Consider the following 72,089-nt stretch of genomic DNA (forward strand, 5'->3'; position numbering starts at 1 on the left):
AAAGGAACATTATTTATTTAATGGAGATCAAATCAAATTTCTGCTGATTAAATGAAACATATCAGAACATTTCGAATGGAATTGGACTCACTGCTTAGAGAATCATTCATTCTCAATTTCCTCCATTAAAAAAGACTTTTTTAGAGAGATTCCCATTGTATCATATTTGTTGTTTGTTTTATTCTGCTCACTGATCACAAAACACAAATGTGATGAACATCAAATATGAAAATTTGTCTGCCCCTTTAATATTTGTCTACCCTTTTAGTTATCCATTAAAATATCTAAAATATATATTCATTATCTAGTTCTGATCGATCATTTTTTTCTACATTTCTTGGGCCTTTTAACATCGCCAACATCAACCCGACAAACAAAGCCGAGCTGTTGTGGAAACATTGAAATGATACACTCGTGTAATTTATTCCCTGAACATCCACAGATAATCCACGATCATTTATTAAGCATGAACCAAAGCGCAGAGCCGTTGCACATTACACAAAGCACACACACATTATCAGAGACGTTCCGAGTTTCACATCAAACTTCATTCCTTTACTCACCAAGTTCCGACTCCAGAGGTGGAAATCCACGTGTGTGTGTGTGTGTGTGTGTGTGTGTGTGTGTGTTTGTGTGTGTGTGTGTGAAATATCTTCTTTTCTATTCTCACAGGATCTGTCTCATTTCCAGCCGATGTTTTAACTCCTGTGACCTTTATTGTGGCTCTTTCTTTTCTTCTGTCATCTCTCTCTCGCTCACCCAGTGATTATCACCATAATTATCAAATCATAACTTCCTAAATATGTTGATGTAATTCCAAAAAACACCCCAACATGGGCTGTAGGAGACTGCCGTCACGCTGGATAACAATACATGTGTATCTTAGAACTGAGCGTGGCACCACCTCCCGCCCTTTCCACGCCAGCAATCATTTCCATAACTGCTGTAATAAATACTCCAGCTCTGGAATTTAGAACCCATTATTTCTATATTTTCATAGGCCATGTTAAAAGCGTTTCTAGTGAATGCGACGGAACTGTGAAATCAGAAAGTGATTTTGAGGATTTGAGGATTAAATAAGGTAAGGCAAAATAACCGAAATATAAGGCTAATGATAGGGAAAGTGGCATATTTCATATCCTATGCACTTTGCTCAACAAGAAAAACGTATAAGTGTAATTTGACTGTATTTACATGTATGTGTTTATCTCTTATGTAAAGATCACCCAGCTGGGTTTATTCATTCTGTGTGATGCCGTGTTTTTTTGGTGAGGGTGTCTGCCGTACCCCCGCATTGTCAAAACTCCACAGTCAAATGCCTTAAATACAACAACGTAGCTTTGTTTCTCACTGAGGAACGTGAAAACATATTCTCCCTCTCTCACACACACTCTCACATCACAGATATTCGGTATACAACAGTGACATCTTCAGTCGGAGCGATGGAAGGCCGCAGAGCAGAGGGAACAATAGAAAAGAAGCCGAACGGGGGAAGAGGTCGTGTTGACTTGTTTCAGTTCACACACTGTAGATCAGTCGATCAGGTGATGGACTCGATGCAGTTACAGTCCAGGAGCACATCCCTACATCCACCAGGGGATTCTGTGCTGTGGTGGAGAACAGAGCTGCGTATTTATTCAATGTTTCAAAAAGAAATTCGGGAATGACTGAAATGTGTCCACAGCGTCCGTTTACAAGAAACTGCATTTATTAGTTTTCTCTGATCAAATATTTACCAGACTTTTGCCAATTTCAGAGTGTAATTTATTTGGGGTATTTTCTTTTTTGAATTCATTTTGCAATCATTTCTTTATTCCTTTTTTTCTGCAATAATATATTCACTTGAATCTACTGTGGAAAAAAAAAGTCATTCAAATCATTTTTCAACCCCCTTCCCCAAAGCATTCCTCTGATTTAGGACGGGATGAGAGAGAAACGATGTCACTCTGGTGACAAGGAGAGGGAGAATATTACAGCAACAACTCAGGTGTGTTTGGATCTGCTCATATCTGAATTATGTCTTTTATTTGCTTGCATACTGCAGGTCTTTCTACATGCAAATCTAAATAGATCCAGTGCATGCATGCTCAAGAAGCAAAGACTTGGCCATAAATGAACAGTGTTTGTGGGTATTTAACAAGTGACCTTTGTGTGAACACACATATATATTATATATTATATAAAACACTCAGACAGTATCTACCTTCTCATAACTTATTTTCTAAGTTATATTAGAATGTTAGTTTGGCTTCTTTTGTACCATGAAAAATAAATATGTTTCTCAACAAAAGGAATCAAAACCTTCTGGCTTCCACCAAAAGGTCAAAGGTCAGGGTCTTCAGTCTCCTTCAGGGAAACAGCAGCAAAGTATTTGCTCGTCATGAATCCGATAAGTTGTCGATGTAGAACATTATGTAGCTCAGCTGCCCCGTCACGGATTTGAACCCTTACTGGTTTCATTTAATCCAACCATCCATATTTAACATTTATTAATAATAATATAATAAACGATTACTTGTCTCAAAATTATAACAACTAATTCAGCTGACTGGAGCAGAAATGAAATACAAAACTTTAAACTAATCATATGATTATTGTGTCACAAAAAAAACAGAAAAACTTTTGCTTTGATTTTTTGTTTTTTTTGTTCCTAAATTCAGATTTTAGTTAGTTGACAAAAGTCAAAATCAGGGATCACAAAGACTAACGACGATGAAATCCACGACGGAACATACCTCCAGATTTAAAGCACTTGTGTTGTCGATCGGCCTCAACAATACGACTAAAAAAAGACACAATACACCACTCGCGTGATACTTGAAACTGGCATCTGAGATGTCATTTACATATATTAGCATATAAAGTAATTGGCACAGATGCCAAGGAAGCAGCCGCAAACAGATTAATTGTCATCGAGCAGTCGTGGTGACATAGTTAAAAATGAGCTCCTTTTAAGGCTCCAATTATCAGAGAATTTCCAAAGTAACCTTTTTTTTTCATCATTGATTCCTTTCCCCACTGTTGTCATCCCCCTCTCACACACACAAGCGCGCAGTAGAAGACGGACAAGTGTGCATAGTATCAGCATCCTAAATGTATAAATATTGTAAATAGCTGCCTGTCGTCTTTCAAGTTGTGCCTTTGAAATCAGGCCGCTCTGCATCTCGCTCTGAAAACGAGCACATGTGCCTTTGTTTCGCCCGAGATGAGAACAAACTGAGAATTCTCGCACACACTCATTGTGAGAATCCGTAATGAATTTTTTCACAGATAGATATAAGAACGCTGCTCTGCCGGGGCTCCCATATGCTGCTTCCTCCTTCTCTCTCTCTTTTTATGAACACATTTTAATGCTTCCTGAGCCCCGGCTTAGACACAGTGTGTGTGTGTGTGTGTGTGTGTGTGTGTGCGTGTGTGCGTGTGTGTGTGTGCCTCTGAACCTGTTTATATTGATAAAACACACATTATTCCTTCTTGCTATCATTTTATCTTTTACCATGTTGAAATACATAAATGGATCATATTCATCTCATTGACCATCTTAAGTCTGACCCCGTTGACCTTCATGGGTCTACGACCTCCCCAGAACACACTGTGAGTAGAATCTCCCCGTCACCACATCTTTCCACTCGTTTAGTAATTTTCGAGTGAGATCTTGCTGAAAAACAAGCTGCACAAACATTCTTTAATGTAGCAAATGATTTTTCACACACAAGGTTTAAGAGCGCGACCTTCAGTTCTAACGTGATTATGTGAGTTCAGACTTGTCATATAGACTCTTGTGAATATGATCGTTGTTTTTAATCAGCTAGGCGGGGTGTCATTAGGCTTTTTATTAGGGGGGGGGGGAGTCCCTACATGGCTGAAGCACACTTGGAAAAAAAATGTGCAAACTTAAAAGGCAGTTAGCTTACAATTGAACGGATTCTTTTTTTAGGTAACATATTAAAATGTGTTTTTCGGTGGTCTCCTCTGAAACAGTGGGACTCTGACTTTCACTACTTCCACTTCTCCTCCAAACTCCTTAAAATGACTTGACTGAAATCACTGATCACCTTCTCCATATGCATTGGATTTTTTTATTTTCAAACTGATAAACACCAAGATGAATGTCCTGTAACTTTAAAGGCTTCGTCTGTGACTGATACTTCTCTGTCACAGCTTCTGTCTCCACGGTTGCACACGAACTATTAAAGAGTCATGAGTGAGCTTCACTGTTGCACTGGATGACGTCTTCCTTCGTCACCATGAACACACACTGGATCACTCAGTCCACACGCAGTATCCTGCCGGCCCTCACTTTAATGGAGTGACGTCTGGTCAAAAGTAATATGAACTGCTGAGAATTAGAAATAATAGAGAGAAAGAGTTTTTACCCCTCAACACAAGGCAAGAGTGAATCTTTGTCAAAAGCAGCGTGTCTATAGTTTGTGGATCATTTGGATTCAGTTTTCATTTATTTATCGTCTCATACCAATTTGTCGGCTCCCAGCCACTCCTCTAAAAGTGATTGTATTCATCAGTAATGCAGTTAGTATTGAGTATTGCAGTTCTGAACATGTATTCAGTCACATAATAGACCTCAAAGTTATAGTCAGAAAAAATGGATTTACTGGTAGTTTTTCTCTTTATTGAATTTCCTCTTGATTTAACCCACGTGTGATCACTCTGATACCCAGACCGCATGTTTCACCCTTTCAGTAAAAGCCTTCAAAGATATATGATGATTGGTTGGGATATAATACAGAAAACACAGACACGCGCACACACACACACACACACACACACACACACGCAAACACATAGCAAGCAGTCAAATGGAGGCCATGACTCACATATTAGAACTTGGACGTGGGGGCACTGTGTGCACATGTGTATGCGCGTGTGTGTGTGTGTGTGTGTGTGTGCGTGTGTGTGTGTGTGTACGCGTGTGTGTTTGTGCGTGTGTTTGTGTGCGTTTGTGTGCATCTGTGTGCGTGTGTGTGTGTGTGTGTGTGCGGGCGCGAGCTTCCATGTGTGTTTATATTTCTTAATGACTTTCTAATTCATGGCCAGCAGGAACCTGCCTTTATCTCTATTAGTTTAGTAGCCTGGCAAACAAAGAGAGTGTGTGTCCGTGGCACTGAGCCAGAGGAAGACTCAGCCGTAAAAGCACTTGTCCATCTGCGTCCCCTCCTCCGCCTCCTCCCCCACTCCCATTCCTCCTCTCGGGGTGTGAAACGCTCTCCTCCTCTCTGTTTGTAAAAGAAAAAAATATAAGTCTTGATTCCGGGCTCAGGAGTCCGCTTACTCAATCTAGAGGTATTGATTGTTCCGCTCGCTGATCAAGTGCAAAAAATAATATGTAGTGCGGATTGGGGAAAGGAGTGTGTGTTTGTGAAATCGGTAAATTAGTTTTGCTTTGCTGACAGTCTGGCGCCTCTATTCCATGTTCTATAAAAAGATATTAAGGCACAACGTTCCCATGAGATGTGGGTTGATTTTACACATCAAATTGTACAAGAAGGAACCAAAGACCGAAATACAAAAATTAGTGTAAAGTAGGAGGAGGTGGAGTCTCCTTCATTAAAGACACATACACAACATTGGTTTGTACAAAAGTGTCAAATACCTTTAGCTCCGACGATCAGCACCGAGACTCATCACATCCCTCACGTCATCTGGTTGGTCAGTCTGTGAATCTGTCCTCTCAGTTTGCAAATCATAGTTTGCGATGTCGTGCTCCGATTTAAAAAGCACGTGCACAACTTTACAATCTTTTGTCTTATGTCAGGTTATGGAGGAAGCTGTGGGACGTAGTGTTACATCGATAGGTAACGTGGAGTGGGGCGGACGAGGGGTTCGTTGAACGCTTCACTCCTAGTTCCCTAACAAGTCGGTTGCTCAGTTTACATCACCATGGACACGGGATGTAAACCAGGCAGAGGCAACCTCACAACCTCACCGCGTGCTTTGAGCTCTCGTAAGTCTCCTCAGCTTCACTCCGTCGCTGCTCACGTCTACTCACAGAGTGATACGGGCCTGTGCAAACTGATTCGACGTCAGAGCCGTTGTATACGCTCATTATACCACGGCTATGAACCAATCAGATTGCTTGATCTGAGCCACCCGTCTTATAATTGTTATAGTTACGCTTCATGTTTGTATCCATCCATCTGTATATCTACTGTCTGTGGTTATGGATACAGGTCAGCACATCCTGCAGACTCATTGGGACTTTGTGAGTCCTCACTTCCTGTCAAGAGCTCTGACCTCTGACCTCTGACCTCCTACATGTTCACAATGAAACAATAGTGACCTGAGGCCTGAAGCGCAACAGGAAGCGACAAAGATCCACACTGCTGACGAACAACTCAATGTGGGGTTGTGACTACGGACATTCATCACGTCACACATTTCAACTTTACAAATAGATTTATCTCTCTCTCTTTTTCTCTCTGTCTCTCTTTCTCTTTCTGTGTGTGTGTGTGTGTGTGTGTGTGTGTCTCTCTCTCTGGTAAAAAAAAGTCTTATTTGTTGAAATTAAAGATGTTTTTAAAAAATCTAAATCTCTCTCTCGCTCTCTCTCTCCAACACAGACACACAGAAGGTTGCTTTGCTGTTCTCCACATGCTCGTGTCTCACCCATATCCTCCTCCTCCACCACCTCACCTACCCCCGGTGTTGGCAAAGGCATTCGTGTGTGTGTGTGTGTGTGTGTGTCAGGCTGGCTGCTGCGTGGTGAGCATGCCCTCTGTCATTCATGCAGAGCAGCCCTGTCCAACTGTCACTTCCTGACAGGCCGATAATCAATCTCTTTATTAACTGCTCTGCTGCAGACCACCACCACTGAGGGGAGAAGGGGGAGGGAGGGGGGGGGGGGGGGTGAAGGGAAAGGAGGATGGAAGGGGAAAAGAGAAGAGCAGAACTCGTGCTGCAGCTTGGAAGTTGTTTTTTGTTTAGGAAATTGATTCAATGTTGTGCTTTTAAGACTCAGTATTTTGAAAAGCTTTTATTTTGAAAGGTCAAAGAAGGGTGAGACAAATTATGTTGATAATTGATGATGGTCACACTCACTGTCCGTCATCTCTGCTTCCAGTCTCCAGAGTCAAACGTCTGACTTCTCCCTCTTCCTGCTCACGTGATGAAAGGCAACCTGATGGAATTGTCATGTTGTGTCTCTTCAGTCATTATCTCTGCCAAGGAGGTTATGTTTGTTAGTTGGTTTGTTTGATCGTCAGCAGGATTATGCAAAAGAAAACAACTGCTGAATGGATTTCTACAAAACCTATTGGGAGGATGGGACATGGGCCAAGAAAGAGGCCATGCAATGTTGGTGTGGATCCAGACGAAGGGGCGGATACAGGAATGCTTTATTGCTTTCTTCAACATTGCAAGACTTTTTCTCAGGGTATAATTCATAGATCGAGACAAAAAAAAACAGGTATACTCAGGAGACAGAAATCCACGAGTGTGCGCAATTTGGTACAGATTGAATTTAAGGGCAGTTGGGCTTTGATGGACATATGTGCTCTACTGAGTGAAATTCTAGTCCAGTCTGATATTGTGGGCATGTTAGATTATTTCTACTGGGTAGAAAGCGAGCAGTGGTTCCACTAAGAAAATGTTCAGCCACGGTAGCCGCTGCTGGAAGCAAATAACATTTGCGACAAAAAATCTGTGAAATGCGACAAAAAAATGTTCCTTGGTCGCACTGGTGGGCCTAACACGAGGGATGGGAACAGAAACCCGGTATAAAAGAAAGACCATAGTATTGATAAGTTCCGATGTTATCAGTGCTGCTTACGGTATTCTAGAACTTAATGCATTCATCTATGATCAATCTCTGCTATTCCCAAGTCTGAGGAGGATCTGTGCCAACTCTCACTGCCCATCACACACGCTGACCTGATCCGAATGGCGCTGGAGCAGAGAGTGAACCGGTCCAAAGTCTAGTTGTACTTCACCCAAATCAATGGAGACAACTCTCGTTGCCACAAGTGTAACCGACGTTTTGCAAGTGAAGGCGGTAACACGAGCGATCTGTGAAATATTTAGTGAAAGTGAAAGTGAACTCTACTTCTGCTGGTCCCATTCAGAGACAACAGCTGCAGTGGGAGGAGACTGAGGAGAGGGTGAATGAGTGACACCTGACTGTGACCAGGTTAAAAGTTAAAGACCAACAACCCTGTACAACAGTAGAGTCCAACAGTCTGTACATATTGAGTTGTGGTACTTTTTTCCTCTGACCGGCTTCATGTCCCATCACTGAACACACATCATCATGTAAAAATAATGCTGTTCAGTGTTCAACTGTACGAGAAACAAAACATTTGTCCATTCTTTTATATTCTAATTTTGTAAATTTTCCGTTAAAGTACCCAATCGCCTTGTCCAATTTCCGTGGTATCAGAAATAATAATACAATTTTGCAGGACTTATAATAAAGCCAAATAAAGCTACCATTTACAAAATTTAGGTCCCTTCATCATCCTTAATGAAAAAGCACCTTTATTCCTGTTTACAGTCATTTACATAAAGTGTGAAAAAATTACCAATGTATATGGGAACTGTCAAGAAAAGGTATAATAGGTGTATTATTGAAGTGACAAAAGCCACAGTGAGACAAAAAGTTAGTCTGGAGTCCTGCGTCCTTCAGAAAAATATAACAATTGAAGGGGTTGGATTTCTGAATTCATCCAAACTGTCCTCTACCCTGTGCTACAGGAAATGAAGATCCCCATATTTTGGCTGGTTTCTTCTAGGTAGCCAGGGATTAGTGGTTGAGATGTTTGGAACTGGACTCCAGTTTGAGCTGTGGTAGTTTGACTGACCATGGGAACGGCAGTTGATCAGGCTCCTCCCCCTCTAAGGCGACACAATGATCTTATCTGAAGTGCTGCTCTCAGCGTCATGATCAATTCCCATGTTTGAAAGGACAAAGCTGCAGGTGATGACAGAGGAATCGGAGAGGAGATCTCAAGCTGCTGTCCTGACCTGCTGCTGCTTTTTGGGATGCTGTCCTATGCTGACAGCATCTCACCGCATCACTGCGATAATTTATGAGGCGGCAAAGTACATCAGGGATTGTGGTGGCCAGCAGCCAGGGAGAAGAAGAGCACGGCGCCTGGCCACTGCTCTGTCCTCCTCTTCCCCGGCCTCTGATTTCTTTTTTCATCTGAGTCACTCCACCTTATTTTTTCTTTTCCTCTAGTGCCAAATAATATATATATATATATATATATATATATATATGTATATTAATGATCAGAATAATGAAGAAATGTGATCAACAAGCACTTTAACACTTTACTTTAATGCTCTCTGTGTCTCTGCTTAAAAATAAATGTTGTTCTGCCAGGAACCATTGAATTAATTCATTCTCAGAAGAAATACAAGTTTGATCAGTTATGGATGGGGCAACTTTTACAGTATTGGCCTATTCAGGAAATGGACCTGCCCAGAGCAGACAGAGTCTGGTGCTGACTGTGATGCACTCTTTAGTCATGGTATGTTGACATAGTAGGAAAGACGGACCTTCTTCACCAGAACAAAGGGGATCTTGTTAAATCCTTGTTTTGAACTGTGTCAGACAGATAACGGCTCCTTCTGAAGCACCGTGTTGATCCTGTGGGAGACTTTAATGGTTGTGTTCTCGTGTGCCATCGACAGGACCAGTTTCTGATGGAGACTCAGACCAGACTTCGGTCAGAGATCCGCCAGAGTTGCCTCGCCAACGCCAGGCGCCTCAGCCGCCTCCCCACGGACCCCTCGGAGGCCGACGGGGCCCGATGACAGCACCACAGCAGCCTGAGATCACACACACACACAAACACACACTGGAGGGAAAATGGCAAACGCTTGCACAGATCACCTCAGACACCGCTCATGTCCCAGTGTCCCCAACCCAAACAGCTGACTAGCAGATATATGCGAATAATGATTCTATCTCAAATAATGATAATCATAAAACTCCAAATCTGGGTAATAAAGGCGGAGTAGAGCTCCCTAATGAAACGCGCGCCTCCCCGCTGCTTCCCAGCTAATGTTCCCGCCGAGCCGCTCGCCACTTTCCATAAAGCAATTTTGCAAGCCCTCCTCAAACATGAATCACCCAGAAATGAAGAGACCCCCCCACCAGTCCCCCCCCACCATCCAAATCCAGGCCACCAACTCCCTCCCCTTCGTACACACACACACACACACACACACACACACACACTTGCACTAGAGGTCTGTGTGTGTGTGTGTGTGTGTGTGTGTGTGTTCCATCTGTAGTAATCAGCAAAGTAAATGTTCATGAGCAACACAAATCGAAACAACTGAGCTTCAGTGAACAGAGGTGTGGAGGTGTGTCTGCAGCTGTGCATGAACTAAAGCCTACACGCACACACACACACACACACACACACACACACACTTTGTTTTCAGTTATTTATAGTGATTTTTAGTGAATAACATTCTCTGTCGAGTAAAAACAGTGAAAATAGTATCTGTCATCCACCCTCAGCAGAAACAGTTGTTTCTATGGGGACGTTGGCGTATCCATAAGCGTACTGCTAAAAAGTTGTATCGATGAAAATAATATAATGAATAATATATTTTAATGCTGAAAAACAGGGTCTGTTTGGGGGAGGGGGGCAGAGTAGGACGTCCACACAGTGGACAACATACTACATCAGTCATATTTCACTGGTTGCTCTGAGGAGCTACGACCAGTGTGCTAACGTGTTTCACCAGCTCACGCATTCCCAAAAGTGTTCCTGTGATATTAAATGATAAATGGACTATATTTACGTATATAGCAGCTTTTTTAGTTATATGGACCACTCCTGAGCCACAGATGTTATCTGTTGTGTTTCTTCTCTTTGTTTAACCAGATCAAAATTAGGGTCAGTCGGATTTTGAGATGATAAAGTGATGTTCACGGAGTTTGTAGTAAATCAACCTGTAAAACAAATCTGCTATTGACTGTAAAATATTTTCTGTTGGACTTCATGACTGTTGCAGCCGTTACAGTTCACACACGTCTGTCCGTGTTGATGTGAACTGACTGGAATTAAAGGTAGACTCCGTCATGTGATTTCACACTGAGGGTGTCGAGGCTCAGATGAGTAAAAATGTGGAACTGTCCAAATACTTTTGGCCGCGACTGTACCAGTCATGATTGAAGGACTCAGTTATTCCTCAATATATGAATACAAAATCTGCACTAATGGGCCCAATAAGCAGAGAGTCTGATGAGTGAACTGCTCTGGTCTAAAAGTCTAGGTGAACATCACCTGTGTTCATTTTCTCATTATATCATGACCATATCCTGACAATAATAAAATAGAATAAATAACCTTTTTGGTGTTAAAGGTGCAACTTCATATGTCATCATAACTTTGTCCTTGAAACTTCTCTGTCATGATTTTGTGACTTGGTCATCTTTATTATATTTCATTCATATTTGTTTCGCCCTCCACCAACACACCGGTGCTGACAGATGCAGAGGTTGACAGATTCGATCAGACGAGGGGAGATCTCTGCTTCCCTCTGTGTGTGGAAGCAGACTGAGAGCGGCATGTGGCGGCCAACTTGACTCAACCTCCGCTCCCCCAACCCAACCTGATGTTTCAGACTCCTTGTCTGGATCATCCTCCTCAGCCTCCTTCATCATTACCCATGTGGGCATGGCTGCCTCCCAATCTCCCTCTCCTGCAGCCAACATGGCCCCAGGACCGGTTCCAAGCCCAAACTCCAGTCCAATCATCGGAGCGAGCCTCCCTCCCTGAAGCCTGGGTGATCTGAACCCAGTCCAGTCCTGATGGCAGAGGCAGAGCAGGCAGATGCCTGGGCAGTGGGAGTAGGGCAGCGTCCATGGCAGGACCGGGGCTACTTCATCATACTTAGGAAGGAGTGAGGGCAAGGCATGAACATCAGCGTGAGCACACACACACACACACACACTCACGCACACTCACACAGAACGCAGAACGCAGAACTGAAACACTGTGATCACTCATTGCTCACTTGTCTTTAGCTCTTTACCATTTTCAATATGTTGACCCATGGCGATGACACAACCAGCGGGACGTCCTGGTGTGAGGACCAGGTAAGTGAGAGCTCAAATCACAGGACACGGGAAAGTAAAGTAACTGTGTAAACTTGATGGACTTTTTATGAAGTATAAGTTTATTGCATGTCCCAGCTGAGATGTGGGGGTATACAGATCAAATTATTCACAGTTGCTTGTGGGATTTATGAAAATAAATCCTACGATGTGTATGGGAATCAGAATTTATGTACAGTCCACTGAGAGAATAGATCTCACTAAATATCAGAAGTCAACGTGGTAACATTTACCCTGCTCCAGGGATCAGACAAGAGAGCAGGTCAGTGGGGCAGATGGACGGATCCGTCTGGACGTGGCAGGTGGAGAAAGAGGAACCTGGGGCACCAGGACGAGAGCAGCAGTAGACTTACTTCCACTGAAGGGTCTGGGGGAGTCTGGTGGGATGTTCAGCAGCAGACAAAGAGTGACCGACTGACTGACAGGACTCTCTGACATGACTACAAGAAAGGATGGGTAAGAAAAGGCCACAACAACATATTTGCAGATAAATATTTCATGAAAGCACTTTTATGCATGAAATGATGTGCATATTAAATGTAGCTATAGACATATTCACTGTCAGACTAGCACAGTGCATGTGGTGAGGGAGTGTGTGGACAGTGACCTAAGAGCCTGGTCCTCAGTCCACACTGTCTACCTCTCACCATGTCCAGCTCCGTCCTGCTCAGCTGCTGGACCCTGAATCAGTTGGAGTCCCGCCCTCGATTGGACCACAACCTCGTGGAACCAAATTTCACATTGCTTTGTTACAGTAAAACCTTTTAAACCTTCATCTAGGTTCAACCAAAATCTATAAACAGAAAGTCCTTAAACATGTACCTGCAAAAATACCTAATGATTTGAAACAAAAATTCAAATCATTAGACATAACACGGATGGATTTGGAATCAGACTCACAAGTTGACGAAAGGACCAAAATGTATCAAATTAAAGATTAGACATCGAAGGCTGCTAAAGAAGGCCCAGTGTGAAGTTCCTCCTCGCTCTGAGGTACAGAACAGGTCAGCGCTGGAGGTGATCACTCATCACAGTCTGAGCAATTAGGCAGGACAGTTGTGTACTGTACTAATGAACAATGGTTGAACGAAGCCTCCCCCAGTGCTCCCATCCATCACTCACTAACATCCCCAACTTTTCCAAGCTCTCTCTCACACACTCACACAAACACACACACACACACACACACACACACACACACACACACACACACACACACACACACACACACACACACACACACACACACTCACACACACACACACACACCAACACACTCACACACACACACACACACCAACACACTCACACACACACACACACACACACACACACACACACACACACACACACACACACACACACACACTCACACACACACTCACACACACACACACACACACACACACACACACTCACACACACACACACACACACACACACACACACACACACACACTCACACACACTCACAAACACACACACCTCTGGCTCCTTAAAACATGAGCATCCACCTCACACACACACACACACCGACAGGCGTGTCCTGCTGTTGCTGGGCTGCTGGAGGTGTTTCCACTGGTTTGATGAGTTTCTGGCCGCCGCTCGCAGCCTCCCTGCCGCTCGCAGCCTCCCTTCACCTCCTCCTCTTCTTCCCCTCTTGTCAACACAATCCCTCCATCCATCCGTCCTGAGGCCCGGGCCCGGCGGGAGCTGGTCCGCTCCTCGCGGCGTCCTCTGGGTGCTCTCTGCGCCTCCTCCGGTCCCCCTGCCACTGCACACAGTGTGTCTTTGGGCACCTGTGAGGACCTTTGATTTATTACATTAGTCCTCTGAACTCTTGCTTCTCACAAACTTTCTACTAAAAATGTCATTTAGTCCTTTTCCTAACCCCAAACCTTGTTTTTTGTCAAGGTGATAACAATCCTGGTCCAAGTCAGTCATGTGACACAGTCATGCTCAGCTAATGTCACAAACAGAAAAGAAATGAGCTCTAGTTCCAAGCTATTACCGAGGTTGACCGGCTGAGAGTAAATGCTGGTATCCTCGCCGCTACAAGCCCCACCCCAAAGATTCCTGTACTTTTAAACAGAGCAACCAACGTTATAATGCATCTGCAGGTGGATTTGAACTTCTCTCTTCTTCTCTACATGAAACATGTTCACCATCACCTCTTGTCATTTCCGTCTGTGAGGAATGGGCGATGACTCTAAATACTAGGACACAAATTTAGAACCCACGTGATCCAACTTTGTACAGACGATTCTACCAGGAGATCCACGTCCATCCCCACTCGTCATCTCTGACAACTCATCCAAGTGAACAGCTCTGGTAGACACTGGCATTAACACTTCACTCTGACTACTACTACTTGTTTACCATGTCCACCGTTTGAGTCCAGCATGTTCATATTCCAACATTTGGACCAAAGAAAGGGGATGAGTTTGCTGGTTATTTGTACTGGATATCTCATGTAACCTGATGACGGTTTCTGGATGTATCATATCAATATGTATATGTTTATATGCAACAACAGGAATTTCTAACTTGTGTACTGCACATCAGACGAGTATGGCCAAAGATGACTGACAGATCACTGCAGACGTTCTCGTTTGATAAGAGCCAAGAAGCTCCTGGTACTCATTAGTGGAGAAGAGGAAGCAGACTGCTCCTCTTCCTCTCTCAGCTTCTTGCGATGACACATGCTCATTTATTACGGGGGAAGTAGGAAGTGAAAGAAGGAGGGCTTCTTCTGCAGGGCTCTTGTGGCTGTGCCAGCTTTTGGGAAAACAGACGACAGGTGAGTTAAGGCTCCATGTATATACTGAACTCCCGATGAAATCGACATTTGGCTCACTCACAGAGGCGACGGAGGTCCTGACAGGAAGTGATGGAGGGGAGGAAGTGACTGAACTGAGCAATAGCAATGTGAAGATATTTTTTGTTTGAGGTATTTCAGGACATACTGCTGAATGTGTGCTCTGCTCCCCTGCTCTGTTCAAACACTGGTCACAGCGATGGTTCCGTTCTGCCCGGACATTAGCACGTGGAAAGGCGTTACCTGCAGGAGGGAGCACCTGCCTCGGTGTTTCTGGAGCCGGGAGCGGGAGGTGAGGACGAGATAACTGTAGTGAGGGATCAGTCGGTCAGAGGAACCCAGCGGTCCAGAGTCGTAACTCAGATCTGAACACACACACACATTAAACACACCCTTTGTGACATTGTAGCAGCATGTCCATTCAAAACAGTGATACATTCATACTGAATGCCCCTGCTGCTGCCTCGACACCTGCCTCGGCCCTGTGCATCCATTTTGATACATTTACGTTCGAAGAGGTGAGGTGTCTGCCGCCGTCGTCTGCCTTTAATCAATGGAAACGTTTTTGCGGGCCCTCCGGAGAGCAAGCGGAGCCCAAGATAAATATTGTCAGAAAGGAAAAATGTGTCGTCCGCCGCAAAAGAGGGGGGGACATAATCATATTCAGAAGGAGACCCCCTGCCGAGACGCCAGGCAAACTGTTCCTTAGCAACAAAACACATTTTCCCTCTCAGAACGAGGCTGGTGGCAGGGTGTGTGTGTGTGGGGGGGGGGCTCAACACTTAAACCAGGAGTTTGATGCGTGCCAATCTGTCTTGTCTATGTTGGTTTGACATTGTACATTTCATTTGTGTGTTTGTGTGTGTGTCAATCAGGCAATGTTGTCGCGTGTTTGTCATATGTGTGTGTGTGTGTGTGTGTGTGTGTGTGTGTGTGTGTGTGTGTGTGTGTGTGTGTGTGTGTGTGTGTGCGCGCGCGTGTGTGTGGATGTGGATGAAGGGGTTTCAGGGATCAGCCACCACAGTGAAACTACGACATAGTTGAACAGATCAGTGGTGTGTAGTGACGTCACGTGTAGTGACCACGTGACCCTGAGGGGGGAGACTCCGCCCCGTGATGAACTGTCGTACAGGGACACGAACCAACTGATGTGACGGTGCTGGAGTCAGCTCATGAAAGCTTTGACACTTTTTGTTCTCAGTCCTCGGATCCACAGCAGGTTCCCCACTTCATGTTTCTATGGAACAGTGGACGGTACATGCAGAAGGACTGTGAGGTCATCGAGCGCTCGGGGAGCCTTCGTGACTGAATCTTCAGAAACTCACAAGCCATGTTTCATTTTGTCTTTTGTTCATGGTACATGTTTTAAATCCAAAATTGTCCGTTCATTCAGACCAATGCAAACAGAGCAGAGACATTTCCCTCCAGCATCACCTCGTCAGTGAGGAGGACGCAGTCCTGACGCTGAAAGACGATCCAAGACTGACACCTAGTGGTACAACACTGGTATGACTCACAGGACACGGGTCAGAGCAGACGTGTCCAAACACGCAGCCTGAAGGTCAGAGGTCACTCCTGAATGTGCCCACATGTGTACACATTTGAGCTGCATTATTTTGTTTTGCTTTACTTATTCACTTACAGTAAAATTCTAAAATGACACACTTCAAATGATTTAGTCATGAGACTATATTTTCTGCCTGGTGCTGCAAATCTAAAGTACTGTTTTCATGACACGTGCCCCCGTTCACGGAGTCAAACAGAGTGACATTTATTCCTAGAACAGGATTCAGGATCCTGGAAAAGGCCACAGGACACATTTGGGATGATTATGAGGTGTTCACTTTTTGGAATTTTTCTCTCTTTGTAAAATACTGGTTGATTTGATTTTATATCAGGGACAGTTACTACATGGTCTCATTTAAATAACACCATGTGGAAATGTCTCTGATGGAACTGATGACAATAGACATCTGAAGTGTAACCAGGGCAACCAGGGTTTGTATTGTATCTTACAATATGTTTTTTTTATGTAAAACATGTCAATATATGTAAATACAGTGGGGTGAAAAGTGCCATATTTACCATTGAAATGTTATTCAGTAGAAATAATTGTAAAATAGAAATATTGTAAGTTTAGTCCCACTACAAATGAAAGGGGTAGTAAGGCTTCCTCCTGCTGGACAAACTGAGCAACATCACCAGCCACACTACAGACACACTGGTGGTTCGTTTGGTTCACGACAGAAATTCTTCAGTTGGTCACATGCACTGAGGGACCGCGGGACCTCAGTCAACACCACGGCTACACTATCGTATTTATTAATATGCCAACTCCCATGTTAATCTATGAAAGGCCACAGAGAAGACACAACACGTCTTCTCCACCAGTTACATGACGGCTGCACCTCAATAAAACACGTACTAGATCTTGCCACGTCCTGCCTGTGTGAACTACAGCCGACCCATTTGTCGCAGCCTAGATTCATTCTTTGGTCTAAACTACAGCCACGACCACCCAACAGTGATGCGCTCCATTACTGCAGTCTGAGGGGAAACAGAGCGACCGCAGGAGTTTGTGAATGACAATACGTGATTTCAGCAAGACTCCAAGGCTAAACTGCGATGCCAGTATGTGTTTCTTCTGTCAGCAGAGGTATGGGGTCTTCTCCCTGTTCCATCAGTTCACTTTCACAGATCATCACCTCTCATTGTGGATTCATTGTCAAGAATCAACACTATGAGCCTGTCAGACACTCGACAGGGATTAATGATCTCTTTATGACCCTTTTTTAATACCAGACAAGATAAAGAGCAGAACATGAGTGATAAAAAATCTTTAGAAAAGTCAACTGTAGTGTACATGAGTGTAATATATACTTCGGTCAACGATGTTCAGATTGTTCACTCAGACACAGTCGACAATAAGAAGAGGTGATGAGCGCACGAGGACACAGTGTCATCCTGTTTACCTGGGACTCTCCCGGGCTGCAGTCACATTACAGCGTCACAATGTTTCCCAAACAAACTCGACTAATTTCCCCGCCTGGTGATTAAGTATGTACAATGAAATTATTTGCTGTTCTGTCGCAAACCAATTATGTGCACTTTGGAGTCGAGAGTGGCAACGTGAGTGAGACGCAAACGAGCTGCCGTTCGTAACGTTCATCCTTCCTGGGTATCAGAAGCCAAATCAGAGCAATTATGACCCGATCGTGTCTACTTTGGTTCATTACGCACATTAACTTCATGATTAGCTCTCGGTTTCATGCGCGCGATGATTGTCTCTTTTCAGGTGCTTTTAAAGAATGACCGGTGAGCTAATACAAACAGACCTAATCAAAGTCCCAGCGTCAACTGAGGGACACAGTCACAAAGACTCCAGGGGGGTTTCCTCCTCCAGTCTTTAATATCCTACAGAACTCAGCAACATTAGGAGGAAAACAAAAAGGCTTTTATTGCTGTAGTTTGTTCTGCATCTGCGACATGTGTGGGTGAAGTGACCTCCGCCCTCAGTAGTCAAACGGATTGTTTTTGAACAGGAACTCCGCCTGGAATGAGACAGACCAGATCACAGCATCAGAACAAAGTCCAATTACGTTCAACTGTTACATGTAAGTGTCAGCTGGTGGAGAGCGTGGTACCAGGAAGTCCACGGGGTCGGCGGGTCGTGCTCTGCAGCACTCGATCAGACCCTGGGTCAGCGTTGGCATGACGTGCTCCGTCAGGTAGCTCCTCATGGGGACGGACTTGGCCTCCAGCAGCTGCTCCTCCTGCTGCCTCACCGCCTCCTGACGCTTAGTCTGACACAGACAGCACACACACACATTAATACTCAATAAAAAGAAATACATACAAAGGGCAATATCCTCATAGTTTTGTCCATCATTTCTCTCACGTCTGGCAACAAACCCAGATCTGAAATGTTGGTCATACTTTCTCTTTTTTCACATAATCCAGCAGGGCAACTGTATTTGTACAGCACTTTTCATACACAAGGTATTTCACAGGAAAATAAAAACAATCAAAAATACCGTAAATATATAAGGAATACAGACGAGAGGTTCACAAGATTAAAATAGAGGAAATAATATATGAATGTTCAATATATATATATAAATAAAATAAAAGGTCAGTGCAAGGGAATGAGAACAGTAAAAATACATAAATAATGTAAATAAAATAAGAACATCAGATTTCATTAAAAAAATGAAAATAAATGTTTTGAGACCAGATTTAAAAGAGTGTATGTTTGGTGGCGAACCTCAGATTTTCCGTGATTTTGTTCCAGACATAAGGAGCATGAAAAAACAAAGCAGCATCTCCGTGCTTTGTTCTGACCCTGGGACCGTCTGAAGATCTGACAGGTCAATAACCCTGGAGGAGATCCGAACCCATTAAGTGCTTTATAGAAAAGCAGAAGAATTTTAAAGTCAATTCTCTGGGACACAGGAAGCCAAGGCAGTGTTTTCAGGACCGGTGTGATGTGGTGAATTATTCTTGTTCTGGTCAGAAACCTGGCAACAGCATTCTGGATTAATTGCAATTGTCTTGTGGCTTTCTTGGGGAGACCTGTACAGACGCCGTTGCAGTAATCGTTTCTGGAGGTCGTGCTGAGGTGTTGATAGTCAGTCTGTGTAACTGTGTTGATGTGTGAGCTGAGGTCAAGGTCAGGGTCAGAATCCAGCAGCAGCAGCACCTACCCACTCCTCCCAGTGAGCCGCCGTGTGTCTGGCCTCCTCCGCCTGCCTCTGCTCCTCCTCCGCCCTCTCCTGGGACTCCCTGCTCATCTTCTCCTCAGCCTTCCTCCTCTCCTCCTCCTTCACCTCCGGGATGCTCTGGCCGTAGTTCCTGGGCTTGCCCAGGGTGTCGCAGATCCTCTGGATCAGCAGCCGGCCGTCAGCCTCACCACTGCTGTTGACCTCTGGAAGGGACGACAGTCAGTAAGGGTTGACTCCATGGCAGAAAACACAGTTACAGAGTGCTTAAACACTAAATTATTAGATTACAGTAGGATTAGAACTTTTTTGTAAGCACAACACATAATATAACACACAAGGGGTGTCGGTGTGCTGCATACAAACCTGCTGAACTGGAAAAAAAGTTAAAGTTGGGGTGACACAAGAAATTCTGGGAGAATATGAATGTTCTCACTCAAGTTCAATCTTTCTGCAAAATTCACATTCTGACCTGCGGGTGGTGCTGGACCAGAACTCGTTAAAGTTTGTGTTATGTTTTCTCTAACACGTCCTGTAGAAACTCCTAATGCAGTATCGCTCATAAACCCCAGAAATATTAATGTCTCAAAGATGGTTTCTGTAAAAGGTAACAGGACTGTATATAGCACTCTCCTCGTCTATTTAGAAGTCGACTACGACACAGAGAAAGACTAAAGTCTCAAGTGGGATTCATTATTAGGTCATTCACAGCTGTTGAATACCGAGGCACAGAGAGTTGATGTCCAGCTCGTCGAAGAAGTTGAGCACAGTCTCGTCCTCCGTGCTGTCCTCTCTGTAGGTGGCCAGGCGTCGCAGGAAGAGCTCTGGATCGTAGCTGAGCTCCTGCACCAGCGCCTCGGGCAGGTTCATCACTCGGTCATTCAGGAAGGTGTCTGACGCCTCCAGGCGCAACACTAACTCTGAGACACACAGGGAAACACAACACATATTTCAACCTGCTCTTTGTTGCTTGGTCATTATCACCCTGTAGATCCGAGTGCCGGTCACAAGGTTCAACAGTGTCAATGACAGAGACCTGGCATGATCCTCTTGCTGTATGAAGAACCCTGGGACGTTCCATCCTCTGACTCGTGTTCTTCAGCTGAAGAAGAATTGAAAGATGCGTCAGATTCATGTGACTGTGACACTCATACAGTAGAAGCTCGAAGTTGGCGCCTCACCACTGAACAGCTGTTTAGCTTGTTCATATGTGCTGGGAAGGTCGTCCAGAACAAAACCCTGATTTCTACACGGGTTGGACGTCAGCTTGTCCTTCACCATCTTCACCAACAGCTGGTCGTCCAGAACACCTGAGGGCCGCACATATCAAAATGATCTTAGTAAAGTCCTCGCTATCCCGACCTTTATTCTACAGAAACAATGGATGCTACATGTACAATGTCTCAGACATAGTCGACCAGTCTTTATGACTCCATAACCCCGTTTGAAACATGGCCTTTGTTTTAATTTTAACACCAAGGTAAAAAATAGAAGACTATTGGAATGTGCCTTATCGGCTGAAGTCCACTGAGTAGCTACTTGTCTGAGCTTTCAGCTCATGGTTCTCATCACATACTGAAGAAAATACAAAGACAAAGGTTGCACACCATCCATATGTAACCACCACATCCCTTCACTGACAAACACTTTGAGATGTGATGAAGAAATCTCAAAATCAGTAATTTACAGACAGAAGACAATTCGTTCAAAATCATATCACTTAATGATTGATATTATATCAGCAGGCCACTATCCCTCAACTTTTATATGTACGGCTGACCAATCACACGAGGAGCAGCAAGAAGCAGGGAGCTGCTGCTCGAGGGCATGTACAGTAGGCCCATGTGGTAGTTCTGAGAGTGAAAGGATTTTGAACATTCTCTCAGCGGTCCACACCTCCACCCGGCTCCATGCTCTCCTTCAGGCTGTCCAGCAGCTCTTGGGCCTCGGCAACCGAATCCTCGTTCTCCCCATCTACATCAGAATTCATCACAGCATCCTCCTGGACGTGGGATTAGACACCGCTGGACGTTTAGTCACAACATTTACAAGCAGATTTACAATGATCTACAGCCAGTTATCAATACTGTGACATGTGAGGATGGGTCACACAAGTCTGTGTCACGAGGGGGCTCACTAGCTGTGCGATGGTTTCAGAGAGGGTCTCCTTCAGGGTGATGTGGTGGAGCTTGTAGCGTTCGCAGATCCGTCTGGAGACGGTACTTTTGCCCACTGCAGGAGGACCCAGTACACACAGGCGGACGGGCTGGAGGGAACACACTACTGTACATTACAGGTTTGCACTAGTGAGACAACTGTCGTATCGCGACGCATCGTGCTGCACCCACCAGCAGGCCTCGGGTCAGCCGGTACTCCTCCACCACCTGCTCCATGTTGTCCACCAGGCCAGAGTCACACACCCAGCTGATGGAGAACAGCTCTTTCAGGTACACCGCCTCCATGCGAAGGTCGACCAGCATGGAATCAATTTCCATCATCTATCACAGATCAGCAGATCTTAAATGAATATCCTACAGTCAGCGAATCATTCTGTGTAGGTTCATCACTACAACCTACACCTTTCATATTGTCACAATGTTTATTCCTTATAGACATTTTAACTACTGGTGTGTGTTTTACTGTGAGTGGCATGAGAAGATAAAAATCAGAGACAGCTACTTTAAGTCTGATGAAAGTCAAACTAAAGAAAACAGAAAGCCTGTCCACAGACATCAAACTAACATCAGTCCTCTCATCATCCCTAAAAATGGTGAACTATTCTCTGAACAGAAATGTTTGAGTTGGACAGTTAGTCTGGTCATACACTGAAGTCCTGTGTGAGGGCGGCTTCTTCAAACGGCCTCTTCCTGATCTTCCCTGGTCCGAGCACAGAGGCGACGGTCTACAGGATTGGAACAGGCCTCATCACATGTTCAGATTTCTGTGATGTGTTGAATGATTTCTCAATGGGTTGCTGGTCATACCTTCACAATGTCTTCCATGGTGTTGTTGGAGGAGTCCACAGCGAGCAGGTAGTATGGTTTGGGTTGAAGCTCAATCACGTTCTTAATCACACTGAGTGGACAAAAGGAATCAAATGTTTTTAGTGTCTCAATGCACTGGTCTCAAATGTAAATGAAAATAAAGATTTGTATGAGTGTGACAGTGGGCGTCAAACCTTGCCAGGTCATTGATGTGAATTGTGGGAACGATATTGTTGCCGTCTCCATAGACAGGTATTGCGTGTTCGTGTCCGAGCCATGAGGTCTAAAAATGTTGAGTGAGGGATGGTGACTCTGTCCAGGTGATATTCATACATCACATGATTCTTTGTGATTTTGGAGACATTCAGACTTTTGAACTATGGCCATGTTCAAATCTCCACTTGAAACACAACATTTTTTCTTTTATGAGATTTTTTAGTTTGTCTGAAACCTTAGTATGAAGTCAACAGTTAAGTTAAGTTAACAATGCTTTTTACAAACAATGTGTGACATATGTAACAATGATAACCATACACAACACAAATGTTAACAGCTGTAGTTTTCTATTGCATAAAAGACAAAGACCAAAAGATGCCCCTTGAAAACTAGACTTTCTGTTGACTGACCAGACCAATGACTCAAATTTGACTAAAAATAATACGGATTGTTATCATCAACAACTAGATCAGAACCAGATGCCAACGTGTTCCCGTTAAGAATAAGTATAATTTGGATTTCAGTTGCTGAGAATCAAGTGGAACTCTGTTTCAGTGATATTTTCAGTTCCTACTAACTAAAAAAGAATCTCATTGTTGGCCGAAGCAACAATCAACATGATCTTTAAATCTCACCTTGAAGAAGAAGTGAAAGACCTGTTCTCCCATCCCATACTGCAGTCCTGACGCCAACACGTAGGTGGAGAACAACGTTCTGTCCTGACAACAACAGCAACGTAATAGGTTCACATGTCTCCATCTCCACTCTCCTATATGACAAAGAACAAGTGAGGAATGTGACACTCACAGTTTTACCCATTTTGACCACTTCCTTCTCCAGGTCCAGGTGCTGTTTGAAGTTGGGGTGTGCTCTTCTTCTCCAGAAGATGTCATCAGTGAAAGGAAGCTCCAAGTCCTCCTGTTGCACAACAACAGAGTATCACACGGATGTGAAGAGCTGTTGACCAATAACTGCTGAGTCTCTCTCTCTCAGAACAGGAGTTGATTGAATAATAGAAGGTACATCTGAAAACTTCAATATCACTCAAACGATGAATTATGATTCTTCTGACACAATTAATAGATGAATGAAGAAACACAACAGCTCTTTTGTCTATTGTGTGGGGGATGTTGATAACACTAGAGAGATTGACCAGGAAGAGCCTCGGGGTCCTCCGGGAGGAGTTTGAGATGGTCACTGGGAAAAGGGAGATCTGGCAGACGGCAGACGAGTGGCAGATAATGGATAGATGAATAAATGTTAAATCAAGACTTTATCAACGCTGTGCTAGTATGTGCATCATGTCCAGGACAGAGCCATATGCTCACATTCCCATTCAACACTGGCAAGAGCTACGACCCGGTAGCTATTCTGAGCAAAAAATTATTGGAAAACCGAAGAAACGGCAAAGATACAAGACTGTGGACATATTTATTTTAAGAGCGAAGGAACTAGTCGTCCCATAATCCATTGTGAATGCCTCTCAAATGACTTACAACAGACAGTTTAGCTTCTTCTTAAAATTTAACCTTCATCATCATCATCACTGTAGAGCTTATATTGTTGATCAGAATCTTGTGATGTGTTGCAGCTTGTGTTTTGTGGTTCAGTGTTACTCATAACTCATGCTGAACACAGTGTACTACACCAGAGAAGCAGCACTCGTGTCCACTTACAGGATCCACAGGCTTGCTGCAGGCCCACGTCATCACCGTGGAGATGAGGATGAACATCTTTGGTCCAGAAAAAATCCCCATTTCGTTGTGAAGAGCTACAAGTACAACACATGAGAAGTCAATACCTGGTTTATTAATGGTGTTAATATATCTAAATATTCTCTGCCAGCTGCTTTTCAGGTTCTGCTCGTGTGTTGGCTGGAGATGATCTGCTTAAATAAAAATAAGGACATCTAGCTGTACACTTCCATCCATCCAGCATCTACCGCTTTATCATTTAAGGGTCGCTGGGGGCTGGAGCCAATCCCAGCTGACAGAAGGCGAGAGATAGGGTTCACCCTGGACAGGTTGCCAGCCTATCACAGGGCAACATACAGAGACACACAACCATTCACTCTCACATTCACACCTACCGTCAATTTAGAGTCACCAGTTCACATATCCCTAATGTGCATGTGTTTGGACTGAGGAAGGAAGCTGGAGAACCTGGAGAAAACCCACATATAGACAGGGAGAACATGCAAACTCCACACAGAAAGGGGTAAGGAAGCTTCACACTGAGGCAGCTCCTCACTGAGGAAGCTCCACACTGAAGAGGAAGGTCAACAATGAGGAAGCTTCACACTGAGGAAGCTCCTCACGGAGGAAGAAGCTTCACACTGAGGAAGAAGCTCCTCACGGAGGAAGCTTCACACTGAGGAAGAAACTTCTCACTCCACACTGAGGAAGCTCCACACCAAGAAAGAAACTCCACAGTGAGGAAGAAGCTCCACACTGAGGAAGCTTCACACTGAGGAAGAAGCTTCTCATTCCACACTGAGCAAGCTCCACACCAAGGAAGAAACTCCACAGTGAGGAAGAAGCTCCTCACTGAGGAAGAAGCTCCACAATTAGGAAGCTCTACACTGAGGAAGAGGCTTCTCACTGAGGAAGCTCCACACTGAGGAAGAAGCTCCTCACAATGGAAGAAGCTCCTCACTGAGGAAGAAGCTCCACACTGAGGAAGAAGCTCCACACTGAGGAAGAAGCTTCACACTGAGGAAGAAGCTCCTCACGATGGAAGAAGCTCCTCACGATGGAAGAAGCTCCACACTGAGGAAGAAGCTTCAAACTGAGGAAGATGCTTCACACTGAGGAAGAAGCTCCACACTGAGGAAGAAGCTCCACACTGAGAAAGAAGCTCCAAACTGAGGAAGAAGCTCCACACGATGGAAGAACCTCCTCACGATGGAAGAAGCTCCTCACTGAGGAAGAAGCTCCTCACTGAGGAAGAAGTTCGACACTGAGGAAGAAGCTCCTCACGGAGGAAGTAGCTCCTCACTGAGGAAGAAGCTCCACACTGAGGAAGAAGCTCCTCACAATGGAAGAAGCTCCTCACGGAGGAAGAAGCTCCACAGTGAGGAAGAAGCTCCTCACTGAGGAAGAAGCTCCACAATTAGGAAGCTCCACACTGAGGAAGAAGCTCCTCACAATGGAAGAAGCTCCTCACTGAGGAAGAAGCTCCACACTGAGGAAGAAGCTCCACACTGAGGAAGAAGCTTCAAACTGAGGAAGAAGCTCCTCACGATGGAAGAAGCTCCTCACGATGGAAGAAGCTCCACACTGAGGAAGAAGCTCCAAACTGAGGAAGAAGCTCCTCACGATGGAAGAAGCTCCTCACGATGGAAGAAGCTCCTCACTGAGGAAGAAGCTCCTCACTGAGGAAGAAGTTCGACACTGAGGAAGAAGCTCCTCACGGAGGAAGAAGCTCCTCACTGAGGAAGAAGCTCCTCACGATGGAAGAAGCTCCTCACGATGGAAGAAGCTCCACACTGAGGAAGAAGCTCCAAACTGAGGAAGAAACTCCTCACGATGGAAGAACCTCCTCACGATGGAAGAAGCTCCTCACTGAGGAAGAAGCTCCTCACTGAGGAAGAAGTTCGACACTGAGGAAGAAGCTCCTCACGGAGGAAGAAGCTCCTCACTGAGGAAGAAGCTCCACACTGAGGAAGAAGCTCCTCACAATGGAAGAAGCTCCTCACTGAGGAAGAAGCTCCTCACTGAGGAAGAAGTTCGACACTGAGGAAGAAGCTCCTCATGGAGGAAGAAGCTCCTCACGGAGGAAGAAACTCCACACTGAGGAAGAAGCTCCTCACGGAGGAAGAAGCTCCACACTGAGAAAGAAGCTCCTCATGGAGGAAGAAGCTTCACACCAAGGAAGAAACTCCACAGTGAGGAAGAAGCTCCTCACTGAGGAAGAAGCTCCACAATTAGGAAGCTCTACACTGAGGAAGAGGCTTCTCACTGAGGAAGCTCCACACTGAGGAAGAAGCTCCTCACAATGGAAGAAGCTCCTCACTGAGGAAGAAGCTCCACACTGAGGAAGAAGCTCCACACTGAGGAAGAAGCTTCAAACTGAGGAAGAAGCTTCACACTGAGGAAGAAGCTCCTCACGATGGAAGAAGCTCCTCACGATGGAAGAAGCTCCACACTGAGGAAGAAGCTTCAAACTGAGGAAGAAGCTTCACACTGAGGAAGAAGCTCCACACTGAGGAAGAAGCTCCACACTGAGGAAGAAGCTCCAAACTGAGGAAGAAGCTCCTCACGATGGAAGAAGCTCCTCACGATGGAAGAAGCTCCTCACTGAGGAAGAAGCTCCTCACGGAGGAAGAAGCTCCTCACTGAGGAAGAAGCTCCACACTGAGGAAGAAGCTCCTCACAATGGAAGAAGCTCCTCACTGAGGAAGAAGCTCCACACTGAGGAAGAAGCTCCACACTGAGGAAGAAGCTTCACACTGAGGAAGAAGCTCCTCACGATGGAAGAAGCTCCTCACGATGGAAGAAGCTCCACACTGAGGAAGAAGCTTCAAACTGAGGAAGAAGCTTCACACTGAGGAAGAAGCTCCACACTGAGGAAGAAGCTCCACACTGAGAAAGAAGCTCCAAACTGAGGAAGAAGCTCCTCACGATGGAAGAACCTCCTCACGATGGAACAAGCTCCTCACTGAGGAAGAAGCTCCTCACTGAGGAAGAAGCTCCACACTGAGGAAGAAGCTCCACACTGAGGAAGAAGCTTCAAACTGAGGAAGAAGCTTCACACTGAGGAAGAAGCTCCTCACGATGGAAGAAGCTCCTCACGATGGAAGAAGCTCCACACTGAGGAAGAAGCTTCAAACTGAGGAAGAAGCTTCACACTGAGGAAGAAGCTCCACACTGAGGAAGAAGCTCCACACTGAGGAAGAAGCTCCAAACTGAGGAAGAAGCTCCTCACGATGGAAGAAGCTCCTCACGATGGAAGAAGCTCCTCACTGAGGAAGAAGCTCCTCACGGAGGAAGAAGCTCCTCACTGAGGAAGAAGCTCCACACTGAGGAAGAAGCTCCTCACAATGGAAGAAGCTCCTCACTGAGGAAGAAGCTCCACACTGAGGAAGAAGCTCCACACTGAGGAAGAAGCTTCACACTGAGGAAGAAGCTCCTCACGATGGAAGAAGCTCCTCACGATGGAAGAAGCTCCACACTGAGGAAGAAGCTTCAAACTGAGGAAGAAGCTTCACACTGAGGAAGAAGCTCCACACTGAGGAAGAAGCTCCACACTGAGAAAGAAGCTCCAAACTGAGGAAGAAGCTCCTCACGATGGAAGAACCTCCTCACGATGGAACAAGCTCCTCACTGAGGAAGAAGCTCCTCACTGAGGAAGAAGTTCGACACTGAGGAAGAAGCTCCTCACGGAGGAAGTAGCTCCTCACTGAGGAAGAAGCTCCACACTGAGGAAGAAGCTCCTCACAATGGAAGAAGCTCCTCACGGAGGAAGAAGCTCCACAGTGAGGAAGAAGCTCCTCACTGAGGAAGAAGCTCCACAATTAGGAAGCTCCACACTGAGGAAGAAGCTCCTCACAATGGAAGAAGCTCCTCACTGAGGAAGAAGCTCCACACTGAGGAAGAAGCTCCACACTGAGGAAGAAGCTTCAAACTGAGGAAGAAGCTTCACACTGAGGAAGAAGCTCCTCACGATGGAAGAAGCTCCTCACGATGGAAGAAGCTCCACACTGAGGAAGAAGCTCCAAACTGAGGAAGAAGCTCCTCACGATGGAAGAACCTCCTCACGATGGAAGAAGCTCCTCACTGAGGAAGAAGCTCCTCACTGAGGAAGAAGTTCGACACTGAGGAAGAAGCTCCTCACGGAGGAAGAAGCTCCTCACTGAGGAAGAAGCTCCACACTGAGGAAGAAGCTCCTCACGATGGAAGAAGCTCCTCACGATGGAAGAAGCTCCACACTGAGGAAGAAGCTCCAAACTGAGGAAGAAACTCCTCACGATGGAAGAACCTCCTCACGATGGAAGAAGCTCCTCACTGAGGAAGAAGCTCCTCACTGAGGAAGAAGCTCCACACTGAGTAAGAAGCTTCACACTGAGGAAGAAGCTCCACACTGAGGAAGAAGCTCCTCATGGAGGAAGAAGCTTCACACTGAGGAAGAAGCTTCACACTGAGGAAGCGAGCTGCTCACCTGTCACCGCCCACAAGGCTTCCTCCAGCTGGTCACTGTGCTGGCTGATGTTGTAGATGACGACATCACAGTCCCTCAGCTTTAGAAGCAGCTCCTCCCGGTCCAGGTTCTTACACACACACAGAGTTTGTCAGGGGTTTGCAGGTGGTCGAGGCCTTCAGCTCCTCACAGACAAGAGAAGTTCTTACCTCATACTCCTCCAGAACAAACGGTCTTTCCTCGTCACATTTCTCAGAAACACTGCCAACGACCTGAAGAGTTCCTGACTCCACCGCCTCCTCTTCCTCCTCCTCCTCGTCCTCCTCCTCCTCCTCCTCAGCCTTCAGCTCCTCCTCGGGCTCAGCGGGAGTTCCAGCGACATGTTCACACAGAAGCTGCAGACACGGAAGCGGACACGTTCGCTGACCGAGTGTGAGCCGGCGGCCGGAAGAACACGAGCTGTGCACACGAGCTCATATTTACCTTGGCGATGTTTCTGGAGGAGTACGAGTCCAAGCTGTTGATAAAAACTCGTTTCGGTGACTTCTTGGTCTTCTCCATCCGCGGCTCCTCCATGTCGGCTCGCGATCAGCGGGAGGTGTTGTGGAGCCGTTGCCACGGCGACGAGGGTCGTGACGCCACACGTGACACATGACGTGACACATGACAAGCGGAGCTTGATTCGTTCTATCACAATCACTTGACCAGTGACGTCAGAAGCGACTGCGTCGAAATCAGACAGGTGAAGTTCGAGACAGATCAAAGCCAGTCACCCGTCACTGACCAATCAGATCACTGGAACAACACCGTCCTCATTCTACAGGAACCGGACTGGGACGAAAGATCCCGCCCACTTTTAGAACGGGTCCGGAAGGAAAAAAAGAGGAAACAAATCAAGAGGTCAAGTTCAACACAATGTTCAGATGAAGCTTGTCACTAGGGGCGGACTCATTTTTTTATATTTATCTATTCCTAGTAGTTCTCACTTTTCTCAGATTCAGAATCTAAATAAGGTAGAAATATTATAAATTATATCTTATATTGCCGTAATCTTTTAAATATAAACTATTAGTCCAACCATACACCACTGGTACAGACGTGAGGACTCGTCACAGTATCAGTACAGTACAGCCTCTGGAGCTGTGAATGCTTTGTCTTTTGTTTCAGGAAATACACCATGAAAAACCCAACCACTTCTAAAACCATACTAAAGAAAAAGTCTGAACATTCCATTTTTTCAAAATTAAAATCCAGGACCACAAGTAGAAACACGACTTGTGACATTAGAGGAAAAAGAAAACACCTTACATAACACATTATTTAGTTTATTATTAAAATCATTTTATTCTCTCAACAAAAAAAATCACATTGTAAAATCAATGACATTTACTTCCAACAGTGCAGTGTGCCCTCTTCTTCCTTTAGTTCTGGATAACACACTCAAGTATCGAATCAATGCATTCATTAAGTCAATAAATTAATGAGCATTTTGACAGCAAAGTGTAAATCATTCATTCATTCAGCCACCACGGCAAAGTTATCGAACTGAGCCAGTTCAAAGGAGCGTGTTCCGATGGCCGCCCAGCCGTTGTTCGGGGTCAGGACCACGGCGTTCTGCCACAGGGGGAATCCATTCAGCAGCCCCGACGCAAATTGGCCCTACAGCACAGAGGGAGCAGTCTGGTCACACACAAAAGCTCCAGGAATGTAACGTGAACATGATACAAGGTCAAAAACAAGGTAATTTTTCTTTAGTTCTCTGTGATCATCAATGCTGCATAAATACATTCATGTGAAGGATAAGTCAGGAGTTATGTTTCTGAAGGATGGTGGGGGGTTCTCAGGGGTTTATTTTCACAACTTAACTTCTATATACAGTATATGGTTGTGTATAAGTTTTCTTTTTTCCGCAGTGAAGTTCATGGTTAAACCGTAAAATATCAAAGAAGCTTTGTCATAAGGTTTTGACAACTTTCTTTATATATCCACTATCTCTGCATGATACTGCTATGAGGGAGCATGTCCTGGCTCAGTGCTGTAACCACCAGGTGTCACTGTGGAGCCCATCACTGATGTTCCACCAGTGACCGACAGAACCAAGCTCACACTGTTCAGCTTCACCAGTCAAACAGAGAAGAAAGTGAAGGTTGTTTTAATCACATTGTTGAATCCACATTTAAAAAACCTGAGGAATAACAGACAAAGAAAGAATCGTACATTTTCCATTGTACAACATGAAACGGTGTCTTACTTTCACTGTGAGTGATAAGGTGAACCAGCCATATGTGTGTGTTCCAGACTGACCCTCTGCAAGAACCGTCTGACCCACTGTTGAGACAACACACACACACACACACACAACGTATTCAACTTTCTACTTAATAGTAAACATTTCATTTTTAAAATTGTGTCAAACACTGAACTTATATTAAAACCCTAGACCCCACTTAATAAAATGTGTGTGTGTGTGTGTGTACGTGTGTGTGTGTGTGTGCGTGTGTGTGTAATGAAGTACAATGCTCATACTGACCAATGTCATTGGTAACTTTGTAGGTGCCGTCTGCAAACACCCAGAAGAAGACTCCTAAGGCGCTGCGGACCGCCTGGCCTCCTTTGTTCACCCGGGCTGCGATGAACACACCCCCGGTCATCACGCTCTCCATGAAGACGTCACACGTCACCGTCAGGTTCTGCCTGTGACAACACGACGACACGTCAACACACAGGCTGAGAACTGAGTCTGGGATGTGGTCAACAGGTGATGACGATGTAATCCTCTCACCACTGATAGTCTCCTATGACACTGATGGTCTGGTCAGCATCGGTTGCCCACGTGACGGGTCTCTGAGTCACAACCTGTCGCAGGGTGAACACGTGAGGTCCGGGGTCTGTCAGGTTGATGTGGTACTCAAAGACCCCGGTCTGGTCTGCAAAGTCTGGAGCTTCAGTGAACGGAGGGTTCCCTACAAGACAGAATATTTGTTCTGAAACATTCTGCAAAGTGTTGTTTGTCTCTGTGCGTGTGTGTGTGTGTGTGTGTGTGTGTGCGTGTGTGTGTGTGTGTGTGTGTATGTGTTTCAGTCATATATACTTCCCCCAGATAAGCTTTAATCAAGTGATTTTTGAATTGACTGAACCTGCCAAGCGTTCTCTTGGTCTGCATTGTGTGTTGTGACACTTACGAACACTGAAGTCGTCCTTGTAGACTTTGGGGAAGCGCGCTGAAGCAGGTGGTTCGGGGTAACTGCCCTTCTGTCCTGTTGTGATGGTGGTTAGCGTGTAAACCTCGTCTTCAGCCAGATTTAAAGTGAAGGATCCATCTAATAGCTAAAAGACAGTTAATGAGACCTGTAGCTCGGTGTGAACGTCACCTGCAGGAAGGTTCTGGACTCCGCTGCCGTTACCTTCACTGGAATTAGCTTCTCAAAGAAGGACGGCTTCTTTGTCTTGAAGTTGAACTGTGACCGCCACACGTGCAGCTCCTTGATAGAGGCCTGGGGGAAACAAATCACCTTGAACAAAACACAAGAAACACTCCCTGACTTACAGCAGATTGATGAGACTCTCAGAGGAACTTACAAAGGATCCCTTCAGCTGGAAAGTTGCATTCTGGGATGTCACGTTGAACGGAGGGAGGGGAGGTCTTATGCACACTGAATGGTCATGAGTCTGTAAAGGAAACAATCAATCATGTAGAGCGAGAGCAGTGGCTCCGTGTTCGCGGCCGGACGAGTGCAGTGAAATCATCAACAACAACAACTAAGAGCAAACAAGACAGCTTCGAGGCAAAAAGTAAGACGTGAAAACAGGAAAGCCTAACTTGCCATGGTTTCTATGACAACAGTGAGGTTTCCTTTCCCGTCAGTCAGGGCAACATAACTCCCCCCCTGTCCGAGGTGTCCAACAGTCTGCAGGTAGCTCCACCCCGGCTGGCTGAACTGTGTGGTGTGGGCTGCACAGAACAGACCACAGCAGAACATTGTATCGACTACTGATCAATCCAGTTCTTTTCTCAAGGACAAGAATCAAACCAACGTCACAGAGGCCCCTGTGACGTTGGTCCACGATCCAACTACACTCAGCTGTCGGGCCGAAACCAAGACGACAGTTTGAGTTTAGAAACTAAATGTCAAAGAAACTGCATTGAATCACAGGAGGAGAAGAGAGGAACTCAAAGTCTGCAGGGAAAATTCCAAGTCACCAGGAGGAGTGGAGGTGAAATGACACTCACTGAGTGCAACGTGCATTTTCCTCTGGTGTTGCATTGTTATGAGTTATTAAATCATTAGACTGTCGGGAGGTGACGGCAGACGATTGGCCATGTCACACTTCCCTCTGAACTACTGAAGTTACTTCTGAGCGTTGAACTGGTCTCCTGTGGCTGACCACTGTTGAGGAGTGATTCAGACCTGTGATCCAGATCGGAGGTTCCACCACGTAGTGTCCGCTCCAGGGCTCCTCGGCCGTCATCAGCCCGTTTCTGCCAAACGGCAGCTCCTCGTAGTAGCTGGCGACCAGGTTCCAGGAGATGGTTCTGGAACAAGATTCACCATCAGCGACCAGACACTGACCGTCACTCTACACCTTACTCTCAGTGTGCTGATGATTATACAACTTAAACATGCAATTCTATCCGAAGGTTAGTAAAGTTGAAAACTTGATTTTGTAACTTTTCCTTCAAATGAATGGAATATTAACACGAATACCATCGAATGTCCAATAAAGGTCCAAAGTGAAAAAAAAACAGAAATGATGATCAAAGTTGCTCGTGTGTTTTCTCACGCAGTCATGTGACCGTTGACGTAGTTCTGGTTGAGGATGCGAGCCCAGCAGCCTCCTCCCACCTCGTCGTTGAAGGTGCTGTAGTCCTCTGAAGACCATAGCCGCTTGTGGGTCTCCAGGGCCTCCAGCACTGTGGTGGTGCCTGGGTAATGGGCCCTTGCCATCACACACACACGCACGCACGCACGCACGCACGCACGCACGCACGCACGTATGCGCACGCACGCACGTATGCGCACGCACACACACACACACACACACACACACACACACACACACACACACACACACACACACACACACACACACACACACACACACACACACACACACGCGCGATTTTAATACAAAGCATAAGACGTGTTAGTTAACGTCTCAGCAACGACGAGGTATTTAACAGAATGTCACTGTTTACACGTGTCTAGTCAAACACTAAGCGGCAGTTACAGCAGAGGGAAAGTAACTAGCAGTTCATGGACAGTCTCATGACGACAGTCTGCCCACCACCACCTCCGCCTGAGGTATGAACCTATGAGTAAGACAATATGTGTCCATGTGCCCGTCGCAGGAACAGGAAGAATTTATAGTCACCAGGGAGTTAAAGATTCCAGAAACTAGTATTATAGAGGCAAAATGAGCAGACATCCCTGAGTGCAGGATGATTAATCAAACAGTTGACACGTTTGTCAAAAATATTAATGATTGTGAACACAGTACAGTGTCTTGAACGCTGCAAACAGAGATACTGACAGGCCCAGTAAAAACTAATGGAGTTTTCCCAGTTGGCCCACAGACCAGTTCCACTATGAACCAGGAAGAAAACATTTTCAAACAGCTCACTAAGACTAATGTTAACTGGAATGAGACACTGGGACAGTGAGCCGTCTGCAGACATCCAACCAAACAACAAAAACATTCAATTCATTCACACAAGTCTTGTTTTATCAATATTGTTATTATTCTGTACAGTGGGGGTGTCACTCATATAACTGAAGGGTTTTATCTGTGATGGAGGTTCACACACTACAAGATCCTTCACCAGGAGAAATGTCTCCAAGGTACGTTTTGTCACGAAAACACGCGAGAAATGACACTGGAAAATATGTGATACACGTGAAACAGGAATCTTTTGTCACTGTCCCGACGGACGTCAGAAAGAAACTGTTCAATATATTGCAGGATACGCTTATGTTGACAGGTCAGACACAGGAAGTAGTTTGAGTGGACGCTCTCTGTGTTGTGTGGACAGAGAGAATTAACTTGACGTGTTAATATGTGGTTCTGCAGTAAAGGAGCTGGAGGTTACACTCATCAACACGACAGAAACAAGTCCTGCAGATAGTCTGCATGATGATTTGTTCAGAAACACAGGAAAGGAGAAGGCAGAGAATATGGGTGAAGAGAGTTAGAAGCAGAGTGTGAAGACAACAGGATCCTACCCTATCACGTCTACAGCTGCACTCAGCTCGGGGTCTAGCAGCAGAGAAAAGGCAATGGGCTCCCACAGGTTGTCACTGGCTATGATCCCAACCGTCTCCAGACCGTTTTTATCCAGAGTGTACCGTAGCAGCTGGTGCAGTGAGAGTACAGAAGACACTGGTTCAGAGCTAGGACAACTCGGACTCGGTTTGGCTTTACAGTATTCGCCGCAATCACGTAAAACATTCACAAGACTGTGCCCACCTGAGGAACATCCCTTGAATTGGGACACCTATTTCATGCTGGAAAGTCCCTAAAGTAAAACAGCGACGAGGACTGTATGACCTTTTCTACTGTTGATGTGAAAGGTATTCTATTTTTCTTAACTCTGGCTGCACATTAAAAAGTTTTTGTTATTTATTCTGATGTAACAGTTTGTATACTGTTACTGTACTGTTTAAAACTTTAAAGATCTTTTACTTTATACGCTGTGACTGCACTTTACCAGCTATTTCAAGGAAGGATATGTTGTTAATCCCTTTATTTCTATAACCTATGTAAGTTGTTATTACTTAAAGGCACAGGACGTATCGGTAATCGTATCGGCCAATACGCAAAGTCCAGGTTTTGGTATCGGACGGGAAAACGGTATCGGAACATCTATTTTTTTTCTGCCCAGTCCTACTTATAATTGTATGTCAGGTTGTCGCTGTAGACATCCCCCTTCATATCCCACAACAAAGAAGAAATGTGTTGTTTTACATGATGGCAGCACTGCACTGCACCATAAGGTTCCCAACATGTGGGTGTACTGGGTGGGAGCATGAACATATGCAGCTACAATGTTTGTCTTTTAAATCCAACAGAAAAACAGCCACAAACATTCAGCTCACAGTCACCGGATTAGCAACACAGTCACACGTCCTGCGGTGGCCTCACAGTGGCGACCTTCCAGCCACACATTGATTCTCTAACTGCTGTACCAAGTTAGCAGTACACAAGTTAAGTGTTTCATCCCATGCCCCCACTGTACGTGACTGCAGGCCGACTGTACTCACCCAATCACCTCGACAGAGTCATTAAGGCTCGAGTCATTGATCATAGATTTAGTGATGGTCCAATCACCGTCTGCAGCGATGAGGCCAACACCAGCTAGACCCACTTTATCCAGAGTGTTCCGGAGCACCTAGATCAACAGAGATATGCTCTCAGAGGAACCCAGCTAGATGTCTGTGGCTGTTTTTCTCCCAGTTTACCCATAATGCACCAACAAGTATCAGTCAAACCAGTGGGCAGACATTGAAAGAGAAGGAGTCAGGATTACCTTGATGTACTTGCTGTCATAGTTTCGCTCATTCCAAATCTAAAGAGAGGAAAGTGAATTTGAGTTAGACTCCAAACTTTTCTCGGTTCTGTAGGAACTCACTGTTCAATGTTGTCATGGACAAGATTCAATGCAACGGAACGTTCCAGTGAGCGAACACAGGTCATGTTTGATTAGAACAGGCTCCCACACATTTTGAATATTATAAGTTATTCTATACTATATTATTATAGAAGTAAATATTATTATGTAAATAAATCAATTTAAAATCCAACTGTAACATATTACATTCTGACTGTTTGATATTACGTTGCACTTCATACACAGAAAGTCATGATTTCTCAAGAAGGTAGATAGTGATGTTCATGTGCAGACTGATATCGAAATATTGATACTTCCAATTACCTGTTCTAGGACTGATTCTCATATTAAAAGATTGATATTTAAACTCAGTAATTTTGTGTTAATGTGTATTTTATCATCAACAGGACAAAGTAACTATCTGTCACCATCACCAAAGTGGATTCTGATGAAGTTAATATTTAATAATCATAGCATTGTGTTTCAAAGTAGACATAATTAGTATAGTATAAGTATAAGTTTATGACAACCGTGTGAAATATCAGATTTATAAGGCGTCTCCACAGAGAAGCTGACATTGTGTGTTATGTATTTAATTTGTATACTACTGTGTTAAATATCTGACACCCTGTGTAACAGATTAGGATTATTCATCTGGCCTAGTCCCTGTATGATGCGAAACACAAACTGCTTCTGCTGCTCTGTGATCCTGTTGGCAGAAAAGAGAACAGCATATTGTGTTTTAAGGGGCTAGAGCAGAGTTGGCGGAAGGAACCACACCATTGTGAAAGGGTAGGACATTTTTAAGTCCTAATGGAAGTTTTACTCTACATAACATGGCACGTACCCCAACATATTGAATGTCCAGGTCATGGTACTGCTTGGCACCGAGGATCCAGTTCACCACATAGGCTGCAGTGATGTCTGGAAAGTCGTAGGGCCAGTTCTTACCGTGGCCCACCCAACCAGGAAACGCCCAGGGCAATCCTGCACCAACACACACATGCAGGGGTGAAGATGCTTTGTGTTACACTAATGTACACCATCATAAAACTGAGGTTTTCAGACCAATGTACAGGCTTTCAGACAACACAAGAGTTCTTTTTATCCATTTGGGGAGGTAATGATGTCATAATGGAAATGTTTCTATGTACTACATTTTCATTTGATCCATCTTTCTTTAGATCAGCCGTTTGTGTGAAGGAAGACATGACTGTGATGGTCTTACCTATGAGTGTGATGTTTGGGTTCCTCTTCTTGGCTTCTCTCATGAGCCACCACTCGTAGCCCCGGAAGTAGTTCTCATCGTTCTCGTAGTGCATGTGGGACGGCTCTGTTCCGTCTGAAAATGGTAACAGTCTGATGTAATGTCAAATCATGAGACAGCACAACTTGAAGGAACGGTGAATGAATACAATAAAAAACTTTCTCTGCTAGATTATAAAACAATCACGTGGCACTGAATGAGATCTGATCAGAGGTGAGGTATAGTTTTCACTATCAATAATTCAAAAGACTAAAGGACAGATTTTCACCAAACTTGGTTGGAATATTACTTGGAAGGTATCTCAGATGACTGACTTTGGAGCTGATCAGTTGGGGTGGAAGACACAGGCGCTCTTGGAGAGTAAAGCTAGTGTTAAACTGAGCTCTGTCTGCCTGTTGGGACCTGTGTGCTCATCACATGAACGTGTTTCTGATCTTTTTTTGCCATTAGAAATAATGTGCTACAGGGCAGAGTGGTGCTATTGTCATGTGTGGTCTAAAAGCACAATTTGTGATTTTCCTCCTTCTGGCAGCTCATTTCACTTGTTCAGTTTTCACTTGCGATGGGATGTGCCCTCCTTCTTCTAACAAGTAGGTAGAAAAGTTAATGAATTGTTAAGATAGTAAACGTCTCTCACCAGTAGTCTGAGCATCTCCTCCAATCTCCACCTTCAGTATGTGTAGCGAGGCTCCAAAGTTCGGCTGAGGACAGTGAAGAAGACATGGTGAAGAAGACACAGTGGTGAAGAAGAGAAAGTGGTGAAGAAGAGAAAGTGGTGCAACACACACACACACACACACACACACACACACACACACACACACACACTCTGGCTTCAGATTTTACTTTGAACAGGAAGTCCAGGATCTGGCTGCGGTATGGCTCCAAGTAGTTCACCAGCAACCGAGACGTCGCCTGGAGGATGAAACATGACCTTCGTAAGCAGCGGTGATGACAGACAACACAGACACAACACAGACATATACAAAGACACAACACAGAGACAACACAGAGACAACACAGACACATACAAAGACACAACACAGACATATACAAAGACACAACACAGACACAACACAGAGACAACACAGAGACAACACAGACACATACAAAGACACAACACAGACATATACAAAGACACAACACAGACACATACAAAGACACAACACAGACACAACACAGACACAACACAGACACATACAAAGACACAACACAGACATATACAAAGACACAACACAGACAGAACACAGAGACAACACAGACATATACAAAGACACAACACAGAGACAACACAGACATATACAAAGACACAACACAGAGACAACACAGAGACAACACAGACACATACAAAGACACAACACAGACACAACACAGAGACAACACAGACACAACACAGAGACAACACAGACATATACAAAGACACAACACAGACACAACACAGACACAACACAGAGACAACACAGACATATACAAAGACACAACACAGAGACAACACAGACATATACAAAGACACAACACAGAGACAACACAGACACAACACAGACACATACAAAGACATATACACAGACGGAACACAGACGGAACAGACATATACACAGACGTAACACAGACATATACACAGACACAACACAGACACAACACAGACATATACACAGACATTTACACAGACGGAACACAGACGGAACAGACATATACACAGACGGAACACAGACATATACAAAGACGGAACACAGACATATACACAGACGGAACAGACATATACACAGACACAACACAGACATATACACAGACACAACACAGACGGAACAGACATATACACAGACACAACACAGACATATACACATACGGAACAGACATATACACAGACGGAACAGACATATACACAGACACAACACAGACATATACACATACGGAACAGACATATACACAGACGGAACACAGACGGAACAGACATATACACAGACGGAACACAGACATACACACAGACGGAACACAGACACAACACAGACAGAACAGACATATACACAGACGGAACACAGACGGAACAGACATATACACAGACGGAACACAGACATACACACAGACGGAACACAGACATATACACAGACACAACACAGACAGAACAGACATATACACAGACGGAACACAGACACAACACAGACAAATACACAGACACAGACGGAACAGACACAACACAGACATATACACAGATGGAACACAGACATATACACAGACGGAACAGACATATACACAGACACAGACGGAACAGACATATACACAGACGGAACACAGACATATACACAGACACAACACAGACAGAACAGACATATACACAGACGGAACACAGACACAACACAGACAAATACACAGACACAGACGGAACAGACACAACACAGACATATACACAGACGGAACAGACATATACACAGACGGAACACAGACGGAACAGACATATACACATACGGAACAGACTTATACACAGACGGAACACAGACACATCCAACCCGCGGACTCCCTGAGGAACCCGGAAGTAGGTGAGCGGCGGGCAGCACTCACCCCTCCGCCGCTCAGACCTCCAATCCCGTCGAACACCCGCCCCAGTCCCTCTCGGTCGTCCAGGACATAAGCGTGAGAAGAGGAACCGAGACCCAGGGACAGAGTCAGACAGAGGACCACCGCCGTAGAGACACTCCGCTCCATCCCGCCGCGGTCTGTGAGAGCTGCGCATGCGCGTGGCGGAGCAAGCACTGTGTATGTCACGTGACACCGCTACCGAGTGGTCACGTGCTCTCATGACGCCTCACTACGAGGGAAGGGAGGGAGGGGGGGGGGGGGTGGATTCATCAATGTTTCAAATACGACCACTGCAACTTTTTAACACAAAACAAGAATGTAGCTTTTTTTTAAATGAAGTCTGCAACTTTTAAAGTGCAAATCAAATGGTAAAATGCACACATTTTCTGCTCTGAAATGACAAATATATTTTCACTGTGTTACGTGCAACACTCTGATGAAAATGTGGTTTATTTGACTTCTGGTAGCTCACTTGGTAGCACTGGCTATGAGGCTATCACATTGTCAAACCCTCAGATTTCTTAACAGAGATTTAAAACAGACACTGATTCAAAATTCTGATCTGACTTTGTAAACTGATGGATTTAAAGATAACAAACACCTGGATGCGCTGTAGTGAGAGGTCGGAAGGTGATGGAAGCAGTTCACTGTCTAAAGGCACCTCGACAAGCATCATCTCTCACTCAAGCCTGCACTCTGGCTATAAAGATTAAAGTTCCCTCCTTCATGCTTTGGCCCATGTTTTCACAAGGTAACCAGCATTGTGGGTGACCCCAGCCACCCGTCACACAGGCTCTTCAGGCTCCAGCCATCTGAGAGAAGGTACCAGAGTCTCCGAGCCTGTTCCACCAGACTGGCAAACAGCTTTATTCACCAGGCTGTCAGGAAGCTCAACAATTTATTGTATATATTACGTATCTTATTTTCTGTTTTTCTTTTTGTGTTGTACTATTGCACCATGGGTCAGAGACAAACGGTTTTTCAATTCCTCTGTATGTCGGGAACAATACTGCAGGAATTGACAATAAAGTTGACTTTACTTGACTAAAGAAAATGGGCCTCTCTGAAGGGGTGCAGCTGGGAGAGCTTGTCTTTCATATTCACTTCATTGTCATTTCACCGAGTACTTGCATACACAGAAGAAACAAATAATTGTTCCTCATTTGTTTTGACATCAGTGCAATTAATATATTATATCTCTAAAATGAAACTAACACTAGTTCAGTGGGAGCCCCATACGGGCTTGGAGTAAACCCAAACAAGCACATTATCTGTTAAATAACTTAATCACCCAGTGAAGCGGAAAGTCCTTATCTATAAGAACTTGCCATTTGTAGCAACAAATGTAGACTCAGATCCAGCGGGGCGATATATCATCGTAGTAGGGCAGATGTACGGACATCCATTCATTATTTGCAAACATTTATGCACCCCACTGGGACGACCAGGAATTCTTTAGTAATGTTCTTTCATTTCAGTTTCATTCTTGGAAGTGATTTAAACATTGTTTTATCACCAGTTCACACACATACAGTATTGTACCAGTTTATCAAGATAACAACATAATAAAAATATCTATAATGTTACACCATCTTTACTCCACATCAGCTCTCACAAAAAACTTATTTTATATAAACAGTACATAAAATTCCTTGTCTACGAGATTATTACAACATAATAAAGAGCTCAAGACACAAACCCAACATCCAAGTTAACCTAATTCCTTAAATTTAATACCTTGAAATCTATAAAATACATTAAACACAATGATAAAACATGTACACAGTACAGCAACCCAGACTTCTTACTGCAAGTGTGGGGTAAATAAAAAAATGTTTCAATCAGATTTAGCCACAGACCATAATCATACCATGTAATGTTCACAGCATCAAAAGATCGCATTTCAAAATAAAATTGTCATTATTATATAAAGCTGTAAAGAAGAACCAATTCACAAAGTTATTGCCTCTAAATTATACAAATAGCAACAAAAAAATGCAATTCATGCTCAAGTTAGTATCTGAAATTACATAGAATATGAATGGGTTTTTTAGGGTTAGGGTTAGGGTTATAAACCCTCAATTTCTACATTGCAAAATGTTGACTGTGACTTAACTTATTTACTTGCCCTTTTAAGTAATTTCATTTTTGCATCAATTTACTATTATTCATTTCTCTTATATTTCTACAGTTTTTATTGAAAGTACCAAAATCACTTTCAAGATTAAAATAGTCATCCATTATCCATTAATCTAGAGTAATATTGTACTGTACCTCAATGTACACAACTGTGACAAAGGATGTGATTCATCATTTTGCACTTTGTACAGAATAATAAGAATTTGTTAATTGATTGATAAGTTGTTTGGTATAAAAACATAATCATCAGTTATTTGGATATTCTTTGTAATCTGTTTTTTGTAGCAGTTACTAATTTGAGAGGAAAAAAAATCTCCTGCAGACAAATCGATTCCCAGATGAGTGCATGTTTGTGGGAGGAGACCTTAAAGGGGCAGTAAGCGATTCTAAAGCAACACAGGTCTTGTAAAAAGTAGCGAATATTTCCTGAGGGTCTGTTAGCTGTCGGCTCTGTGTACACGCCAAAAAAAATCCAGCTCAGTCCCAGGCTCTGTAAATTAAAAAACAAAAAAACGGTCAGACCACACCCTCACGACACTGTCAGTGCAATTTGTAAATATCACTCGTCGACACCTTAAGAGACGGGCTAGCGAACGGGGCTCAGGGCTTTTATCCTATTGGTCAGTGTGTCGGTCTCCCATACCCGCGGCCTGGCCAGAGCAGTAAAATCACAACGACAACAAAGAGAGAAACAAGCTTTCTCCAAAATCGCTTACTGCCCCTTTAAGTCAGAGGATAGAAGGACCTTGACCAAAAGTGCAGCCACATATATTTGACAAGTTCACCTGCCTCTGAATACCCAGAGTGCCTCAATGTCTCACTGCAGAATACAATTCCCATGTTCCTTTGACTCTCTGGTTAGGTTCATTTCTCTGTCCACCTCAGCCTTCAGGGCGTTCCTCCTCTGCTGCTCTGCTGCCTTGCGCTCCTTTGAAAATCTCTTCTTCTCTGCCTTTGAAGCCTTTTTTGCTTTTGTGAACATCTTTGCTGTGTAGTACCCACCGTCGTTCTCAAGGGTCATTCTGTTAATTTTTTCCAGGAGCTGATCAGTCTGTCCCTGGTCTTTCGCCTGGTTGTCGAAGACATGATATCGGCCATAGCAAACCTCAATGAGCTCTTGGAGTTCTCCACTCTTTGAAACAAAGCTTTCAATAGTTTGTTTCTTCAGTTTGTCTCCATGTGTGAACAACACTAGCAAATACCTAACTGCCTCCTCTCCAAAAGTACTTTGAATGATCTTGACGGTGTCCCTCTCCTCCTGGGTGAACCTGCCCAGCTTCACAACCATCAAGAAGGCATGAGGACCAGGAGCAGACAGAGAGATACATGTCTTGATCTTCTTCAACACTTCCTCTTGAGTGAAATTTGTGTCAAACAGCCCCGGGGTGTCTATGACAATAACCTTTCGACCTCTGACCTCTCCTTCAGCTCTCTTGCATTCAAATGTCCAAGAAGAAGAAGACAGTTCAGACTGAAATGCTTCTCAACCTAAGATGGTGTTTCCTGCTGCACTCTTCCCCGCTCCGGTCTTTCCCACCAAAATGATCCGGAGTTCATCACTCTTCTTCTGCCTCCGAGATCCTGATGAAAGAAAACACAGCAATGTCTTTGTTGTCAGCTTTTTGTTCTTTTGCTACTGGCACTGTATAACATTTTTAAGTAGAATGCAGGATTGTCTTTCGCAAATAAATGTGTCCCTCCAACAAGCGCTCTGTGTGTATCCTAATCCTGATATATCTTCTATACTTCTAACACTGGTTACACAAACTATTAGAAACACATCAATGAGCCACATTGGGTAATATGTTCCTTCAGAATGGTGAACTCACCAGTGGACTGTATTTTATGAAGCGTTATTTCTTGTCCTGTCGGCCATTCAAGCACTTTCACAGTACAGTGTAGGTACTACATTTTCACACTCACACATTCATACAGTGTACTATTTACACATTTTCTGTTACATTCATACACTGTCGAATGAGACATCAATATCTTGCCCAAGGACACTTTGCCATGCAGACTTGGATAAGTTGGGATCGAACCGCCGACCTTCTGGTAAATGGATGACCACCCCAGTGGCAACACCATGCACAGCCACATCCCAGGAGGAGCAGTGTTTAAACATGTCACATGAAACAGGAGCGCCATGCAGATATGTGTCATAGTCAGTAGTTACATTGTTTTACACAGGCTGGGAATTTTACCTGTGATGTTGGGGGGGGGGGGGTTATTTTCTGTAGTTACAATTTACAGATGTCCCCTAAACACCACACGTAATTCTGGTGTGTGGATTTAAAGGAGTTTGTTGGAAAGGGTGAAATTAGATGTTTTAATGTAAATTGATCTGAACTGAAGCCAAGTGAAGCCACTGTACATCTACAACCAAGTAGAGCCTGTATGGGAATCATGGTGTTGGAAACATCTTTCATGGACACACACGCACACACATCATCATCGTCTTCATGGGCCCCACTTAAGGGGGTTTGGGGTCAGCAGAAGTTAGTGCCTTTGTAGGAGGTTAAAAGGGCAAAGATTTCCATTGTTTTCTCTCCTGACATTGCACCACTGTAATATACAAAGTATGGTTATTGTTATTTTATTGGGACTTGATAGCACATACACTGTGCTTCTGAACCAAATACTCACTGGTGCAGCACATGTGCAAAATGCTGTTTTGAAAACTTTTGATAACATCTATATTGAGCACCTGTTCTGTTTTAAAATCAATGTCCTCAGTTGGAGCCAGTGGGTTTGGGGTTGACACCTACAGAGTTGGTTGACCTTTTCGTACCTAATGTAGCTTTCCAGCCTTTTTTGTCTGATCACCTGCCTGTGTAGATTCCCTACTCTTTTGTGAGTTTTTTTCTTTTTTCTTTGCTTGACCCTTTGGTGTGTTCATTTGAACCCTTTCTTACCTGCTGCTCACTCCAGCCATGAATTTTCAAGATTATATTGCGCTTTTTTTCAAATGACAGCTCAGATTTAGGGTTACAACTTCTCAGCTGCCCAGTCTCCTTAACGCATGTGGTGATAATTAATACTAATCATTTAAGACGTCATCTCAGGAAACTCAATTTCTTCAGCCCTTAAGGTCTCTGTCACATGAACATAGTTCAATTTAGATGCTACAAATGTACAATCATTCAATCACAATCCATTGTGGACAGTTTATGATTTTAATTATATTTCACAAGTATTATACAGTCAAGACTCCGTGAAAGATGCATCATAATACAAGATGATTAACTTATTCAGCTATAAACAAAAGGTGATTAAGATACTTTACAGTATGTTCTACTGTCCTTACTGCACATGGCAACGCTCAGAGACTTTCACTGATAAAGCACCAATGGTCGCTCCAACAGCTGCTCCAGCTGCAACTCCGACTACCATACCAATCGGACCTCCTGCAATTCCAATCAGACCTCCAACGGCAGCACCACATGCTGTTGCAATAGCAATCGCTGGGGCAGCAGTGAACTCATTTGATCTTTCAGCTCTGGTCCTGGCTTCATTCTCGTATCTCACATGCACCCGTCTCTCCTCCCTGTGGTAAGCCCTTGCAGCCAATTTTGCTCTCAAATCGTCCAGCTCTTTCTGCCTCTGCACTTCCATCTCCTTCAGGAGTCGCTCTTTCTCCTTCTCGATGGCTTCCTCTGCTCTTATGAACATTTCATTGGTGTAGTATTTTCCATTGTTAGCCATGGTCATCTTGTCAATTTTGGCCAGGAGTTCGATGGTTTGTACAGGGTCTTTGATTTCATTGTTAAAGACGTGGTAATGGCCGTAACACCTCCGGATGATGGTTTGCAGGTCAGCACTCTCTGAAATATAGCCCTCTATAGTTTGCTTCCTCAGCTGGTCTCCATGAGTGAACAACACCATTGTGTATTCAGCAGCATCTTCGCCAAAAGTGTTCTGAATCATTTTGATGGTTTCCTTCTCCTCCTGGGTGAACCTGCCCAGCTGAAGAACCACCAGGAAGGCATGAGGACCAGGAGCAGACAATGAGATGCACATCTTGATCCTCTTCAAGACTTCTTCTTGGGTGAAATTAGTGTCAAACAGTCCTGGAGTGTCGATGACAGCAACCCTTCGACCTCCAACATCCCCCTTGGCTTTCTGGCATTCAGCCGTCAAAGAAGACGGAGACAGTTCAGACTCAAATGCTTCTCTCCCCAAGATGGTGTTTCCTGCCGCGCTCTTCCCCACTCCAGTCTTCCCAACGAGGACAATCCTTCTTTCATACGAATCTGTGGCACCTCGGAACCCTACCGGACAGAAATACACCATATCACACAGGGCGGCATTGTTAGAGGCTGTGTAAATAATAATCCAGTTGGAAAAAAAGCTGATTATATTTTTGGAAAATTAATTGTAAGAGACACCTCTCATGGGACAAGATCATGCATTTTTGATGTTATCCAGCTTTCCATCACCAACAAATAACAAATTCACCCCCCTTAATGCACTGGTTGGGGCCAATTAAGTGAATTTCTTGCATAAATACTTCTGTCACTTTAAATGTGAACGACTACATGCTGCACTATGAAAGTAAAAAAGAACTGACCCACTGAAATCGTGTGCCGTTATCCTCTCACTGAAAAGTATCAAAGGCTTTTGTTGGAAAGCTTCCCTATCAATGTCAGTTCAGACTTTAAGGTGCTTCTGATGACATACAGAATCTTTACATCTGTCTGATCTCCGCTAATTCATGTCCCATTACCTGCTGCACGCTCACAATCCTGTCTGTCTCCAGAGTTTGAAAGAGGTCTGCTGGCTTCAGGGCCTTTTCCCACCAGCTCCCCTTTCTCTAGAGCAATCTCTCTACTGACCATAGGACTCTGCTGAGGAACATAAATCCTAAACCAATTCTCTCAACCTTTAGTTATCACCTTATTCTCTTTTAGTTTCAGGCTTTGTACCTGTTCTGATCATTTTTCCACTGGAGGGCCTCAGTCTCAGTGAATCTGTTCTACTCAGTATAATATTTACAGAATATACCGTGTTGACTGTAAACTTTTTGAAAACCATTGAATTACTTTGTTGGTTTACATGAGAGCTCAGGCTGTGAGGTTCTTCCTGTTCTCCATTCCTCTCTCTCTCTTTCTCCTTGCAGTCTTCTCTTTTCTCTCTCTCTCTCTCCCTGTGTCCTCTCTCTCTTGCTCTCTGCATTTATTTCAGCCTCAGGGGGAAAGCTCCATCAACTTTTGAAGGTTTTAAATGTTTGACTCTGGTGAAAACAGATAAAACAAAGGCTAAGAAATAAAAGATACCAGATGCTGAAAAAAGGGAAGAATGCCACCAAAAACGAAACACGGCGGCGCTGCGAAGAGGAAAAGGAGGACATTAGAATAAACTTTATGACGGAGGAGATAAGCAATCACGCCAAACAAACATAACTGGTGGAACTAATGGATGAGGTGAAACACCTTTAAACGCTTAACAAGGAAAAGAATAATAAGATTGAACATTTGTTAAAAAGGATATTGTTCCGACTTGGAACAATACACACGAATGGAGGATGTGATTATGACTGGACTGGAGGGAACTGTCATGGATGGGTGCGTACCTGAATGAACACCTGACCAAAAAGAATGTGAACGCCGCCTGGCAGGCACGCATTCAACCGAAGCAAAACAAACTATACAAGCCAACTGGACGAGAAATTGTAAAGTGATGATTTGTCTCAATGGACCTCCGGAAAGTGGTAATGGTGAGAGAGATGAAAGACCTGAATCTGTACAGACAATGACAAACACATACACAGGACATACAATCACACTCATTTAAGTGGACTGCTGCATGACTGCAGATCAGATAAGGATTATTCCTTTCCATTTAAAGACATGGAAGATGATGACTTTGGAGAACTTGGATCATCAGACTTTGTGAGTAGCAGTGTACACGAGAACTAGAAAAACCTAAATTTGAGAACGTTTGACTTCACAGAACACAAACTGTATGAAATGGAGAATGATATTGATCCTGAAAATACATTTTATAACAACATGAACTGCACCTGTGAGTATTGTACAGATGAACAATTCATAAGCAATATAATAATGGACAGAATATTCTCAATCATACGTTTCAACAGCAGAAGTCTCTAAAATCAAGGACTATCTGAAACAATTCACCATGTTTAGTGTAATTGCCGTATCGGAGCCTTGGCTCAGAACTGAGAAGGAAGCAGATGTTGCACTTGAGGGCTAGGAGGTGACGTTGCCCTATTTGTGAATAATGAACTGAAATGCAAAATTGGAAAAGAAATGTCGATAACAATAGAACATGTCATGGAATGTGTTACTGTAGCAATAGATGTGGAGAAAAGAAAGAATATAATAATAAGATGCATCTACAGAACACCAGGATCTTGTCTTTGATACATATATGTGTCTAAATTGTTTAATCTTGTCTTGTTTGCTGATGATACAAATCTGTTTTGTTCTGTTAAAAAGCCTTGAGCAGCTTCTGGATACAGTGGAAACAGAGTAAGATACTTTTAAGAGATGGTTCAACATTAACAAGTTATCACTGGATGTAAATAAAACCAAATATATATTATGTGGCGTTGTCATAGGTGAGCTGGAAATCACATGTTAATCATATTAAAACCAAAAAATCAAAGTCCATTGCAATATTGAACAAAATAAAATGAATAAATTCATTACAGATATCGTATAGTTCTTTTATACTTCCAAACTTCTTGCTTCAAAAGAGAGCGATCAGAATCAAAAACAGAGCTGATTATCGCGAACCGACAAATAAATCATTTATAAATTCACAGGCACCTAAATTTAGCTTAGATTTTTAAGTAGCATCATTAAAGCATGTTACCACACTGTATCCAGAGGTCGTTTCACATAAGAGAATGTCCATATGAAATGATGTTCACTAAAACAAAGACCAGAACAAATGTAAAACAAAGAAGTGTTTCAGTTTATAGAGTCAATTTGTGGAATGGTTTAGAAATGGAAATGAAAGTGTGTAAAACACACAACAGATCAAAAAAATTATTCAAACAAGATGATCAACATTAAGAAATCTTCTTAATGTGTGCATGGTAACACACATTTAGAGATTAACAGATATAAACCAATAACTCAAATTATTTGGACTCTTACCTTGATATTTTACCCCACTCATGTTGAAAAAAGCAATCTTTTCGTCGCGCGTCTTGTAATATATGATTTTTTTCTTCCTGACGCTTGCCTCCACAGGGGCGTTCCCCTACTCTGCTGGAATGGCATTTCTAAGCACAAGGAAGTACAGCAGGTTTTTTGTTTTTTTACATTTACACAATCACAGAGCAGGTATAATGTCAATGATTTCATTTGTTTGTGTTTCATGTGTGGAAATTAGCTAATAACACATAGAACATGTCAAGCCTTCCATCACACAGATATCATTTCTTGTTTTGTAATGAACCCAACTATGCTCCAATTTTAAGAGAAAGGTTGAACAAAGTATGTGGAGTAAAATTTTTCTTCCCCTGTTATGCGACAAAACCAGTTATACTGCATCCACTCCAGTACCTTACGGGAACAAGTGTTTCCTGAACAATCGGGCTGGAGCTCATCCCACTGTCACATGCTTGATAGTGCAGTCAACACATTTATGTATGGGCCACATTTGATCAAACATGATATGAAGTGACTTTAGGCAGCTATTATATTAAATACAAGAACATTAGCTTACAGTGACTTTTTGACAAACTCTTGGTCTTGTTGACTGGAATTGGTGATGATGAGAACAAAATTTACTCACGCTGCTGTGTTGCAAACACAGTCCTGTAAAACCCAAAAGGTCAATCTCTGCAGCTTCACTGAGTGAGTATCAAGGACATGTTGTACAATGAGTCCAGTGGGTAAATGAACTGCGGCATAGTTGTGACCACAAAAGCCTGAGTAGAGTGAGGTCTACTGTAAATCCAAGAACCTAAGAAAGTAAAGAGCTCTAAAAGACTCGGACTCCCGGCAGCGACCTGCATCTCCCCCCACGGGGATGCGATCTCCGACACAGTCAACGCTCATCCCTCATTGGGAGAGTCTGTGACACCAACGGGGGGTTATGAGACGCCTGGTGGCCTTTGATAAGGATCTCTGCCCTGGGGTTGTCCCAGCCAATACATTTGAACTGTAAACACCCAATCAGTAAACAAGAATTTCAGGCCACACGAATCAAGCTCTGATCTCCTGTGAGTATCGCAAGCAATTCTGCAAATGACACAACTTGGTCAGGTATTTGTTAGTCTTGCATGGTCAGACTTCAGTGGGCACTGGCTGCTCTTTATTTGTGATTTTATTGATGATGATCAATCCCAATCTTCATCCCAATAAAGTAATACAAATTGTGAGGAACTAAGTCCATTATTACCTGCTTAAATTGACTAAAAGCTGTCACTAACAACTTAATGTCAGCACATTAGCCTTTAATTGTATATTTTATCAAGGTGTGTTTCAGTGATCGTGATTTATTTAATTTAATTGCTGCCATTACCAGTCTATTGCTACAACAAAGGATCATTTGGGGGCTTCATGTTAAAATAAGCAGATATTTAAATAAACTCTTAATTCAACTACTCAGTTTCAAAGAGTAGCCTCCCCCCAAAAAAATGTGAGAAGTGACAACTATTAAGTATCTTGAAAAAGGTTAAATAGTTTCTGTAAAGTAAATGCACCATTAAAATACTTCAAGAAGATACTCTTTATCATTGAAAACCTGATTAATAAACATAATTTGGCTCTTTTTATTAACAAAATTAGCATTATAGTGGTAGCACAAGGCACCATCTCTATCCAGTCCATTTCCAGTCAGCTGAGAGTTTGACCCAGAAGATGGCTAGGAATATTCCTAGAATATGAATTCTCTGTGACATCCCCCCCTCTACTGTTATGTCTCTATGGAAACAACACCCACCAGCGCTCTATACATAGCAACTAAATCAAACATATGTGTGTCATACTTCATTTGACGGATCACGTCACTGGCTGGGGTTTACAAACATGTCACCTTTGTGATGTTTGACTGATCTTGACAGAGGCCAACACATTTTGACACAGCAGATGTCAGATCCCTGAACACAATCAAATACTGAGGTTTATTATTTTGACTCAATTGGACAGAAAGCATTTTAATAAATTTTACATTTTTGCATTAATAAAACAATTATTAGAGATGCACTGTCACGCAGGAAAATTGACTGAAAACACAAAAGCATGACAGATATCATACAAAGTCAGATTTCTTAAATAACGTGTCAACAGTTCAGCAGCAGCAGGGTCCTATGTGCATAGTTTCTGGTAAGTAGAGTATCGTTCAATATGTTTGATTTTGAGATGCAAAAAATGTGCAGGGTCCTGTGGAGGTGAGTTAAGCAGGGATGGTTCGGGAGGTTCTTTTCTTGGCTGCCATGCAGGGCTGCGATGGACAGCTGACAGTCTGTGACCCCTTTCAACAAGACGGATGACATTGCAGCCTCCTGGGCAGAGGTTGAACTGGACCAGTATTAAAAGAAATGTTTTTGTTAAGCTTGAAGCAGATGAGAAAATAAATGACTATGAGGTTACGCTTTCCTCTCTACCTTGGTGGTGTTTACATCCACAGATAAACAGTGAAGGAATTGTGGTCCTCCAACTGAACTGAGGTCAGAATAATGCCAGTTGACAACTTTCCACTGCTGGGTCATAAAAAAAACTCCCTGGCTGCATTTGCTGTATATTTAGGATCGTCCTCCTGCTGCATTGTCGTAAAATTGGTAAGAATATTTGAAGAAAGGGGCAACATTTGCTTCACTGTTCACCCATTATGGATGTAAACACAATACAATGATTTACACCAAGTCAGCACTTATTTTCAGTCATCCATCAAATCTGGAAGCCATAACAATGTAAATGTGTCATGGCCAAGTGATGGATTTTACTCTCTAACGTTACTTACTAGCTGCTATTTTCCCTCGGCTGTTCCCATGTTATCCTGGTGCCCTTAGTCCATAATTCAGGTCTCAGTGTCCTTATCCGTGCAGGTTGGTTTTGCAGTAGTCCTGCAAAAGCAGACGCCAATCCAATGCAATCTCTCCCGTGGGTGGCTTGCCATCTTCATTCCCAGGCTTCGAGCGTGCAAACACCAAACCATCCTCACACTTAAACCTGGCCTGTTGTACAACAGTGCAATATACATACAAATGTTTTAGTCTTGCATATTTTGGAACAAAATGAAATACTTGAGGAAGATAAACAACTAGATACAGGTTAATGGTAAATTAAATCTGAACCTCCCCCTTAAAATTACTGTGCCGTTCACCTCACTTTAATAACGAGGCTAAACTTGACCATGCCTGTCGCATGTAGCTTCTCCATTCACTTTACACAAAGAAGAACAAAATAATCTCACTGAAATATGATAGAGCTTAGAAAAGTAATAGCCATCGAGTGGTGAGTGAGCCAGATTTGTTGATGTGAAAACGGTGTACGTAGCTCGCCCTCACCTATTCCACTGGTCCTTTGAGCTTTTAGAATTTGGGAGACTCCATTACATTTACCAGATGGCTGCAGTAGGTTTGGGTTGTTGTGTTTGGACCCCGAAATACAGAGACTGAGGCAGGGATGTTGTCAAGGGTTTTTATTGAGAAAAATAACTAATAGTCTCTGAAGAACTGGCTGGCTGACGTAGCAGGTAAAGAGGGTAAACAGACCAGAAGAATCACGGGACCTGAGAGCCGGAGAACGCTGGCCCGCTGGACACTGTGCACATGCAAAAAATACTACAAAACTTGTAGTGTGCGCACATTAGAAAAACCTGGGTGACTATAAACATAGAAGAAAATAGCCACAGATCACTACCGACTGCAACGGGATAATCTGGCACAGGAGTGGAGTCTTGACCAGGCTTTCACTTGTGGAGTGATGAGGAGAAGAGTTCCCTCAGCTGCACCTATACTGCCAGGGAGAGAAACAAATGACAGAGCAACTGATTTCTGAACCAAGGTAATGCATTGTAAAATACTAATTAACATGAACACATTTGAAATGAAGGGGGGCTATTTATAGTATTTCTTAAATAATTGTCGAGAAAAGAGTAAAATGGAGTTGAAGTCATAGGAAAGTCTACATTTAATATATACCACCATGTCAACATACAGTATATAGCTTAAAGATGCACATCTGTGCACAGGCTGGTTATACTGCTGTATAGATATTATGAAGTAGCAGATGACGCTGTGTTGAACACACTCTTCAAATGTATTCCTTTTCTACTGTAGATGTCTATGAGTGATACTTGATTGTTTTTAGTTTCAATCCAGATTTTTCAACTACCATATTATTATTATTATTATATGTAACTAAAATATAATTAAATATAAGCTCATAAATAAAACCACTTAATAAATAAACTAACATTATGCTAAAATAAAATATGGTCACCATAGAAAGGACTGTGACTTACCACACTGTAAACACTTTGACTAAACAATGTACTGAGCACCGGACGTGGCCTAGCGGTCACTGCAGCAGTAGAGTAGCATTGCAGAGCTTTGTCAAGAGGTTAAACTCATGTTTTCCAGCTCCACAGTGCATGAAATCTCTGCTCGTGCTTCAATTCCTCAAAAAAAAAAAGCCTTTTTAAATATTCAGTATTTATTTATTCTCTTATTTCCATCAACTTGAGTTGTGTCTGGACTTTGAAAGAAAACCATAACCTTCATTCGTTATATTTGTTTATACATATGTTACAATGTTTGTTATATGTACTTTAATAAATATTTTGAGTTTTTTCTATTTCCATTTCTTTTTTTAATTTCTACTTAGTGCAATTGCTGAAACAAAATACTAAAAGTCGACATTGAGTTGTGTGTTATTCAAACATTTCTGACATATTAACACCTGTGCTGTTTTATTTAATGTTATGAAAAGTAATGTGACCACTCTGTCCCCATTTATGCTTACTGACTCAGATATGGCGTCGAGGTGGATTCAAGTCTTTTATTCTGCAATGGGACATACAACCATTCAGTTTAGGAAGATGGATCGATGGATCGGCACAGCTGGCTCCCACCACAGCATGAAAATCCTACTCTGCTGTAGGTTACTATGTTGGCTTGAAAAACATTTTGATCATATAGTGATAATAATCTTACAATAAAATAAACTTACAAATGAAATAAAATAAATTAAAATGATTGTGTACCTTGTACATTGACAATTACACGGCAACAATAATATCTAGACAGTTGTACCAAAACTAGAATGGATTCCCTACAATAGAAAAAAGACTTTAATCCCATGCTCGCAAAGGCCATAGCTTTTTAGAAGGGAATAATTCATTTAGAAATTGTCCTCTGCTGCCACCCTCAGGAATGTTACAGCAACTGTAGGCAAACTGGCCCCACTCAACAAGCACAGATGTTCCTCTGCACATTACTGGTTATTGATTGCACATGCTGCACTATTTTCCACTATAACTTTTTCATGTAAATTCTTTACATGTATTTTCCTCAGTGTACAGGAATGGAAAATACACACATGCTACATGAAAGAAAAGTCGGACTCGTCGTCGTCTGCCGCTTCAAACCAATGCTGGCTTTTCTACACAAGTGCTGACTCCCAAAGTGACCACGCCCCCACAGTGAGGTAGATATTCACACCACCTGGTGAGAGAAATATTGAAACCAACTCCACTGACGCCTGAGAGTGGAAAGATATCCCAGTAGTCAAATGCACAACAAATAAGGCCTGTGAAACTGGAAATAAATCTAATTTAGGGGTGCTAACCACAACAGAGCCTAACTCAGAATGAGACTGCAGAATGGACGGCTTCTAAACTAGAAAATGAATAAATCTAACTCAAGAATACCAATCACAAATGAACTCAGCCTAGAAACAGTTTAAAAAGACAAACTGAGAACCCCAAACGACAGACAGAGCACAGTTGAGCACATCAAAACAACTTCAAAAGTTCAAATATTACAGAAGACAAACAGACTTTGACATTACAATGTCTTGAGACAAAATCAACGTTTTCTCTGCTTTGTATTTCCTCAAAGTAAAATAACTTTAAATCTGATTGCCTTACTCATTTGGAGCCTGTATCAAAATAGTTTATTACAGTTTTTCTCAGTCGCTTTGGTAGATTTCTCGAATCATCCTCAACATTTGCAAAACAGTAAGTGCATTTCTCAAAACAATTCGTACAAATAGCAAAACACCATGGATTACCTGCAAAAGCCAGTCTCTTGCTCAAAAGCCTTAGTTCATCTCTCAAAAGTAAATATCTGTGTCAATGAACATGTCAGTGCCATCAGAATGACAAGTCCTTGTGTCATTGTGTACGGATAAGACAGTAAAATTGCTGAGTCATGTTGTCAATATAACAGTGTACTCTGGAGGGATGTTCTGATGTAAACTAGGGCGAAAGTTTTGATGACAATTATTGTAAATTGTAGGCACCTAAGTGTATGTGGGAGTTTGATTGCAAAAGACTGGACAAGATTCACATTTACGCTTTGCTGCTTGTACTGTAATTTGTTGACAGACCATGTCATTGCGATACAGAAAGGAAAAGACAGCACTGCATAGCACAAAGAAAAAAAAGAAAAAACAAAAGTAGAAATGTGAACATAGGACAATCTCCTTAGGGAAAACTGTACATGCAGTGCTGTAGGAATTACAGTGCAGTCTTCCTACACCTCCTGACGTTCCTATCTGCTGGGCCACAAATTGTCATCCACATCACAAGGAATATCTTCTCTTGCAATGCAGGGTGGAAGAATCTTTTAGAGTGTCTTATCCAGCCTCTGCAGGCATCTGCTGTGATGTCATCACACGCTGCATCCATGGCAGCCAGAAGGGTCATCTTTGTATGTGGCTGGCGATCATTTACATTCCATCTCCATGCTGAGAAAAATTCCTCAATGGGGTTAAGGATGAGAGGGTGAGAGGAACTCCATCAGCATCCTGTTTTGGGCCACAAACCATTGCCTGATGATGTTGGAGCGATGGAAACTGACATTGTCCCAAACTATCACATACTTTGGCAGGTCATCTCCAATCGGACCCCTCCCTTGTTCAGGGATGAGATCCCTTTAGAGAGTGTCTAAAAAGGTGACAGGACGCTCTGTATTGTATGGCCCAATAATGGGAATATGTGTTAGCACACCATCCTCAGAGATAGCAGCACCCATGGTTATGTTCCCGCCCCGTTGGCCTGGCACATCAACTGTAGCTCTATGGCCGATGATATTTCGACCACGCCTTCTGCGTTTCGTTAGGTTGAAGCCAGCCTCATCCATGTAGATGAAGCTGTGTGGTGGTTCCCTTGCTTCCAGTTCCATTATACGCTATATCCAGAAGACACAAAATGTGTTTTATGAATTACATGCATTTTCATTTTCGGGCAAGATACAGTTACATCAAATGTATACAGCACATATTGCATATTCTTTTCTACAGCCATAGCAAATGTGTAAAGGTCACACTTACTGTACTGTATATCACTATACGATGTTGTACTGTTTACTGTGAGGTACAGTTGCTGCATGCTCACATGTTTTACCTGTACATACTGGTAGCACAGCTCCTTCACTCTTTCACCATTTCTTTCAAATGGAACAGTGTACAGTTGCTTCATATTCATTTGGTGTCTTTTCAGCATCCTGTCAATGGTTGAGATGCTGACTCTTTGGATGTTTTCAAAGATGTTGTTGTCCTCTATAATGGCACTCTTTATCTTCCTTAGTCTTATGGCATTGTTTTCTACAACCATGGTGCAAATAGCCTCCTCCTATTCAGGTGTGAAAAGGGGGCCTCTGCCACCCCTGTGAAGTTGTCTTGCAGTCCTATGTGGAAAAAATATAGTAATGCAAAACACAAAATTGAGTACGATATAATGTCACTGTTTAAAGTATACTTACTGTATATTGTTAAATGCAAGTGGAATACTGTAATATTGTATGAATCATTACAGAAAGTATACAGTATTACAGTACAGTGCTTATTGTTAGATTACATACCTGTTCTGTCGACGAAAAGTCTGAATGATTGAGGACACAGTTGTTCTCCCAACATTTGGCTGCACCCTTCGACTAGCCTCGGCCATTGTAAGCCCATGATTGAGAACGTGGTCTACAAGTGCGGCCCTTATCTCATCAGGAACGTGCATATTTCCTCGGCCTCTTCTGCCTCTTCCTCTGTTTTGCCTCCCAACTCCTCCACCACGCAGCCTCACTCCTCTTCCTCCTCTTCTTCCTCTTCTTCTCTTTGGCTGTTGACCCCTTCCAATTCCTTGTCCTTCCATTGTCGGACTTTGTAACATTGTGTTGTGCTCCAGCTATATATATACCTGCCAGTTGATGGTTCATGAGATGCACCTTCGTTAGAGAAAGTCAAGATTCACCTGGGAGCAATTTACCATTTCAGGACAGATTTAGAAAAAAAGTCTAATGGAAATGTATAGAAATATGCTTGACAAATTATGACACCTTGTTCAACCATTTTGCATGTAAAGACTTATGCTATGAACTAATGCCTAAATGTTGTGGGGGGTGAGACTTTTCAACAGAGACCCATTATAATACATTTTGATCAACATGACATAAGCAATTGATAATGTAGGAAACAGCGGAGAATTGTACATAACCATTTGCATGGATGTACCAAAGCATTTGCAACTTGTTCAGAGAAATGAGAAACTGCTTTTTTGATGTGCACAAGTGACACAATGATGTGAAGATTGAACAGGTAACTTTGAGAATTTCAATTCTGATCTGAGAAATGTACCAAAGCGTCTGAGAAAAACTGTAAGAATAACATTTATATGTGAAATATAAATTATTTCCTACTTACTTCACGTTCTACTGCTCCAGAGCAGTTGAACGTGTCACAGAATGTGCTGGAGCCTTACCTCGTCTGTCTGATAAAACACACAGCACAAAAAAAAAATCAGGACTGTATGTAAATATAAGAATGCACCTTAGATTATTCAGAAGCAGTTAAATTGCTTCAGGCCTGTGAGAATTTCTTTCAAAAAGGGACAATAAGAGGGGTTGTGTGACAGGTTGTGGGACTTTGAAATTGCGCATACCATAATTTTCGGACTATAAGCCGCGCCTTTTTCCCCCATTTTTCGACCCTGCGCCTTATATAACGATGCGGCTAATCTATGGATTTTTACAGCTAACGGCCACTAGGGGGCCTCCTAAATCTAACAGGTTACAGTCCACCAACTTTAACTCTACGGGCTCTATGACCGGTCCGCGGTCCACGGTTAAAGCAGCGAAAAGCAACTTTCGCTCAAGTTTGCGAGTGGATCCTGATGGCGTGGAGGAGTTTCAAAACATCCACGATCACCAACAGGTTCCGAAAGCCTGGACTGCTGCGTGATGAAGAGGAGGATACCGCCACAGATTCAGCTGAGGCCCTTCAGAGCCTGTTCGATTCCGACAGTGACGAAGAGGAGTTCGTTGGTTTTGAGAGCGACAACGAAGGAGAGAGGAGAGTGGCTGACGAAGCCACCCTGAGCCTGTTCGTTTCCGACACTGAAGATGAGGACTTTGGTGGTTTTAGTACGTTATGCAAAGATGCAACTTGTTTGTTGAAATGAAATAAATGGGAGCTTCCTCAAGCAGCCATCTCTTTCCCGACAATCCCCTCTGTGCACGAACTCTTACATATGGTAATTAAACATTAAAACACGTGCGGCTTATAGTCCAGTGCGGCTTATTGACGTACAAATCATTAAATTTAGCTGCTGCGGCTTAAACTCCGGTGCGCCTTATAGTCCGGAAATTACGGTAATTAAGCGGTGGATACTAGATGGCAGTGGCGGCCCTATGCATCTGGAGGCCTGTTTCAATGATTAGTATTGGGCGCCACCCACATAAAACATAAATGAAGTGATGGGCTGCAAACCCGTGTCCTCGGTATGGGAGTCCGATACACTAACTATTAGGCCAAAACTGCAGCGTTGCAGCGCCACCCACCAGCCTGTCTCTTAATGTGTCGACGACTGATGTTTAAAAAACTGAACTCGTAGTGCTGTGTGGTGTGACCCCAGCCATTTGTTTTGTTTTTGATTTACCAAGCCGAAAACACTGATTATTTTTTCCGGCACACACACACAGAACCGACAGTTAGCTTTAGAATCACTTACTGCCCTTTAAGCGTAAGAAACTTTCTCCGCTCACTACAGTCACAGGCACTGTCACCATGAGTAGGAGTATATATACATACACAATATACATACAAACAGCATGTGACTTGGGGCCCCCTGGAGGGTGGGTCCCATTTCAATTGGAACGGTTGAAACATAGGTAAGACCGCCTATGCATGAAAGATTAGGTAGGTTAATACATAAGGGATTGACATGTTTTCAATTTCTCCTGATTCCTCAAGTCATTGTCATTTGTAAGTGTTTAAATGATTTTCAGATTTCCCAGGTTCTGTAGAAAGGTGCAAAACTTCTCAAAAATGTCACGTCAGATTTCTAGGGATGCACCAATTGTTAAGTTCTGGGCATATACTGATGTTTAAGATAACAACTTGACAACTGAAAGCTGATGCAGATACAATGTTTGTTTTTTTAAATCCCAATTTTGATCTAGAGATGTGTGACTCTGGCTGTCGCAATAACCACTATATGGCAATTATGTTGTCAAAAATATAGATATATTTGTAAATACCAATACTGAATATTTGAAATGTATGAGTGCTGTGGTGTACAGTCCAGACAGGTATTGTATAGCCCACATGCCGCAATGTTGTTTTTCACTGCTGTTCCACTGCATCCAGTGATACCATTGTTCTGTCTTCTCCACAGTGCACCTCCTGCCTTAATTCTGTGTCTTGGCTAGCTCAGTTTGAGATACCTACCTTCTCCATCTGACACTGAGCTCATTATAGAAGCTGCAAACTAGCAGAGAACATCTCCGCCTTCATGGCCAACCCTTCACAAGCACAAAGGGAGCAGGCTGCTGAGGCCGTGGTCATGAAGCACCCATGTTTGAGGGTGTCCTTCAGTGGTTTGTATGGTTGGCACAACAGCCTGAAGTACAAGATGGGTAACTACAGAGCAAAGGTCAGACACCTTGGACTACCTTAGCTAAATGTAAACAGTCTGAAGAGAAAATCAGCTTACGACAGAACTCCAGCAAAAACTTGAAAAAGGCAAAGAAATCCGGGGTAAACTACTTTCCACCTCCTCCTCAAGGTGAGAGTGATGAAACCCTTGAAGAAGATAGAGTGGAGCTTCTCTATGAGTGCAAGAAGAGGGGCAACAACAAAGTCATTATTGAGAAGATGGCAAAAACCTTCCCAAATTATGTAATTCTCAAGAAAGCCCCTGTGATTGACCTTAAAGCTCAATGGCCTGCACTGTTTGAGTTTTCCCAAATATGTTGAACATTTAATCCAGTCTTTGTTAATACGGGCTGTTGGCGGCAAAGATTCACATTGATCAGGTCCACTCAAGAGCATGTCGTTGAGAGAACAACCTTAATGTATTGCACAAGAGCTGAAGACTACCCTTATCTGGTCTGGTTTCTATGGATGATAGACACCAAACATTGGTAGGTACCAGCACTCTTGGTCCTCCTTTCGCTGTGGAGCTGGCTCTGCTTGCTTTGCGTCAAACATCTTTTGCATGAAGTGGAGAAATATTTTCTCATTTGTGGTTTCTTCTTTTGAGTACGTCGTAAAGATGGGAGACACTTTACGGCTTGAGGTCTGTTATTTTGAAAGCAGGTCCGTGGTGACCAAAAATGTAAGGGGTCAACCCAGGTGTTTGAACACTCTTTATACACCTCTTGCTCTAGTGTCTCCATGAAGACTTCATCTTCAATTGACCAAGCTGTTTTTCATCATGATGTCTTCTCTGAAACACCTTGCTGCCAAGATCATCTGTCTCTCTCTATAGATGATGCATGGAGCTTTGAAGACGCGGACCTGGAGTGTAACATGAGGCAGGAAGCGAAACCATATGGTATTTTTAGGACGTTGAATATGCTTATTTGCGGGCAAGCTTGCTCAAATACACACAGGTGACATTCATCCTGTTTACGGACGTAATTTACACATTTTTCTGAAGATTGAAGCGTTTGATGAATCCGACGAGGCCTGTTCGTACGAACTCACGGTACGAACTAATGAAGGAGAAATTTAGGATTAGAATACAAACATGTTCTTGGGTGAGGCCCAATAACTACTTTAAGCTTCATCAATGGCCTTAGACGCTTCACTGCTATTAGGGAACCAATCAGGACAATCCGATCAGATACTCAAAGGGTTGAGGTGTGGCACCATAAATAACACTGATACTCAAACAATTGCTAGTATAGCTTAGTCGGTTACACCGCTGACTTTGGAGTTTAGCCATGGCCAGACCGGAAATGACCCCTGACCCTCTGTACCAGTGTATGTCCTTAGGCAAGGTACCTCTGATATGAGTCAAAAATACATGACCAAAATGAATGTATTGTAATGCAACTTTAAATCAACCCTGGAAAACGGGCGGCGCCAGGGGTTAGCTTTTTGACCTAGCAACACCTAGGATTTCATTATGAAAACTGAATTTTTTTTTATAGAAAAACACATCTTTAAATAAATTCATTACTAATAATCATTTAATGATGGTTTCGGAAAATAATTATTTTCATTGATTTTTAGCAAATATATCTATAAAATAAAACCCAAGTGGTAGTCTCGCGACAGCGTGTCAGGGGTCCTGCCATAAGGAAATGGCTTTGGATGTAAACAAGCTGGAGTTTTGACATCAACTCTAAAGTTCAGCTCGTGACCAGTGAAACACGGAGGCAACAGCTGGAAAATGGAGATGTTACCGCAAAGTAACTGCCCTGCCTCCAAATGCCCGGTGTGTCGAGTCACTCTGCCTGGACACAGCTGGGCACGGACTCAGTACAACCACTCGGTGTCCCGCATTTCACTTTGTCCACCAACCCGCCTCTGAGACTGGCTAAATATCTCTGAAAAACGGGATCCGCGGCAGGTCGTACCCCAGCCCGTACACCGCCTACATGAGCCTGAACATGGGTGGAACGCTGCCGGCGTCCCCCTTTGATAGCCCGGTCCTCCACGGTCTCCAAACCGGTGCAACTCCAGGCACAACACAGCATCGAAACATTGGTGAACAGGGAACATGGAAAAAAAATTGGCTACTTTTTAAACTTTTCAACAGGTGGCTCCAGAACATGACGGACACCATCGGAGATTCACACATGATCCACGAGATCAGGAATGGCATCAAAAAAGGTCTCCTGAAGAGGTACAGCAGTGAGGCAGAGAAGGGGCTGCCTTTTCTCACAGAGGAGAGATTCGAGATTTACAGAGGGGTGACTGTCCCTTTTAAGTTTTAAATGCTCCAAGTCTGTCAAGTGTGATTCTTGTAAAAAGCAATAGTACAGTCTTGGTTGTTTAAGTATTTTTTTTTTCCTTTTTATAGGAGTACTATTAATAGGAGCTACTAAAACCAACTAATTAACATTAACTCAAGATACATCTTATAGCTGTGGTATTTTATGAGATCAAATCCTTTAAGTTCACATAGTTAGGGCCCGAGCACGAGGTGCGCGGACCTGGGGCATTGCATGCACCAGGGCCGCATGCACCGAGGTGCAAGGCCCTATTGTTTCCGTAAGGATTATTAGGGCCCGAGCACCGAGGTGCGCGGACCTGGGGCATTGCATGCACCAGGGCCGCATGCACCAGAGGTGCAAGGCCCTATTGTTTCCGTAAGGATTATTAGGGCCCGAGCACGAGGTGCGCGGACCTGGGGCATTGCATGCACCAGGGCCGCATGCACCGAGGTGCAAGGCCCTATTGTTTCCGTAAGGATTATTATTATTATTATTATTATTATTATTCTTGTTCAGACGCGGTCGCTCATTTTGCACCCTGTTCCCATATGCGAAAACGGACGAAAATTGGCACACACGTTAAGAACTGCTCCCGCTACTCAGGCCCAGAGGCCCGGCACTGGGTGTGGCCCAGGGGCTCCACAGCGCCCCCTGGAAAAATCATCAGGTATAGGGAAAAAAATTTCGGTGTATCCTACATAAATGAAATTTGGGGGGCAGATACATCTTGTCGGGACTGACAAAAAACCTCTTGGCAAAATTTCCTATGACCAACAGGAAGTCGGCCATTTTGTGTCAAAATCCATATTTCACGTGCCATAATTTCATGAACTACTCCTACAAATTTCACATGAGCAACTTCAAATTTGTCGTGTGTCATCTAAAGACCCATGGGATGAAACGATATCAAAAGTTTGAGTGTACGTCAGAGCCCCCCGCTGTGACGGCGTGGCGAAAATGTGGCGAATTTCGATCCCTCGCCATGAAAACGGAAGTCGCTCGTAATCGAAGGTACATGCTCCGATCGGACCCAAACTTCTCAGGCATGATAACAATCTTGCCCTGAACAGTTTACCATGTCAATATTGGACAAAGGTCATAGCGCCACCTACTGGCAACAGGAAGTATAATGTTTTTACACTTTTACGTCCTCTGTCTTATAGGTTGACCACATCAACGTCAAATTTGGTCAGCTAAGTTGTAAGAAGTTGCTGACGTGGTACTATGAAATTTGTGACCATGTGTCAAACGCTGTCGCCATGGTGACGCCTTGTTCGCCATAAAATACGAATACATATTTGAGGCACTTATGATGCTTTGTGTCTCACGAAACTTGGCAGACATGTTCAGAGTGGTAAGTGGATATGTCCGATATGTGTCTTTTGTCCAATTGTGTCAAAATGGCTCCATAGCGCCCCCTACAACACTTAAAAGTCAATTATCCCACCTTTAAATTTGACGTAGAAGAACCAAATTCGGTGGGCTCATGTACCTCCCGACGAACTACCAAAAAGCCTCTTGGAGCAATTAGCTCCGCCCAACCGGAAGTCAGCCATTTTGATTTTACCTAGGCGTGGGCGGCGAACGGAAGGCGTCGTACTTTCGCGAACTCCTCCTAGGCGATTCATCGTATCCGTCTCAAACTTGGGTAACGCGTAGAGGAGGCCTTCCGGATCAAACGATATCAAAAGATTTAGTCCACATCGAATGGCGTGGCCGCGGTGAAGCGTGATTCGCCACGAACAGGAAGTTGCTCCAAATCAAAGGTACATGGTCTAATCTAATCCAAACTTCTCAGGCATGATAACAGTCCCGCCATAAACACATCTACATGTCAATTTTGGACATAAGTCATAGCGCCACCTAATGGTAATAGGAAGTTTGAAATTCTTCTTTTACATCCTGTGCCTCGCAGGTTCAATGGAGAAACCTCTAATTTGGTCAGCTTAGTTGTGAGACGTGGCTGATATTGTACTGTGAAATTTTTGACCATGTGTCAAACGCTGTTGCCATGGTGACGCCCTGTTCGCCATCAAATACCGATACATGTTTGAGGCACTTATGATGCTTGGTTTCTCACGAAACATGGCAGACATGTTCAGAGTGGCAAGACAATATGTCCAATATATGTCTTTTGTCCAATTGTGTCAAAATGGCTCCATAGCGCCCCCTACAATATTTCAAAGTCAATTCTAACGCCTTTAAATTTGACTTAGAAGAACCAAATTCGGTCGGCTTATGTACCTCCCAACGAACTACCAAAAAGCCTCTTGGAGCAATTAGCTCCGCCCAACCGGAAGTCCGCCTTTTTGATTTTAATAGGCAAACGATGGAAAACGATGGAAAAACAAAGGTGTCGTATTTTACCACCAGCTCCTCCTTGGTGGATAATCGAATCCACCTCAAACTTGGGCGACGCATAGATGAGACCTTCCCGATCAAACGGCGCATGGGGTTTTATTGTCCACATCGAAAGGCGCGGCCGCTGCGAAGCGCGATTCGCCATGAACAGGAAGTTGCTCCAAATCAAAGGTACATGGTCTAATCTGATCCAAACTTCTCATGCATGATAACAGTCCCGCCATAAACACATCTACATGTCAATTTTGGACATAAGTCATAGCGCCCCCTAATGGTAATAGGAAGTTTGAAATTCTTCTTTTACGTCCTGTGCCTCGCAGGTTCAATGGAGAAACCTCAAATTTGGTCAGCGTAGTTGTGAGACGTGGCTGATATTGTACTGTGAAATTTTTGACCATGTGTCAAACGCTGTTGCCATGGTGACGCCCTGTTCGCCACCAGATACGGATACATGTTTGAGGCACTTGGGATAATTTGTATGTCACAAAACTTGGCAGACATGGTCAGAGTGGCGAGTCCATATGTCCGATATGTGTCTTTTGTCCAATTGTGTCAAAATGGCTCCATAGCGCCCCCTACAACATTTCAAAGTCATGGCCCCCGCCTTTAAATTTGACGTAGATGAATGAAATTCGGTCGGCTAGTGTATCTTCCAACGACCTACAAAAAAGCCTCTTGGAGCAATTAGCTCCGCCCAACCGGAAGTCAGCCATTTTGGATTTTACCTTGGCGTAAGCAGTGAACGGAAGGTGACGCACATTGATGAACTCCTCTTAGGCGGTTATTCGGATCTGCCTCAAACTCTAGCAACGCGTAGAGGAGGCGTCCCTGATCAAAATATATCAAAAGATTTAGTCTACATCGAAAGGCGCGGCCGTGGTGAAGCGCGATTCGCCATGAACAGGAAGTTGCTTCAAATCAAAGGTACATGGTCTTATCTGATCCAAACTTCTCAGGCATGATAACAGTCCCACCCTCAACACATCTACATGTCATAATTGAACACAAGTAATAGCGCCACCTAATGGTTATAGGAAGTTTGAAATTTGACTTTTACTTCCTCTGCCTGGCATGTTCACTGGAGAAAATTCAAATTTGGTCGACTTAGTTGTGAGACAAGGCTGATATTGTACTGTGAAAGTTTTGACCGTGTGTCAACCGTGAGTCGACCTTTTTGATGTTTCAACCTGTAGTCTGTCGGTGCCACGAACCGAACCCGCCGGGAAGACGGCATTTTCAAAATGAGGACGCGGGGAAGAGAAATCGGCGCGTCCCGACCGGCCGTCGCGAGACTCGGCGGACGCGTCGAGAGCGGCTGCCGGCGCGTCCCCGACGGCGAGAGTGCGAGGGCCCGATCATCGCTGCTCGCAGCTTTAATTATTATTATTCTTGTTCAGCATCGTTCACTCATTTATACGGCACTTCCCATATACGAAAACTCTTGAAAATTGGCACACACGTCAGAAACTGCTCCCGCTACTCAGGCCCAGAGGCCCGGCACTGGGTGTGGCCCAGGGGCTCCACAGCGCCCCCTGGAAAAATCATCAGGTATAGGAAAAAAAATTTCGGCATATCCTACAAAAATGAAATTTGGGAGGCTGATACATGTTGTCGGGACTGACAAAAAACCTCTTGGCAAAATTTCCTGTGACCAACAGGAAGTCGGCCATTTTGTGTCAAAATCCATGTTTCACGTGCTATATTTTAATGAACTACTCCTACAAATTTCACATGAGCAACTTCAAATTTGTCGTGTGTCATCTAAAGACCCATGGGATGAAACGATATCAAAAGCTTGAGTGTACGTCAGAGGCCCATGCTGTGACGGCGTGGCGAATATGTGGCGAATTTCGATCCCTCGCCATGAAAATGGAAGTCGCTCGTAATCGAAGGTACATGCTCCGATCGGAACCAAACTTCTCAGGCATGATAACAATCTTGCCCTGAACAGATTGCCAGGTCAATATTGGACATAGGTCATAGCGCCACCTACTGGCAACAGGAAGTAACAAGTGTCTACACTTTTACGCCCTCTGTCTTATAGGTTAATCACATCATCGTCAAATTTGGTCAGCTAAGTTGTAAGAAGTTGCTAACGTGGTACTATGAAATTTGTGACCATATGTGAAACGCTGTTGCCATGGTGACGCTTTGTTCGCCATCAAATACGAATACATATTTGAGGCACTTATGATGCTTTGTTTCTCACGAAACTTGGCAGACATGTTTAGAGTGGCAAGACAATATGTCCGATATGTGTCTTTTGTCCAATTGTGTCAAAATGGCTCCATAGCGCCCCCTACAACACTTAAAAGTCAATTATCCCACCTTTAAATTTGACGTAGAAGAACCAAATTCGGTGGGCTCATGTACCTCCCGACGACCTACGAAAAAGCCTCTTGGAGCAATTAGCTCCGCCCAACCGGAAGTCCGCCATTTTGATTTTACCTTGGCGTAAGGGGCGAACGGAAGGCGTCGTACTTTCGCGAACTCCTCCTAGACGGTTCATCGTATCCGCCTCAAACTTGGGCAACGCGTAGAGGAGGCCTTCCAGATCAAACGATATCAAAAGATTTTATCTAAATCGAAAGGCGTGGCCGCGGTGAAGCGTGATTCGCCATGAACAGGAAGTTGCTCCAAATCAAAGGTACATGGTCTAATCTGATCCAAACTTCTCAGGCATGATAACAGTCCCGCCCTGAACACATCTTCATGTCAATATTGGACATAAGTCATAGCGCCACCTAATGGTGATAGGAAGTTTAAAATTGTACTTTTACGTCCTCTGCCTCGCAGGTTCACTGGAGCAACCTCAAATTTGGTCAGCTTAGTTGTGAGACATGGCTGATATGATACTGTGAAAATTTTGACCATATGTCAAATGCTGTTGCCATGGTGACGCCCTGTTCGCCATCAAATACGTAACATATTTGAGGCACTTATGATGCTTAGTTTCTCACGAAACTTGGCAGACATGTTCAGAGTGGCAAGTTGATATGTCCGATATGTGTCTTTTGTCCAATTGTGTCAAAATGGCTCCATAGCGCCCCCTACAACATTTCAAAGTCATGGCCCCTGCCTTTAAATTTGACGTAGATGAACGAAATTCGGTCGGCTAATGTATCTTCCCCTGACCTACAAAAAAGCCTCTTGGAGCCATTAGCTCCGCCCAACCGGAAGTCAGCCATTTTGGATTTTACCTTGGCGTAAGCAGTGAATGGAAGGCGACGCACTTTTACCACTTCCTCCTTGGCGGTTAATCGAATCCACCTCAAACTTGGGCGACGCGTAGATGAGATCTTCCCGATCAAACGGCATATAGGGTTTTATAGTCTACGACGAAAGGTGCGGGCGCAGCGGAGCGCGATTCGCCACGAAACGTGATGTGTTTTTTCACTGTGTCGGGGATGCTTCTACAGGCACGAAACACAGCACACATATTACAAACGAGGACAGGTTCGATCGGACATGAGTTTTGAGTTCGGCCGTTGCAAAGCAGCTCCGTAGCGTCCATTACAATACAAAAAAACTAAGCCACCCGCGCGTATGAAATGTCACCGGCGAACGTATCTACAGGCTGAAGTCTGTCAGTGCCACGAACCGAACCCGCCGGGAAACGGCATTTTCAAAGTGAGGACACGGGGAAGAGAAATCGGCGCGTCCCGACCGGCCGTCGCGAGACTCGGCGGACGCGTGGAGAGCGGCTGCCGGCGCGTCCCCGACGGCAAGAGTGCGAGGGCCCGATCATCGCTGCTCGCAGCTTTAATTAGGGCCCGAGCACGGAGGTGCGCGGACCTGGGGCATTGCATGCACCAGGGCCGCATGCACCGAGGTGCAAGGCCCTATTGTTTCCGTAAGGATTATTATTATTATTATTATTATTATTATTCTTGTTCAGACGCGGTCGCTCATTTTGCACCCTGTTCCCATATGCGAAAACGAAGGAAAATTGGCACACACGTTAAGAACTGCTCCCGCTACTCAGGCCCAGAGGCCCGGCACTGGGTGTGGCCCAGGGGCTCCACAGCGCCCCCTGGAAAAATCATCAGGTATAGGGAAAAAAATTTCGGTGTATCCTACATAAATGAAATTTGGGAGGCAGATACATCTTGTCAGGACTGACAAAAAACCTCTTGGCAAAATTTCCTATGACCAACAGGAAGTCGGCCATTTTGTGTCAAAATCCATATTTCACGTGCCATATTTTAATGAACTACTCCTACAAATTTCACATGAGCAACTTCAAATTTGTCGTGTGTCATCTAAAGACCCATGGGATGAAACGATATCAAAAGTTTGAGTGTACGTCAGAGCCCCCCGCTGTGACGGCGTGGCGAAAATGTGGCGAATTTCGATCCCTCGCCATGAAAACGGAAGTCGCTCGTAATCGAAGGTACATGCTCCGAACAGACCCAAACTTCTCAGGCATGATAACAATCTTGCCCTGAACAGATTGCCATGTCAATATTGGACATAGGTCATAGCGCCACCTACTGGCAACAGGAAGTATAATGTTTTTACACTTTTACGTCCTCTGTCTTATAGGTTGACCACATCAACGTCAAATTTGGTCAGCTAAGTTGTAAGAAGTTGCTGACGTGGTACTATGAAATTTGTGACCATGTGTCAAACGCTGTTGCCATGGTGACCCCTTGTTCGCCATAAAATACGAATACATATTTGAGGCACTTATGATTCTTTGTTTCTCACGAAACTTGGCAGACATGTTCAGAGTGGCAAGTCGATATGTCCGATATGTGTCTTTTGTCCAATTGTGTCAAAATGGCTCCATAGCGCCCCCTACAACACTTAAAAGTCAATTTTAACACCTTTAAATTTGACTTAGAAGAACCAAATTCGGTGGGCTCATGTACCTCCCGACGAACTACCAAAAAGCCTCTTGAAGCAATTAGCTCCGCCCAACCGGAAGTCAGCCATTTTGATTTTACCTTGGCGTAAGGGGCGAACGGAAGGCGTCGTACTTTCGCGAACTCCTCCTAGGCGGTTATTCGGATCCGCCTCAAACTTTAGAAACGCGTAGAGGAGGCCTACTGGGTCAAACGATATCAAAAGATTTTTTCCACATCGAAAGGCGTGGCCGCGGTGAAGCGTGATTCGCCATGAACAGGAAGTTGCTCCAAATCAAACGTACATGCTCTAATCTGATCCAAACTTCTCAGGCATGATAACAGTCCCGCCCTAAACACATCTACATGTCAATATTGGACATAAGTCATAGCGCCACCTAATGGTGATAGGAAGTTTGAAATTCTTCTTTTACGTCCTCTGCCTCGCAGGTTCACTGGAGCAACCTCAAATTTGGTCAGCTTAGTTGCGAGACGTGGTTGATATTGTACTGTGAAATTTTTGACCATGTGTCAAACGCTGTTGCCATGGTGACGCCCTGTTCGCCATCAAATACGGATACATGTTTGAGGCACTTGAGTTGATTTGTGTCTCACGAAACTTGGCAGGCATGTTCAGAGTGGCAAGTCAATATGTCCAATATGTGTCTTTTGTCCAATTGTGTAAAAATGGCTCCATAGCGCCCCCTACAACATTTCAAAGTCACGGCCCCCGCCTTTAAATTTGACGTAGATGAACGAAATTCGGTCGGCTAGTGTATCATCCACCGACCTACAAAAAAGCCTCTTGGAGCCATTAGCTCCGCCCAACCGGAAGTCAGCCATTTTGGATTTTATATGTCTAAACATGGAAAATCAAAGGTGTCGTACTTTTACCACCTCCTCCTTGGCCGTTAAACGAAACCACCTCAAACTTGGGCGAAGCGTAGATGAGACCTTCCCGATCAAACTGCCCATAGGGTTTTATAGTCTACGACAAAAGGTGCGGGCACAGCGGAGCGCGATTCGCCACGAAACGTGAGGTGTTCTTTCACTGTGTCGGGGATGCTTCTACAGGCAGGAAACACAGCACACGCATTACAAACACGGACAGGTTCGATCGGACATGAATTTTGAGTTCGGCCGTTGCAAAGCAGCTCCTTAGCGCTCCTTACAATATAAAAAAACCAAGCCACCCGAGCGTATGAAATGTCACCAGCGAACGTATCTACAGGCCGAAGTCTGTCGGTGCCACGAACCGAACCCGCCGGGAAACGGCATTTTCAAAGTGAGGACACGGGGAAGAGAAATCGGCGCGTCCCGAGACTCGGCGGACGCGTGGAGAGCGGCTGCCGGCGCGTCCCCGACGGCGAGAGTGCGAGGGCCCGATCATCGCTGCTTGCAGCTTTAATTATTATTATTATTATTCTTGTTCAGACGCGGTCGCTCATTTTGCACCCTGTTCCCATATGCGAAAACGGACGAAAATTGGCACACACGTTAAGAACTGCTCCCGCTACTCAGGCCCAGAGGCCCGGCACTGGGTGTGGCCCAGGGGCTCCACAGCGCCCCCTGGAAAAATCATCAGGTATAGGGAAAAAAATTTCGGTGTATCCTACATAAATGAAATTTGGGGGGCAGATACATCTTGTCGGGACTGACAAAAAACCTCTTGGCAAAATTTCCTATGACCAACAGGAAGTCGGCCATTTTGTGTCAAAATCCATATTTCACGTGCCATAATTTCATGAACTACTCCTACAAATTTCACATGAGCAACTTCAAATTTGTCGTGTGTCATCTAAAGACCCATGGGATGAAACGATATCAAAAGTTTGAGTGTACGTCAGAGCCCCCCGCTGTGACGGCGTGGCGAAAATGTGGCGAATTTCGATCCCTCGCCATGAAAACGGAAGTCGCTCGTAATCGAAGGTACATGCTCCGATCGGACCCAAACTTCTCAGG

At 43.9% G+C, this 72,089-nt stretch overlaps 5 protein-coding genes across 6 annotated transcripts in view; 1 reads left to right on the forward strand and 4 right to left on the reverse strand.

The window, feature by feature from the left end:
- Window positions 1–9,774, forward strand: part of si:dkey-288a3.2 (protein phosphatase 1 regulatory subunit 37) — a 48,308-nt gene extending 38,534 nt beyond the window's left edge. Inside the window, exon 11 of the mRNA XM_035611032.2 lies at window positions 9,652–9,774. Coding sequence (XP_035466925.2) covers window positions 9,652–9,774 — 123 coding nt within the window. The remainder of the gene's footprint in view (window positions 1–9,651) is intronic.
- An 8,523-nt stretch (window positions 9,775–18,297) lies between these two features.
- On the reverse strand, window positions 18,298–29,609 carry ak7b (adenylate kinase 7b). The gene is made up of 18 exons (XM_035610461.2): window positions 29,452–29,609; window positions 29,178–29,363; window positions 28,990–29,098; window positions 24,507–24,601; window positions 23,638–23,748; window positions 23,466–23,549; window positions 22,809–22,897; window positions 22,615–22,705; window positions 22,455–22,532; window positions 21,979–22,128; window positions 21,768–21,896; window positions 21,527–21,632; window positions 20,812–20,940; window positions 20,667–20,732; window positions 20,353–20,550; window positions 19,616–19,836; window positions 18,557–18,715; window positions 18,298–18,463 (listed from the first exon to the last, which is right to left on the reverse strand). Exons 1-18 carry the CDS (start codon window positions 29,542–29,544, stop codon window positions 18,425–18,427), a joined length of 2,133 nt encoding a protein of 710 aa, XP_035466354.2. The 5' UTR covers window positions 29,545–29,609; the 3' UTR covers window positions 18,298–18,424.
- Window positions 29,610–30,277: 668 nt separating this feature from the next.
- On the reverse strand, window positions 30,278–40,582 carry galcb (galactosylceramidase b). 2 transcript variants are annotated; one of them, XM_035610462.2, is made up of 17 exons: window positions 40,398–40,582; window positions 38,688–38,756; window positions 38,479–38,542; window positions 37,803–37,916; window positions 37,422–37,561; window positions 36,494–36,532; window positions 35,190–35,320; window positions 33,751–33,906; window positions 33,378–33,502; window positions 32,793–32,920; window positions 32,548–32,637; window positions 32,373–32,462; window positions 32,151–32,295; window positions 31,751–31,931; window positions 31,499–31,662; window positions 31,220–31,296; window positions 30,278–30,627 (listed from the first exon to the last, which is right to left on the reverse strand). In XM_035610462.2, exons 1-17 carry the CDS (start codon window positions 40,539–40,541, stop codon window positions 30,484–30,486), a joined length of 2,001 nt encoding a protein of 666 aa, XP_035466355.1. In that variant the 5' UTR covers window positions 40,542–40,582; the 3' UTR covers window positions 30,278–30,483. The 2 variants fall into 2 exon arrangements, with proteins under 2 accessions (XP_035466355.1, XP_035466356.1); XM_035610463.2 differs by lacking the exon at window positions 35,190–35,320 and adding an exon at window positions 36,228–36,355 and having other exon boundaries at window positions 40,398–40,581.
- Window positions 40,583–41,946: 1,364 nt separating this feature from the next.
- LOC118286534 (GTPase IMAP family member 9-like) lies at window positions 41,947–44,569 on the reverse strand. The gene is given in 2 exon segments (XM_035611030.2): window positions 41,947–44,187; window positions 44,552–44,569. Coding segments are annotated over 2 exon segments (834 nt in total). The 3' UTR covers window positions 41,947–43,371.
- A 1,147-nt stretch (window positions 44,570–45,716) lies between these two features.
- On the reverse strand, window positions 45,717–50,603 carry LOC118286587 (GTPase IMAP family member 9). Its single transcript, XM_035611125.2, has 3 exons — window positions 50,325–50,603; window positions 49,682–49,809; window positions 45,717–46,825 (listed from the first exon to the last, which is right to left on the reverse strand). Exons 2-3 carry the CDS (start codon window positions 49,701–49,703, stop codon window positions 45,858–45,860), a joined length of 990 nt encoding a protein of 329 aa, XP_035467018.1. The 5' UTR covers window positions 49,704–49,809; window positions 50,325–50,603; the 3' UTR covers window positions 45,717–45,857.
- Between the last annotated feature and the right edge of the window lie 21,486 nt (window positions 50,604–72,089).

The sequence above is a fragment of the Scophthalmus maximus genome, chromosome 15 (assembly GCF_022379125.1).
Source record: "Scophthalmus maximus strain ysfricsl-2021 chromosome 15, ASM2237912v1, whole genome shotgun sequence".
NCBI classification, from domain to species: Eukaryota; Metazoa; Chordata; class Actinopteri; order Pleuronectiformes; family Scophthalmidae; genus Scophthalmus; species Scophthalmus maximus.

What these genes read in the sequence shown, in the direction of transcription:
- ak7b (XM_035610461.2), bottom strand. Translation starts at nt 29,544, where the DNA reads ATGGAGGAGCCGCGGATGGAGAAGACCAAGAAGTCACCGAAACGAGTT. An exon ending in CCATGGAAGACATTGTGAAG is followed by an intron (nt 22,533 to 22,614) that starts GTATGACCAGCA and finishes CCAATCCTGTAG; the next exon opens with ACCGTCGCCTCTGTGCTCGG. An exon ending in GGCTGACCCGAGGCCTGCTG is followed by an intron (nt 21,897 to 21,978) that starts GTGGGTGCAGCA and finishes TGTTCCCTCCAG; the next exon opens with CCCGTCCGCCTGTGTGTACT.
- galcb (XM_035610462.2), bottom strand. Translation starts at nt 40,541, where the DNA reads ATGGAGCGGAGTGTCTCTACGGCGGTGGTCCTCTGTCTGACTCTGTCC. An exon ending in TGGACATTCAATATGTTGGG is followed by an intron (nt 36,533 to 37,421) that starts GTACGTGCCATG and finishes TCCTCTCTTTAG; the next exon opens with ATTTGGAATGAGCGAAACTA. An exon ending in CTGTTGTCATAGAAACCATG is followed by an intron (nt 32,638 to 32,792) that starts GCAAGTTAGGCT and finishes TTTCCTTTACAG; the next exon opens with ACTCATGACCATTCAGTGTG.
- LOC118286587 (XM_035611125.2), bottom strand. Translation starts at nt 49,703, where the DNA reads ATGAGTGGGGTAAAATATCAAG. An exon ending in GAGTGGGGTAAAATATCAAG is followed by an intron (nt 46,826 to 49,681) that starts GTAAGAGTCCAA and finishes TCTGTCCGGTAG; the next exon opens with GGTTCCGAGGTGCCACAGAT.